This window comes from Sparus aurata, chromosome 23 (assembly GCF_900880675.1).
Source record: "Sparus aurata chromosome 23, fSpaAur1.1, whole genome shotgun sequence".
NCBI classification, from domain to species: Eukaryota; Metazoa; Chordata; class Actinopteri; order Spariformes; family Sparidae; genus Sparus; species Sparus aurata.
This window is the reverse complement of record NC_044209.1, coordinates 15,719,829-15,791,917: the sequence shown is the minus strand read 5'-3', so window position 1 is coordinate 15,791,917 and position 72,089 is coordinate 15,719,829. Positions and strand designations below refer to the sequence as shown.

General features: G+C 40.8%; 1 protein-coding gene across 2 annotated transcripts; it reads right to left on the bottom strand.

Annotated features, from left to right (window-relative positions):
- Positions 1 to 15,464: 15,464 nt before the first annotated feature.
- LOC115575359 (sodium- and chloride-dependent betaine transporter-like) lies at positions 15,465 to 70,122 on the bottom strand. 2 transcript variants are annotated; one of them, XM_030407380.1, is made up of 15 exons: positions 70,005 to 70,122; positions 55,765 to 55,899; positions 54,239 to 54,376; positions 53,352 to 53,454; positions 53,071 to 53,203; positions 52,188 to 52,322; positions 51,886 to 51,989; positions 51,563 to 51,687; positions 49,159 to 49,271; positions 42,474 to 42,611; positions 42,285 to 42,387; positions 41,595 to 41,695; positions 35,495 to 35,665; positions 35,253 to 35,357; positions 15,465 to 15,891 (listed from the first exon to the last, which is right to left on the bottom strand). In XM_030407380.1, exons 2-14 carry the CDS (start codon positions 55,838 to 55,840, stop codon positions 35,268 to 35,270), a joined length of 1,530 nt encoding a protein of 509 aa, XP_030263240.1. In that variant the 5' UTR covers positions 55,841 to 55,899; positions 70,005 to 70,122; the 3' UTR covers positions 15,465 to 15,891; positions 35,253 to 35,267. The 2 variants fall into 2 exon arrangements, with proteins under 2 accessions (XP_030263240.1, XP_030263239.1); XM_030407379.1 differs by lacking the exon at positions 15,465 to 15,891 and having other exon boundaries at positions 35,129 to 35,357.
- Positions 70,123 to 72,089: the final 1,967 nt, after the last annotated feature.

The following is a 72,089-nucleotide window of genomic DNA, read 5'->3' as shown; positions in this document are numbered from 1 at the left end:
CAAGAGGATTACCTGTTTAGTAATACTAATTTATATAAGTATTTAAATTTTTTCAAACTTTTCTATAATCTTCAGGCCTCTAAAAAATACTCAAATGAACCAGTCCATATACAAGTAACCTACAACAAGGGGTGTCAGAGGGGTGTATTAAGCTGGCACAATTATAACAAAGTTCGGGAGCAACTGGTTAAAAACAAGCTGTAACAGTTACCATCAGAGGTTGTGAAACCTTGTGGCTGCTGTGTTCCCCTTCCTGGGAAACGTGTACACAAAAACACAATTTTCGGGGTTGGTGCACATCCTAAAAAACGTTGCTTGTTCTTTCAATACAATTTTATACGTTTTCATTAAATTCATGAGCCAACTGTGTGTGACTAGTTGAGACGAGGTCAGCACTTTCTTCTCAGTTTAAAAAGCAGGATCAAATACTTGTGTTTCCTCCTGGTTTATAAGTGTCGTAAAATACCTGCAAGGAACCAACTGGGAGAGATGCAAGCAATGCAATTGTGTGTGTGTGTGTGTGTGTGTGTTGAGTGGAACAAGCAGTGATGCAGATGCACACACATCTGGTTGCCGACTGCTGCACCATGCAGAGACTGCAGTCCAGTCAGCAATACTCACTCCTCACATCGGGCTGCCTCTCCAGACCATGTGGAACCAGTCTAAGAAAGACTAGAGAGTGGAAGAGCTTGCTCTCAGTGAATTTGCTGTTGAGTAATGACTGTATAGTGTGACTGGACAAAAAAACTCCACTACATCTGACTTTTGTCTTCAGGAAAAGGTCTCCAGTCACTCTAAGGTCACCAAACAATGACATGCCTTATAAAGCATTTATTGAGCATTTTTACAGGTTTATAAACATACAGGCAACTTTATAATCCAAATCCATCCAAATAATGTTAATAGATGAACTCAAATATTTTGAACCATTTACAAAGTATCATCAACCTCAGTAGTCACAATAAGCAGTTTTTTAAAAAGGTGCAATATGTAAGAATAATAAAAAAAAAGCCATCAAACATCAAAACATCAAATCAAATTATCAACAGAAAGTGAAGAAGTGAAGAGCAGGATCAAATAGCCTATGTGTGTTTTTTGTACCTGCAGGTAACCAATTGGAAATGATGCAAGCGATGTGTATGTGTGCTCCAGGTCGTTCTGCTCATTACCTCTCAGTGCTCCACTCAGATCACACTTCACATTTGCTTCACTCAAATTGCTCACCGCTCATTCCAAAAAAAGAAAAGACAATCTGAGTTTTGTCTTCATTTTAGCTTACACCCTAGCCTGGTGTCAAAAAATAACTGAGCAACCAAACCATTTTCGTGCATCAGACTTATGGCGTGATGGGTGCCTGAGCGAAATTGGAGCGAGATGGACAGCTAGAGGAATACTGGCAGCTACTGGCGTCGTTTAGGTGTGACAAGCAACGAGCAACTGTTTGTTTGAAATCATCAGTGGTGGCTACTAAAGAAGTTAGCATTAATGCTGCTTTAGCACCAGTTATATCATAATTGGAGGGTGTATTTATTTGAAAGAGTGCAAAGAAAGGCAGTAAAGGCTTTTCTCTTTGAAAAAAAGGTTTTCGCCCCTCCCCCAGCTTGGTTTTCAGTTAGAGTTTGATTGTAAACTGTGCAGCAAATGGTCGGGGGCGTCAGCTATTAGGAAAGGAGTGGATACTCTATTTTTAAGGCCTATATGTGAATTTAAAAAATCTGCATATACGTGCTCATATTGGTATAAAAATGGTATTAGTTAGATGTGCGTTGCAAAAAAAAGGGGGAAAGATCTAGAGTTCATCCCTGAATCTGAATGATGGCAAAGTTATGAAAAAACATTCCCCATCAAATGCCACTTGTATAGTCAACATAAACCTAATTTGCCTCTGAATCATCTGATCATACATAGTCACATCAGTGAACAGACAACAAAAAAGCTACCCTTCCCTGCAGTCATGCAGCCATTTACTGTAATATCAATGCAGATAAGAAAGACAGAACTTTGTCTTCCTGCCAATCATCACACATTTGTGAATTACAACGATAGAAAAAGCCAAACACCCGCCAGTGCCTGTTGTCTTATGAGAAAGCCCTGGGTCTGAAATGACTTAATGATGAGACAGAAGAGATCCTAAGTTGAGTCCCTTGTCCTCCATCTGATTCTTGTTTGATGTGACAGTGGATGTAAGCACCAAGGAAAACACTCAAACGATGCACTCTGCCCTTAGACTTTTTCCCCTCTGTGAACGAAAACAAGATGAGGAAGGAGAGTTGAGGAACGTCGACGTCTCTGTCCCCTGAATGGGATCAAGGCTTGGAGAGAAAAGGGGTTGGATAAGCAAAGGAAATTAACAAATGGACGGAGATTCCTCTTCCTCCAGCCTGTTTTCTGTTAATCAGCTTCTTCTAATCTCGCCACATCCTCCCCTTGCCCCCGGGGCCCAGCTGTCCAAACCTCTGACTTCACCACTAGTGCACTGGATGCTCACTGGTGAGATGCAAAAAAAATCCTGAAAAATGTTTGCTTTGCTCAAATAGGAAACCCTTTGTGTTCTTTCTCTTTTGTTAATTAAAAACTGCTTTCTTCCCTCTCCGTACTACTGACTTCATCACATCAAACTGTGGCTGCTAATTGAAGTGAGATCATCTTGAAGAGCAGGGGGTTTTCAGATACAAGATAAATTAGTTTACTTGTATATAGCTCTGGTGTTCATTTCCTGTGAAAAAAACAGACAACTTACACTGTGAGCTGGTGTTGCTCTCAGCTTATTTTGGTGCAAAATGTGATGTTCCACTCTAACTTTAACTCTGACCACTTCCTGCAGGTGCAGAATAGAAACAGATTTGTATCTAGCTCTTACACCAAAATGGACACAAACATGGCAGCTACAGATTGAGAGATAATAACAGCAATTTACTGAGAAGGGAGGTTAAAAAACAACAAATTAACCAACCCAAACTGCGATCTTTGACAATTTTTTACCAAACCTCCCCCAAAAAGCACTGCCAACAACACAGTCCTCGCTTCAGAAACAGCACATGAGAACATGTCCTTTAGTGCTGCACCAAGGGCCTCAGCCAACAAACACAACCATGTCCAAGGCTGCTGTCCAGAGAGCTACGGGAAAACAAACAAAAACCAGAAAGAAAGCTCCAAATGTGCACCTCTTTGCCAGGGAATGGAGAGCTCTTATGTGACCTGCCAGGAATCTGTGCTCTCATTCCTTCAGGCCTGTAATACAGCTGATCAGGTTGTGACGTTCCTTGCGTTCCTAAAAGAGATCTATGCTTTTTTTTTTAAATGTTCCTTTCCTTCGGTGTGTTATATGTGTTCTTGTGCTTTTTAAAGACCTTTAAAGTTGAAAAGGTCGAAGCCTGTACCGACAGAGGCTCATTTCTCCTACTGAAAACACCGCTCCTGAAACGCTTCGTTGGTCGTCCTGCCTTTAATTCTGTGACTTTGTGACATCACACAACGTCACAGAGTCGCACATGCAAAATTTAATTTCAGAATTAGGAAACTTTTACCTTTCTCGTAACAGCTGCTATATGAGCTGGACTCAAGTGATCTTGTTACAAGTTTGGTCTTCCTGGGATTTTCCATTGAGAGCAAACTTACACCTGAATGAAGCTGAACAATATGGGATCATTTCCACACCAATGAAAGGCTGAAGAGCCCAAACCTAGCACTGTGGTTTTGAAGAACATTCTGATGTGGAAAGCTTCAGTATAAAGGGGAGAGGCCCTAAGTGAGCTTTCTGGGAAGCAGTTGAAGCATTTGGATTTTTGGAGACAAATAAGTGACCTGGCTCTGCTGTCATTCAGCTCAGAGCATCCTGCCTGCTGCTGCTGCGTTACAAGCAAACACGAGAAGTGGAAAGCTCCTCTTCCCTTTCCGTGAGGAGGTTTTCAAGCAGTTTGCCACGTGGCTTCCTACAATTAACACAAGCTCTGTGCAGGCACTTTTAATTAGAAATGCAATTGTTGGTAAACCTAAGTAAGACCAGTTGGTGACTTAATATTTATGCATGCATCCCTTTCAGTGCCTCATAAAAAAGTCTTGTTAAGTTTAAGTGTTGTTGCAAGAGAAAGCATGTGGTAAGAATCTAAAGCTGGAACCCTGTAATACCTGTAAATTACTGCTCAAGTGTGCATGTGGATTCGACATCCTTTCCATTGCCCACAGCTCTTGTTGAACCCCATTTGTCTCTGGAGGATGACAAGCGGGATGACAGCTGTGAACAAATTAGCATCAGGAATGAGTGTCAAGCACTTCAGTGAAGGGGGATGAAGATGGATGGGCACTAGGTCAAACCGTGGGCAAAATATGGTTGTGTCAGTACGATAGAAAACAATATGATAGATGGGCTGCTAGAGAGTCACATTTTCATGTTCTAACTAACTTGTGACTTCCTAGAATGGGAATTAAAATGATCAAATAAAACACTGCCTAAAATACAGATTGCATTTAACCAAGTGCAAGCTGAAAGTACGGCGTCCCAAACTGACAGTAAGCAGTTGAAACAGCTCAGTTTCGACCACTTCCTCTTGTTTTCACACTTCAGAGGTCAAAGCAAGATGACATCATTGTCGAGCAAGAGTTACAGGAACCAAAAGAGACTTGTTCAGTGTTGCCACATTGTTTTGATATTTTCCAGCCCAATATGTAATCCAAAAAGCACCCGAATATTATCTGTAACAGACAATACAGTAACAGTTCCTATGAAGCCCTTGTCTGTAATGCATTATAACACATTATGAACATACTTAAAATTTCCTCATAATGCACCTTGGGGTATCTTATCATGGGGTAACAATCGTATCTCCATCAGAGCGAGAATGAGAACTACTTTCCAAAGTGTCAAATTATTCCTTAATGCTATAAAAGCATCTATAAGTGTTTCGGCATTAAGACCTTATTTTGGATTTATAACTAAAAACCCATCAGCAGAACAAAGGAGCAAAAACTGAGTGGAAAAAATAACATTCAGTTGTTAAAGACATCTGTCTTGTTTCCATGGTAACAACAAATGTTTAATGTGGTCGCTTGCTCAACAGTCAGTCTGGTCTTTTCTGTTGTAATTGGATTAGCTGCCTCCAATCCATTTTAATACTACCAGTGTGAGGGCAAGGTGCACAGCTCCATGCAAATGGTTCTGTGATGAAAAACTTTACTGATCATATAATTGATCTATACGCACACACATATTTTGACACTGAGAATCTCTGATATGATTGTGCATCCAGCTTTTCCAAGTGATGCCACTCATCTGCAAACAGGACATTTATAATCCAGATTCAAAGCAACTGTCAGCAACTCGGGGTTGCTGTGCTGCTGCATGTCAACATACTCGCTGACAGCAGATTGACAATGTCATAAATTCTTATCTAAACTTTTTAAGAGAAATCATCTTTGTAAATTATGGCTGTGACATTGTAGTTATTGATCAGTCCACCAGGACATTTACTGAAATCTTAAATCAAATTCTCGAGTATGTTCTACAGCGCTTCGAAAAATACAAGCATTACCCTGAAATGACACAGCTCTTTTTTTTTATAGAAAGTCAATACATACAATGTACTTCATGCAAAAGTATTCATACGCCACTAACTTTTTCTACATTTTGTCACGTTACAACGTTTGTATGTTATTGGGAATTTATATGATAGACCAACACAAAGTGGCGCATAATTGTGGAGTTGAAGGAAAGTGATACATTGTTATCGCATCTTTTTTACAAATAAAAAACTGAAAAGTGTGGTGTACAAAAGTATTCAGCCTTCTTTACTCTGATACCCCTAAATAAAATCAAGTGCAACCACATGCCTTCAGAAGTCACCTAGTTAGCAAATGGAGTCCTGTGTGCTATCTAATCTCAGTATAATAGAGCTGTTCTGTGAAGGCCTGAAGAGGTTTGTTAGAGAGAAAAAAAAGTTCAATGTTCAATCCATCATCTGAAAATGGAAAGAATATGGCACACCTGCATATTTATCAAGACATGGCCTTCCTCCTAAACTGACAGGCCGGGAAAGGAGAGCATTGATCAGAGAAGCAGCCAAGAGGCTCATGATAACTCTGGAGGAGCTGCAGAGATCCACAGCTCAGGTGGGAGAATCTGTCCACAGCACAACTATTAGTCATACACTCCACAAATCTGGCTTTTATGGAAGTGTGCCAAGAAGTAAGCCATTGCTGAAACAAAGCCATTAGAAGTCCCATTTGCATTTTGCCACAAGCCATGTGGGGGACACAGCAAACATGTGGAGGAAGGTGCTCTGGTCAGATGAGACCAAAATTTAAGTTTTTGGTCTAAATACACAACGCTATGTGTGGCAGAAAACTAAAACTGCACATCACCCTGAACACACCATCCCCACTGTGACACATGGTGGTGGCAGCATCATGCTGTGGGGATGCTTTTCTTCAGCAGGGACAGGGAAGCTGGTCTGAGTTGATGGGAAGATGGATGGAGCCAAATACAGGACAATCTTGGAAGAAAACCTGTTAGAGTCTGCAAAAGACTTGAGACTGGGGTGGAGGTTCACCTTCCAGCAGTACAACGACCCTAAATGTACAGCCACAGCTACAATGGAATGGTTTAGATCAAAGCATATTCATGTGTTATAATGGCCCAGTCAAAGTCCAGGCCTAAATCCAATTGAGAATCTCTGGCAAGACTGGCAACATGTGCATCGCTGGTAGAGACTAACCTCAAAAGATTTGCAGCTGTCATTGCAGCAAAAGGTGGTTCTACAAAGTATTGACTCAGGGGGGCTGAATACGTTTTTTTATTTGTGAAAGAAGCCATGCATCATTTTCCTTCCGCTTCACATTTATGTGCCACTTTGTGTAGGTTTATCACATAAAATCCCAATAAAATACATTTAAGTTTGTGGTTGTAACGTGACAAAATGTGGAAAAGTTCAAGGGATATGAATACTTTTACAAGCCACTGTATAGCAGTGAATCAAGAAGGTCTTAAATGTGCACTTTGGCAGCATGTGACTCAGTCTGTTGAATGGCAAAAGCAGGTGTGCATGCTACCATGCTATCCAAGAAAAATTATTTCTGACTTCAGCATACCTCCCTCTATTTTCCTAGAAATGTATTAAAGGATGAGAGACTGAGGCCGGGCCTGGATTGCATGCAGTTCTCCTCCTAAACACTGAATTGCTGAATGTGTTGCTGATCGCTTGTCTACATGAACCACCGAGGGGAAAGAAATGCCTTTTTGGCAATGATTCTCTCCGTCTGCATGACAACACAGAAATATGTCATCCGTCATCTGACTGTGAACCACAGACCAGGAAGTACTCCCTCTCTGGTCTGCAGCTTTCAAATGTGGGTACAATCCAAATACAAGGAAGAAGCCAAAGGTTTGCTATGAGCCACGCAGGCATCAACACCCTTCTCTCTCCCCTTATCAGGCTCTCCTCTGGCACAAAGGACAGACAGAAGCTGGGCAACATCCAAGTGGAAGGACAGACAGCAGTAGCATAACAGACAGAAAGCAGGCCAGAGAAGAAAGGCTGCTCGATGTAGCAGTGGCTGACGTGGAGCTACGCGTGCGCGCACAAAAGTACTGTGCAGCTGGAGACACTCGAGATGCCTGTCTGACAGCCAGCTCGTGAACGTCGACTCGGACTCTAGTAGAGTGGGAGAGACGGAGCTGTGCTTCATTCCAACAATAAGTAGTAGAGGGTTGGGAATGTTCACAGATAACACATAAAGCCACGGATTCAATGAAAGGTCCATATTATGCCCATTTTCAGAGTCATATTTTTTAATTAGGGTGACTTTTCAATATAATATTCATGAAAAATAGAAAATCCACTGAATTCCACTAAAAACTCATTCAACCAGTATCAGAAGACCCTAACCCAAGGCCAAAATTGTTCCTCCGGAAAGTGTGTAGGAGCCAGTTTCAGGTTATTTGGAGATGATTGGTACCTATTTGTAATGGCACTTTTTTGGATCACATACCTGGATCTAGGGGGGTTAGGGTAAGGTTAGATGCAGAAAACTGACTTCACTCAGTGACTGAGGGTTAGGCTTGGGGATTGCGGTTAGGTTTGAAACAGAAAAATGACTGACTGAGAGAGCCAAAGGCAAGGCACGGGCTGGTGCATGTCACACATAGCTCCCAGGGTAGAAGAACTAAGAGAGAAGAGGAAGGGGGGAGAAAAGGAGAGAGAGTGAGGGAGAGGGAGAGTGTGTGTGTGAGAGAGAGAGGAGGTAGGTTAGGGTTAGGGCTAGGTAAGGGTTAAGTTTGGGTAAGGGGGTTAGGTTAAAATAGTTGATACTTAAATTGCCACACATGTGGCTCCAGTGTTCTGGCACAGACGCCTGCATAAGGGCGCTCGTACCAACACCACCCATAGTGAAAAATCGTGTTTGGTTGTGCATGAGTGCAGCTGTCTATTGTGAAGCCTATAGGGTCATATAATGAAAAAATAAAACTATCTATCTATCATCTATCTATCTATCTATCTATCTATCTATCTATCTATCTAAGTAACACAAACAGGCGAATCTTAATGTACATTCCATATTAACGTATGGGTAACATATAAAAGTGCAGCATTTGCGATCAGACTGGGTCACCACTGGAGCCAAAATATCAAGTGGGGAGTGAGGGATTACAATCCCACTCAAAAATTGTAATACCAACTTTCAATATATTTTAGTTTGTTTCTTATGTTTAGTCCTGCAAGTTGGCCTGTGAGGCCTTTGGAGAGCAGGATGGGAGGCACAGAAACTCATTTGTGGTGTGAGGAGGACCCCTACTGGATGCAGCTGGGTATGATCTCCTGACACTAGCTCTGCTGTTGAGGGCAAGTGAGTATTAACCAAATGTTATTTTAATAACTTATTTATCTTTCGTTTGATTGAGTTTGATTAAATTATTTTGTAAATGATAATTATGCGTGGTAGAACGTAGAATGTACAATGAAAAGGCAGCGCACAAGTATACACATTTATCATATTTACACTTTATTGCAAACTCTAATCAAGGCAGCATGATCACATTGACAATTTCTCGCTTTAATCTTTAGGCCACGTTGAGGCCTGAAGGCTCCCCGGTCCTCAATTTTGTGATCCACAGACTCTCCTGTCTCCTAAGCTGGCCCAACGTCCATGTAGCACAGGCCCGGAGACCTGTGATGGGGAGGTGCTGGACGGAGTGGGAGGCGTGTGTCGTCTTCTTCTTCGTCTTCGTCTTCTCTAATTTAATGGCAGATCCCAAACCAACCAGTAAAGGTGCATACCGCCACCTATCGTAACGGAGTGTATGACCTCAGGGTTTTTATGTATTTCAGGTTACATTCTGCAAGTAAATGACTGATAATAACAGTAAACCCCACCTCCCAAAATAATAACAATAATAATACATTTTATTTGATGGCGCCTTTCATGGCACTCAAGGTCGCCTTACATCGAGTAAAAAAAAACAATCAATAAACAAAAAGCATTAATAAAACAGCAACATAGTCAACAATAAGAAACATTTGATAGAGCAGAGCTAAGTAAAGAGTTTAAGATCAACATTTACAAACAAACCAGGTGCCGTTTTAGAGTGAGTAGGCTAGTTTAAAAAGATGTGTTTTAAGAGCAGTTTTGAATTTTGTAATGGAATCCAGTAAGCGGTTGTGAGACGGGAGGGAGTTCCAGAGTTTGGGTGCAGCTTGGGAGAAAGCCCTGGCACCCATTGTGCTGAGTTTGATGACTGGTGGTGCCAGTAAACCTGCTGATGAAGATCGCAGGGAGCGAGAAGGGGTGTAGGTTGATAGCAGGTCTGTGAGGTAAGGAGGGGATATATTATGCAGAGCTTTAAATGTAAGTAGTAAAATTTGAAAGGTAATCCGTTGTTAAACAGGGAGCCAGTGTAGTTAAATCAGCAGGGGAGTGACATGTTCAGTGGACTTAGAATGTGAAATAATCCGTGCTGCAGCGTTCTGGACCAGTTGTAGCCGGTTGATGAGTTTGTTGGGGATGCCTGCCAAGATTGCATTGCAGTAGTCAATGCGTGATGTGACCAGAGCGACTAGGAATTCTGTGGAGTGTTGCGTTAATGCAGGGCGTAGTCTGGAGATATTTCGAAGATGGAAAAAGGCAATCCGGGAGACATTGTTAATATGACTGGAGAAAGAGAGGGTACTGTCAAGAATAACACCAAGGCTCTTACCCTGTGTGGAGACAGGTATAGTGGCGTTAGCAATGGCGATTGAACAGATATTAGTTTTTGAGAGTGTGGTTTTAGTGCAAATGAGGAGTATCTCAGTTTTACTGCTGTTGAATTTGAGGTAGTTGTTTGTCATCCATAACTGAAGATCATGGAGTCACGCAGTGAGGGTACTGGAGGGGAGAGTAGAAGTGGGATTAGTGGACACACAGAGCTGAGTGTCATCAGCGTAACAGTGAAAGTTGATGTCATAATGCCGAAAGATATTGCCAAGAGGTAGAATGTAAATGATAAACAGGAGTGGCCCCAACACTGAACCCTGTGGAACTCCGTGGTGAACTGTGGAGCTTTCTGACCAGCAATTTTGAATCTGTACATAATGTGTCCTGTCGGCAAAGTAGGAGGCAAACCACTGATACACAGTGCCCCTCAATCCAGTGCTAGCCAGACGATCCATGAGGAGCTGATGGGACACAGTATCAAAGGCTGCAGTGAGGTCCAGGAGGATGAGGATGGAGAGCAGACCGGAATCAGCTGCACGGAGGAGGTTGTTGGTGATCTTAACCAGAGCTGTTTCAGTGCTATGTTTGGGGCGAAAACCAGATTGGAATTGTTCAATTATCAACGTAGGTTAGGAGTTGAGATGAGACCACTCTCTCAAGAATTTGGGAAATTAAGGGCAGATTGGAAATAGGTAAATAGTTATTTAGATCAGCAGAATCTAAGCCAGGTTTTTTTCAGAGTTGGTTTGATTATGGCAACTTTGAGTGAAAAGGGGAACAGTACCAGTGGAGAGAGAGGAGGTGATAATGGATGTTACCAGTGAAATGATAGAAGGCAGGCATGCTTTGACTAGGGTTGTGGGAATCGGATCTAGGTGGCATGTGGAGGTATTGGACTTCTTAATGAGCTCAGAGATGTGATTTTCAGTTGGTAGACTGAAGTCACACACAACAGTAGATGGGGACAGTTTCATGGTGCTTCCTGATGGCAAATCAGGCTACATGATGATGTTAGCAGAGGCCAGCTGCTCATGAATTGTGCTGATTTTGGAGTTGAAGAACTTCAAAAAGGCAGAGCATTGTTCATTGGAAAGATTATTGTTCATGCTGGTTTCAGGTGGTGCGAGTAGCTATTTCACTGTAGAGAAGAGAGTTCTGGTATTCCCTTTGCCTGTGTTTATGATATCTGCATAATAGGAGGTTTTAGCTGTTGAGAGAGCATTTTTGTAGTGAAGTATATGATCAGAATACATTTGTTTATGGACAACAAGTCCAGCCTTGGTGCAGAGCCTCTCGAGGCGTCGACCTAAAGCCTTAAGCTGACGCAGTTCAGGTGTGTACCGGGGAGCAGTATGAGTGAATGAGACAGTCCTTGTTTTCAGAGGGGCTATGGTATCCAGTGCAGATGATAGACTGTCATTATAGTTGTCCATTAGATCCAGAAGTGAGGAGGTGGGAGCAGGAACAGGGTTTGATGTAATATGACTGCTGAGGTCTTCTGGATTGACGTGTTTGATGTTACAGTATGATATGGTACGATGCACCCTTGATTTACAGAGCGAAAGGTTGGCGTTGAATAACACAGCTTTATGGTCAGAAATGGGTAGTTCAGCAGGGATGATGTTAGATGGTGCGATGCCAGAACAACAGACTAAGTCCAGGATATGGCCCTTGGTGTGGGTTGTAAAGTTGACATGTTGTGTTAGATTGAAGCAGCCTGACATTGCTTTAAAAGCCCACACCCAACCTCACAGAACTAAACAACAAGTCCATCACTTGCCTAGCAAACTCCATAGCACAAGATATCACTCACCCACTGAACCAACATATTATCCCTCTACCCTCAGGGCACAGGTACAGAACCACTAAGTTCAGGAGGGCTCGGCTGGGGAAAAGCCTGATCTGCAGCCATAGCTGCCCTGAACAGCAGGCCCCGCTGATCTGTCTGTCCGCTATTGTGCTGTCATATAAGCTGTCATTGTTGTTATTGTTATTATGTATGTCTTCTTGTTGGTGTGTATGTAGTGTCCGTTGTTGTCTGAGATGTGTAATGTGATGTCAGTGAAGACAAATCTCCCTACAGGACAAAAATCAAATCAAATCAAATCAAATCAAAAATCCTTAGTGAACGTATTGTCAGTGTTATCAAAATGAATATTAAAATCTCCCATAAGGATGATATTAGGAGACATTGCACTAAGGATAGTTAAAACTGTTGAGAGTTCAGAGATAAAAAGATTTGATGGTTTGGGTGGTCTGCACAGAACAGCAATAATGGTGAGTGTAGGTCCACAGAGCTTAACAGCCAGCAGTTCAAAGGAGGACTGATCAGGTAGAGCGAGCGACGTCAGTTTTACACTCTCGCGGTAGATCAGTGCGAGGCCACTTCCTCTGCGGGTATAACAGGATTTGCATAAGTAAACAAACCCAGATGGGGCTGCTGAATTTAGAAGTAGGAAATCATACTGTTGCTGCCAGATTTCCGTGAGACATAAATAGTCCAGCTTGTGATCTGTGATGAAGTCGTTGACCAGAGGACTTTTGTTGGTGATGGATCGGATGTTGTAGAGGGCGAACTTATGACAGGTCGCGTGTGTATATACAGTTGATTTAGCTAACGGAGTTAGCACACTGTGGTCTACATGCCGGACGTAGTTCCTCGGGACGCCGTGAACCGTGCAGACCAGATGCAGTAGACAGTCTCAGTGACGCTACCATCACGACTGTGGTTACGGCGGGAATATGTGGTATGTATATGAATCAGTGCATAGACTCTTCCACTCTTCTCTTCTTCTCATTCTTGATCACTTGTGCTGAAATTATTAATCAATTAAAATAATATTCATTATAATTTTCATCATCAGTGGCTTACTGTTTCATACAAGAAATATATACAGTGTTTCTGGTTGATGCTAAAGGTGGAATGAACGGTTCTCAAGATTTTTTGGTCAAATTCAGCAGATATCTCATGGCCCGCCAGCTGTCTCATCTGTATGTGCTGAAAGAGGATCCTTTGTTCATACACAGCTATGGATCTGTAAATGTGCAACAAAGTGGCTCAGACTGCATTAAAAATGGTTTCTCATGGAACAGATAATGCTTCCATTTTATTAAATGTTTATCTTTGCCTTGATTCTAACTTTCACCTTACCTAGATCTGTAGTGTTACTGTTTTATGTTTATCATTTTCTTGATGGAGCTTGGTGAATAGTTTTGATTTGGCTAACTTTGGTTTACTTACCTTTTGTCTTTTGTCTGTTTTGTACAGAGCCTGGATAACAACACCATCAATGAGGCCATTGAAGACACCACTGTTGGGATCTATGTTGTCAAAGAACATGCTTCAAGTGATGAAGTAGAGGACATTGGCATTGTTCTTGAAGGCATCAAGGTGTTACAAGATCTTGATAATGTAGCATTAGCTGTTACTATGTTGTTTGGACTGATGTATGTGCTCAACCTTAGCTACCCTGCTGACCTCTACTACACTTTCGAAGTGATCCAAAAGATTTGGATGGAACTGGATGGAGGTAAGCTTTCCAACAAAGCACTTGCTCTGAAAAACAGGCTCTCTCAGTGAACTGGTCACACTGATATCACTGCACCCTCTTTTTATTTGTGTTATTTCTCCATGACGAGTTGATGCAGGGTTTATTACTTTTTGTTTGCAAATATACTTTGATTTGTCATCTGTGTACATGGTGTTCACAGGGTTAACTGTCATGGTAAAAAAAATGTTTATGAACACTAGCTCTCACTTGCCTAATTCAGATTGTGGCATATTTTGTTTACTGGTTTACAGTAAAAAATACTTTTATTACTGTTGTTGTTATGTTGTTCAGTACTAACTGCAATAAGTGATTTGTGGTTTGTATTTTCATTATTTGTGTTTTGAATATACTGGTATTATAATGGTTACAGCTTTGTATTTCTACACTAAAATTATTGTATGTGTGTGTGTTTTGCATGTGTGAACACTAACTCTCACTTGCCTAATTCAGATTGTGGCATATTTTGTTTACTGGTTTACAGTAAAAAATACTTTTATTACTGTTGTTATTTTGTATTTGCTGTTGAGGATGTACTTGTACAGTACTAACTGTTCACAGTTTTTGAATGTACTGCAATAAGTGATTTGTGGTTTGCATTTTCATTATTTGTGTTTTGAATATACTGGTATTTTAATGGTAACAGCTTTGTATTTCTACGCTGAAGTTATTGTATGTGTGTGTGATTTGTAAGGGATAATGCCCGACGAGGTGTCCATGAACAGGAGTTAATGGACGACGCGGAGGCAACCGTTCTTAGGCCTCCGCGTCGTCCATTAACTCCTGTTCATGGACACCTCGAAGGGCATTATCTCGCTTATACCATGGTCACTTGCCAAAGAAAAGAAATTCGGACCATTAATTTACATTTTCATGCGTTTTACAATCAAAATATAAAGTTTTTCACAAGCCATAACTTAGTTTCCCTGGTAACGCCTGAGGGTTTGACTAATACCTGGAACAGTCATTACTCTCCCGTAAGATTCTTATGCAACGGAGACGTTGTTCACTCCTCCAGTAAATAGGACGGACCATAGATACGACTTGGCAACGGGAGATATTCTAGTCCACTCAGCCATGAGCCAGAAAGCTAACGCTATGCTAGCAAGATTCAAAGTCAATAACATTGCATACGGTTGACAAACAGTAAATATAATTCGACAGTATGCTAGCTAACACGATTAGCTACCTATCCAGTCATGTCATTGTCCCCAACTCAATAGCAAGATTTTCACGAACAAATGACCGGCCGTGTGTAACGTTACTGTGGCCGCAGCCTGAAGCAGAGAGTTGAACAGCGAACGGGATGTGAGATTATTCGCGTATCAGTAAATTTAGAGGGGAAGTGAACTTTCTGCAGCTTGTGTGTTACAGTCGCCACCCTGTGGTGTTCAGAGGATAAGACACTGAAGGACTGACGGACTGAACTCAGTGCTGGAAATAAAATATTCAGATTTGATAAGCCAGTTAGCGCATTAATTTACAGAAGTGAACAGTCAATTTGACTGGAACTATTTAGTAGGTGTCCATATATCAGGGGTTAATGGACACCCTGCAGCCAATCAGAATCGAGTATTCCCCCAGACCATGGTATAAGCATGTGTAAACACTAGCTCTTACTTGCCTAATTCAGATTGTGGCATATTTTGTTTAGTGATTTACATCCTTTTCCTCAGCACAAACAGTGGGAGGAAATAACGATGATAGCTGGAGCTACAAGCCGGCCGCATGGCATGTAGAAGCTGAAGCCTTTTCCTGATCAGACTCTCTACACTATGACCTGGCAGCGTCATGTGACCTAATCCACCTATCAGAACAAAGGCTGGACTTAAACAGGCAAATAATGAATTTCCCTTAAACGCCAGTAGGGGGAGACAAGGCAAATACAGGCAAAGCTCACACTGAACATGACAACCCTTGTGTCACAAGCCAGCTCAATGTTTGTGACAATGAGGGGAGACAAGTCAGGTTTTTAAGTTTTACCAAAAATGTTTATTGGTAATCTTCTGAAAGAAACTATCTACAAAAGCATGAGGTGTGGAGAGTATCGGCATCAGTCATGAATGCAGGGCATGGATGAGTGAGGCGTGTGTGTGTGTGTGTGTGTTGTATGCCAGAGAACACCGGAACAAACCCAGATCCTGCGAAGGTGTGGAGCCTAGGAGAGAGAGAGACAAAGAGACCAAGCCGTTATTTGTAGCCTCGGTAGAAGCCAAACCAGGTGTCAGCACCTGGCCTTAATGACCCTCCATGACTGCCAACTCCTGCAGGAGGTGATCAGCTGGAGGGGTCGTAACACTTGTGTTTTAGAAATACTACACTAGCATGTTCTACGCATTTCCAATCACATACACAAACACTGTCCTTGTCAGATCCACCCCTCACTCCCTGACATTTTCCCAAACAGCTAATTTGAACATAATGAACCAAAGTGGGCAGGAGCAGTTCTGATGTCTGAATTTCGCTCGCTATTGCACAAAGCAATGTGTTCCTCTTTATCTTGTCTTACTATTTTCTTCTGCTTTTTTTCTTTAATGGTGGATGGAAAACTGCTTTTAAGTGCATTACCGAAACTTATTGGATTGGAGTGTGCGTCAGAGCGGTTGAACTATCGTCAGCTGACATGCTATAACCTTAATGTGAGAGACGCATTTTTTGTATGACTGCTTGCACTAGACCATGTAACATCTCCCATTTCCATATATTTTTGGTCTTGGACTTCTATACATGCACAAAAACAAAAAACAAAAGATCTGTACCATATTCAAATCATAACCTGTTTGTTGTCTTGTGTTAAAGGTCCCATATTATACTGTTTTTTCAATTTCACACAGCTGTCAGAGGTCCAACAACACTGTATTCGAAATGTATTGCCCCAAACCCATCCGTGGTCCTGAATTTCAGCTGTCTAAAAGTCGCTCAAGTGAGCTCTACTGAGAGCAGGCTATTTCTGTGCTTGCACCTTTAAATGCTAATGAGCTCCATCTGTCAATGCCTGCCTTGCCTAATACGGGTCCCTTTCAGGGAGAGGATGCCGCTTACGCTTCAGTAGCATGCGCTAATGTTTACGGTGGATGTATCCTATGGCTCGCTGAGATGCCGTCGTTCAACTATACCAGTTTGACCCAGAATTGGACCCAGATGGAGAGGCTCCTGAAGAAGTGCAGACTCTGTGGCTGCAGCAGGATGTTTCAGAATGGTTAGTGGGTCAAAGCCAGCTTTGTATTGACCCTCGTTACTGAAGCAGTCCGATGTGAAGCGGTTAGCGCACACAAACAATCTTACACAAACCGTAGCCAGCACGTTGTTGTTAAAAATGAAACGAAACCACTGTCTCTTCTGTTTTTCTGCTAAACTGACAGAAGTGACTGACAACTTCTTACATTAGCTGGTGGATCATGAACCATATGGCTAACCACATTTTCATTGGCTCTATGTGATGGGATGGCCTTATTGGCCGCAAAACTGTAGATGGAAGGTTTGAATATTATCTCAATTTGTACTCTGTACTCAATCATAATTTTAAAAGTAAATGAGTAGATTACGTGGTGTAAGCATACTTTCCGTAAGTAAAATTACAGACTTGATAAGTACCACAAAAATGTGTTAGTTATAGTAATTTCAGTAGCTCTAATGACTTACTTCCACCCCTGCTCAGCATACAGGAGGAAGGTGACAATAACCTAACATGCCTGCTGTCTGTCCGTCTTTTTTTTTTTTAAATGATATTTTTATTACATTTTCTGACAAAACAGACAACAAACAACAAAGAAAAAAGGCCACAAAAAAAATTCTCTGACTACTTGTTATCTGATATACACAGTACCATACGCTCAGAGAAAATCATCTCCCTATATCAAAAAGCAGTAAAAATATAACTGAGAGAATATGGGAACCAAGTATATACACAAATATAGACATTCACACATAGACATACGGAAAACGCTCAGTCCTATTACAATTGACAGTGATGCAGCAAATACAAATCTGCAACGAAAAAAGAGTAATAAAGAAAATAAAATAACAATATCAATTGAGAGAAAATTCTATGTTTTGTTGTTGTTGTTTTTTTTTAAGAAGTAAATGAAAAAATAATTATAGTAAATTAAAGTCCAGCCTTATGACCCAAAAACATCAGTTAGCCAGTTTTCCTCATTGCCATCTATCATCCCTTTTAATACAATGGTTGTGAGTCTTTTACCTGCATATTTAAAGAAAGGGGTCCAAATCATACAAAAATCATCCATCTTACATTTGAGTCTATATGTTAGATATTCCATTGGTAGTAAGTCAAATATTACTTTGTGCCAACCCCTAATTGTAGGTGGAACATTATCAGTCCATCGAAGCTGTCACGACTCTGGATTCATGTTCTTTGTGTCGTGTTCTTGTGTCTGGTTTTGTCTTGTGATTTCTTGTATTTGATTTCCATGTCTTTGTATCATGTCTTGTTGTGTCTTATGTTTTGATTTTCCATGCCCTCATGTGTCCTTTAAGTGTCTCCTATGTTCTTCCCTCTGTCTCCCTCTGTCTGTCAGTGTTCTCATCCCTGCCTTCCCCTCGTTATCTCAGCTGTTGGTCCACCTCACCTGTTCCTCGTCTGTTCATCAGTGTCTGTGTATTTAGTCTCTGTGTTCCCTTCACTCCTTGTCCGGTCATTGTGTTCTGTCTGCCTCTGCCTCTGCCTCTGCCTCTGCCGGCATTCGCCAGCATCCGCCAGCATCCGCCAGCATCCGTTCATGTCGCTGTCCATGTCTGCGCATGTTCATGTTCCTGCCTGTTTCTGCCTGTCTCAAATCTCCCCATGGTATGTGTTTTTGGACCTTGAGTTTTGCTTTTTGCATTGGTTTTGATTTGTACTTTGCCTTTTTTGGTTGTGCTTTGTCTTGCCCTTTTTGTTGCTACTTTGTCTGGCTGTTTTGCGTTGCTACTTTGCTACTGCTACTTCTTGTCCATTTTTGTCCTTTTGTACCTGGCTCTCAGTTTTTTTGTATTCAGCTTTTGTTAATTAAAGGCTCGCCTTTTGTTCCCCATATCATTGCCTCCCGTGTGTAACTGCATTTTGGTCCAACTCCTATCTCCAAAGCCTTTTTTAGTTTTCCCCTTTAACCTAAACCTGACAGAAGCAATATATTTTTCTGAGCAGCAAATGTGAGAATACCGAGCAGCCTTCTTTGATGAAATCCTTTTAATATGACGACTAGGCAGACCAAGAAGCAGAACCTGAGGATCAGCATCAAGCTGGACATTAAAAATTAAGTTTGCCAACAATTATACCCCAGTACTCCTCAACATGGATACATGTCCACATACAATGTCTATAGCTACCCACCTCTGCTTGACATTTAGAACACTTTTCAGACAAACTTGAGTTCATCCTGTGTCTGAGCTGTGGTGTTATCTGCAAGCGATGTAATATTCTAAACTGGGTCTCTCTGGTTCTGTTACATATGGAGATCTCTCTAGCTTACCGCCATATTTCCAACCATGTTGATTAATCTACTGTAAGATTGAAATCAGCATTCCATTTGCATCGAAGATACTCTAAGTTCATATTGCTAACAGAGTTGAGCTCAGCATATCCCCGACCGAGAACTGCTTTCTTGCCTTTACCGAGGAGTAAACGTTCCATCCGTGAGGTCTGACAGTCAAAGTTATACCTGCTTTGATTCTGAATGAAGCTGCAAATTTGCAGATACCTGAAGAAGTGATTGCCGGGGAGACCATATTTCTGTCGGATTTGTTCAAATGTAAGCATCACTCCTTTATCAAATAGATGTCCCAGAGTTAAAATCCCCCTTTCCTCCCACATCCTAAATCCCATGTCTGAGAGGGCTGGGGCAAAATCCATGTTCCCATATATCGGAGCTAGCGGGGACAACATTTTAGAACGACCCTCTAACTTTCTTATTGCTTGCAGACTTCTTGTAATTAAGATGTTATTGTCCCCAGCATTCTTAGATTTTTTTGAGTCCATGGCAAATAAAAGACTTGAGAGACCATTACCTACATTCGCCGATTCCAGATCTAGCCACACCGATTCTGGGTCATTATTAATCCACTCAGCTGTGTATCGAAGCTGTGCAGCCAGCTGATAGAGCCTAATATTTGGGACAGCTAAGCCTCCCTGTTCCACAGACATTTGCAAATTAGCCATTTTTAGTCGAGGTTTCTTTCTGTTCCAAATAAATGAACTGATCCAGCCATTTACCCGTCTAATTGTTTTATTATTAAATAGAATATGGACCATTTGAAAGTGATAAAGAAGTCTTGGGAGGATATTCATCATGAATAAAGCAATTCTACCCATCATTGATAATGGAAGAGATATCCATCTGTCCAAGTCATCACATTTGTGCTTTTAACAGAGTTTCAAAGTTGGCCTTGTACATTCCTGTGATATCTGGGCAATTCCTTTTAGCTTCTGCAAGGGGCTTGATCGCTATAGCAAACAACAGCGGGGATAACGGGCACCCCTGCCTGGTTCCCCTACCCAGAGGGAAGTAGGATAAAAGCTGGCCATTGATCCGAACAGCAGCCAGTGGTCTGTTATACAACAACCTAACCCAGTTGCTGAAAGCACCTCCAAGCCCAAAGGCATTTAAAGTGGAAAAGAGAAAGTGCCATTCGACTCTGTCGAAGGCTTTTTTTTCGGTATCAAGACTTATCACCATACTGGACAACTTCTGCTGATGCACCAACTGAATTACATTTTTTTTTTTTTTTAAAAATATCTTTATTGAAAAAAGTACAATACTTGCGATCACAGAGATACAATTGACCTTTTTTCTTTTTTTTTTTTAAACAAATATGCATGAGTAAACAGTGAACACCCCCCCACCCACACCCCCACTCAGCTCATCATGACCAACACACACATTAGTGGTTATTCATGCAATATAAAAAGGTACAACAGTAACAGGCACACATTCAATCAGGCAGTACCTCTAAATTAGTAAAATAGGAAATAAATGGTTGCCATTTATGAAAAAAATTTAACTGTACATACAACGTGTATTTAATTTTCTCAAGTTTTAAAAAAGACATGATGTCTTTGAGCCACCAGGAGAAGGATATTTAGCAGACTTCCAATGCAACAATAAGTAACGTCTTGCTAGTAAGGATGTAAAAGCTATAATGTTCTTTTGTGTAGAGTTAAGTGCAAGTGAGGGGTCAGGAACCCCAAATATAGCAATCAGAGGACAAGGTTGGAGATTTAACCCAAGAACGGTGGACATAATAGAAAACAACCTGCCCAGAAACCTTCCAGGTCGGGACAAAGAAAAAACATGTGGCTAAGGTGACAAGGAGAGCCATGGCATTTATCACATTTGTCTTCCACTTCCAGATATAGTTTAGATAGTCTAGACTTAGAGAAATGTACCCTGTATAAGACCTTAAATTGGATAAGTCCAAGATGAGCACAAGAGGTGGTAGTACGTATTCTCTCTATGGCCTGTTCCCAGGACCCCTCCTGTATTTGCATTCCCAGTTCCTCTTCCCATGTACACTTAAATTTAGCACTTGAGTGATTGCTAAAAGCCAAAATAATATCATACAACTTTGCGATGATTCCTCTGTGATGAGGAGCAAATGATAGCGTGGTTTCCCATCACTGTTCTGGAGGTAAAGAGGGGAAATTAGGAAAACACTTGGTGACAAAATTGCGGATCTGAAAGTAGTGAAACAGATGAGTAACAGGGAGGCCATAGAGAGATGACAAATTGGCAAAACCATTGAAGACACCATCTACATACAAATGTTTAAATTGCGTGATACTCTTGCCATACGACACTGAAAATGTCGAGTCCGAAAGTGATGGAGGAAATAGATGGTTGTTATTTAAAGCAGTGGTCCCCAACCTTTTTTGCACCATGGACCGGTTTTATGTATGACAACATTTGACGGACCGGGGGGTGGGGGAGGGCGGGTGCGCATGTGTGATTCCGCGATAATAAAATTATAGCAGTTGTCCACTCGCCGTCCCCGCAGCTGCAGTTCAGCCACTTTAACAGCCAACTTCAATACAGTTGTCCATCTCCCTCTCCTTCTGTCTCATGTTTGGGCCTTTTCCTTTTTTCTTTGCAAAGTAGCTCTCCGAAGACGTTTGTTGAGAGACGGATGTTGTTAAAAGAGAATCCGTTTTTCAAAATAAAACAACTTTCCGAGTATGATCGTCAATATAACGGAAATAAAATGACGTATTTATTCTTTCTCTGTGGCCCGGTACCAAACGACCCATGGACCGGTACCGGTCCGTGGCCCGGTGGTTGGGGACCACTGATATAAAGGGTTTAAAAATTATTCACCTTAATATTAGGAGCCTTGCTCCAAAAATTGATCTTCTCAGGACCTGGGTCCAAATCCATAAGCCAAACATTATACTCTCTCTGAGACGTGGCTGCATGATAGAATTCTAGATAATGAGCTGAAGATAGACAACTTTGTGCTTTATAGAGCTGACAGGGGCTCCAAAGGAGGCGGTGTGGCAACCTATGTTGCATCTCATCTTAACTCAAAATGTATCACTCCTAATTGTTATGCCTCGATGTGGACACTAGGTGTTCTCTTTGCCTGTTTCTCTCTTGTCCCCCTTCCCTGCTCGTTTGGTTTCACCCACCTTTCTGATTGCCAGTCTCCTCCCTGATCTGGTTCACCTGGTGGTAGTGGGTGGTGTATTTATAGTTCCTGTGTTTCTTGTGTTAGTTTCCAGTTCGTCTTCTTGTCTCCGTGCAGAAACGTTCCAGCTCTGTTATACATCGTTGCCTAAGTGTTTCCTGGTGTTTGACTTCGCCTGTGTCCGTACGACTTCGCCTTTGCCTTCTCCCTGTCGGATTTATCTGCCCTCGCTGACTGATCTCTTTGTGTAACGAACCGAACTTTCCCGAGTAAAGAACATTGCCTTGCCCAATCCCGAGTCTTGTCGTGCTATTGAGTCCGAACTATTGTTGTGGTTACCTGGTCGTGACAGTACGAACTGGCCATAACATGGACTCAGCCGAAGCTGACGGGGTGCGCGCTGCGCTCTGGGCGCAAGGCAGCCGGATTCATGGCTACGAGGAGCGACTCACCTCGATCGGCCAGCAGATCCAGGAGATGGCCACCCAACAACAGCATTTTCAAGCTCTTGCCAGCGAACAGCTCAACGCCCTGGGTGAGACACATCAGCAGCTGTCCGGAGGTGTTGGAGAACTATACACTGCCATGTCGGCTCCAGCAGGATCTCCTGCTCCCGCCCTCACTTCTCCAGCTGAACCGACGGTTCCGGCTCCTGCTCCAGCTCAGAAACTTCATCTCTCCAGCCCGATGTGGTTTTCTGGGGAATTGGACAACTGCCACTCTTTCCTAGTCCAGTGTGGATTACACTTCGAGATGCAGGCTGCCGCTTTTCCTACGGATCGTGTCAAAGTAGCATACATGATCTCTCATCTATCCGGCCGAGCCGAAGCATGGGCCACAGCGGAGTGGGCGAGAAACTCACTGGTATGTAACTCTATGGACAGTTTTCAAGATGCTCTCTCTAAAATTTTTGACCAAACCACCCCGTGTCGGGAGGCGGCCAGAGCACTGATGGGGCTTCGTCAAGGTAAACGCAGGGTGGCAGACTACGCCGTTGAATTCCGCACCCTGGCGGTAGACAGTGGCTGGAACTCGTCATCTCTGTGTGATGCATTTTTGCATGGGTTGGCTGAAAACCTGAAGGATCAGATGGCGCCACTTGAACTTCCTGGGGATCTGGACTCCATCATCTCTCTAGCCATTCAGATTGATAATAGACTCTTCGAGAGAAAGAGGGACAAGCTAAAGACTGTAGCCTCCTTCAGCCAGAGAGGGCAGTCTACTGCAGCCTCTCCTTCGTGGCGCTCTTCTTCTCCTTCCTTTCAGGTACCCAGGCCTACAGCGCCCCCTGCAGCCCAGGAGGAGCCCATGCAGTTAGGAAGAGCCAGACTCGACCCAGAGGAGAGGCGTCGTCGGATGCGGGAGGAGAGGACACTGGTGATCCGCACTCTTTCCTCTTCAGGGTCAGTTCGTCACCTGGTTCAGGCCAAGCTGATTTCTCCATCCCAAGAGCTTCTTCATCCGGTATTGGTGGACTCTGGCGCAGATGAGAGTTTCATGGACTGGGGATTGGCTAAGCGGCTTGGAGTAAGACTGTTTCCTTTGACCAAACCCCTGGAGGCCAGCTCCCTTGACGGACGCCTGTTATGTAAGGTAACCCACCACACGCAACCTATTCAGCTGATGATGGCTAAGGGGCACAGCGAGTTTCTGAGCTTTCTCTTATACAGCTCTCCCTCTCAACCCCTGCTGCTGGGCCTTCCTTGGCTCTCTAAACATAACCCTCACATTAACTGGTCTTCGGGGGAAATTTTGGGGTGGGGTAAGGACTGTTATCCTGCCTGCTTTCCTTCTGAGCCTCCACCGTCGTCTCATCTGGTCTCCCCGGTCGCTGATTTCCTGGATATCTCGAATGTTCCTGCTTGTTACCTGGATTTAAAGGAGGTGTTTAACAAGACCCGAGCTACCTCTCTGCCTCCTCATCGATCATATGACTGCTGCATTGACCTGCTCCCTGGTTCATCTCCTCCTCGAGGCCGACTCTACTCGTTAACTGCACCGGAGATGGAGGCTATGCAGACCTATATCCAATCCTCTCTGGAGGCTGGGATCATCCGGCCATCTTCCTCCCCTGCTGGAGCAGGGTTTTTCTTCGTGGATAAGAAGGATAAGACTCTCCGCCCATGCATTGACTACAGAGGTCTGAACAGTATCATCATTCGGAACAGGTATCCTCTCCCCCTCATTTCCTCTGCTTTTGAACTGCTACAAGATGCTAAGTGTTTTACTAAGTTAGACCTCCGCAATGCTTATCATCTTGTCAGAATAAGGGAGGGGGATGAGTGGAAAACCGCCTTTAACACTCCGAGTGGACACTATGAGTATTTAGTGATGCCGTTTGGATTAACTAATGCTCCTGCAGTGTTTCAGGTATTGGTCAGTGACGTTCTCCGTGACATGGTGGACAAGTTTGTGTTTGTGTACTTGGATGACATTCTGATCTTCTCTGCGGATGAACAGACGCACATAAGACATATGCGCCAGGTCCTGCAGCGTCTTCTTGATCATCAGCTTTTTGTTAAAGCTGAAAAATGTGAATTTCATGTTTCCACAGTGTCTTTTTTGGGTTTTGTTGTGTCTGGTAACAGCATCCAGATGGATCCGGCTAAGGTCAGTGCGGTGGAGGAGTGGCCCACTCCCACCAGTCGTAAGCAGGTGCAACGCTTCTTGGGGTTTGCCAACTTTTATAGACGTTTTATTCGTAACTTCAGTACGATTGCTGCTCCGCTGCTCCCCTGCATGCGCTAACCTCTCCTCAGGTCCAGTTCCAGTGGAACCCCCAAGCAGATCTGGCGTTCCAAAAGCTCCGAAAGAGCTTCACCTCAGCACCCATCCTCACTCTACCAGACATCAACCGGCAGTTCGTCATGGAGGTGGATGCTTCTGACCTGGGCGTCGGAGCGGTCCTTTCTCAACGAGCCCAGGCAGACAACAAGTTACATCCCTGTGCTTTCCTGTCCAGGAGGCTCTCTTTCGCGGAGAGAAACTATGATGTGGGTAATCGGGAACTCTTAGCAGTCAAGGTGGCTCTTGAGGAATGGCGTCACTGGCTGGAGGGAGCTAAACACCCATTCCTCATCTGGACAGATCATAAGAACTTGGAGTACATCCGATCTGCCAAACGCCTCAACCCCAGACAAGCCAGGTGGGTGCTATTCTTTAATCGTTTTGACTTTTCTCTTTCCTTCCGACCCGGCTCCAAGAATGTCAAGCCAGACTCCCTGTCCCGCCTGTTCGAACCGGACTCCAGTCTGAAATCCCCCGTTGAAATCCTGCCTTCATCCTGCACGGTCGGGGCGGTCACATGGGCTATCGAGGAGAAGGTCAGGCAAGCTAATATTGACATTGTTACGCCTGACAGTTGCCCCGAGAATCGGTTGTTTGTGCCTGTCCCTCTGCGCTCACAGGTAATCCACTGGGCCCACACCTCCCTCCTGTCCTGTCACCCTGGAACCAAACGGACCTGCTTTGTCATTAAACAAAGATTCTGGTGGCCTGCTATGGAGAAGGAGGTCAGTGAATACATGGCCGCCTGCCCGGTGTGCGCCAGAAACAAAGTGTCCCGATACCCTCCTGCTGGTCTCCTATGCCCCCTTCCAGTGCCTCATCGCCCCTGGTCTGACATCTCTCTGGACTTCGTTACAGGTTTGCCTCCCTCAGAAGGTAACACAACTGTCCTCACTGTGGTGGACAGATTTTCTGACTTTATCCCTCTGCCCAAGCTGCCTTCAGCCAAAGAAACGGCTGAAGTAATGTATAGACATGTTTTCAGGCTTCATGGGTTTCCGAAGGACGTGGTGTCAGACCGGGGGCGGCAGTTCGCATCCCGATTCTGTAAAGCCTTCTGCTCCCTCTTGGGCGCTTCGGTCAGTCTCACATCGGGATATCATCCCCAATCTAATGGCCAGACCGAACATTTAAACCAGGAGCTGGAGACGGGTCTACGCTGCCTGGTGTCCCAAAATCCTACTAGGTGGAGCAGACACCTTATCTGGGTGGAGTATGCACACAACACCCTGCCCTGCTCTTCTTCTGGTCTCTCTCCCTTTCAGTGTGCCTATGGTTACCAGCCACCGCTGTTCCCAGCTTTGGAGGAGGTCAGCGTGCCGTCAGCCCAGGCCCTCATTCGACGCTGCCGCAGGATCTGGTCGGAAGCCCGTCAAATTCTGCTCCGTAGCTCGGCTAGGTCTAAGAGGGCAGCAGATCGCAGGAGAGTTGCAGCTCCCCAGTACAGGACCGGGCAAAAGGTGTGGCTGTCGGCTAAGGATCTTCCTCTGAGGGTCAAATCCCGTAAGTTGGCTCCTCGCTTTATTGGCCCTTTTCCTGTCTCCAAGGTGGTGAATCCGACAGCCGTTAGACTCCCGAGGTCCCTGAGGGTTCACCCGACGTTCCATGTGTCTCGGATCAAGCCGGTAAAGGAGAGTGTGCTGGTCCCAGCCTCCAGACCCCCACCACCCCCCCAGTTCATTGACGGCGGGCCGGTGTTTACCGTGAAAAGGTTGCTGGCAGTCCGACGGTGGGGCCGCGGCCATCAGTACTTGGTCGACTGGGAGGGATATGGGCCAGAGGAGAGGAGTTGGATCCCGTCCAGAAACATTATGGATGCTAGTCTTATCCAGGATTTCCATCGCCGCCACCCTGACCAGCCTGGGACGTCAGGTGCCGTCCCTAGAGGGGGGGGGGGGGGGTACTGTTATGCCTCGATGTGGACACTAGGTGTTCTCTTTGCCTGTTTCTCTCTTGTCCCCCTTCCCTGCTCGTTTGGTTTCACCCACCTTTCTGATTGCCAGTCTCCTCCCTGATCTGGTTCACCTGGTGGTAGTGGGTGGTGTATTTATAGTTCCTGTGTTTCTTGTGTTAGTTTCCAGTTCGTCTTCTTGTCTCTGTGCAGAAACGTTCCAGCTCTGTTATACATCGTTGCCTAAGTGTTTCCTGGTGTTTGACTTCGCCTGTGTCCGTACGACTTCGCCTTTGCCTTCTCCCTGTCGGATTTATCTGCCCTCGCTGACTGATCTCTTTGTGTAACGAACCGAACTTTCCCGAGTAAAGAACATTGCCTTGCCCAATCCCGAGTCTTGTCGTGCTATTGAGTCCGAACTATTGTTGTGGTTACCTGGTCGTGACACTAATGTTGAACCTGTTAATTTTGAATGTCTTTTTACCAATATTATCTTTCATGAAAACAAAACATTAACTATTGGTAATATATACAGACCTCCTTCAGCCCCTGCTGACTCTATAAAATGTATTTTGTCAGATGTTAACTCTTTTGAGAAACATAGTGAATTGATTATTTTGGGTGATTTTAATAGCAACTGGCTTAGCCATTCCTCTACAAATGACAGACATTTATTTCATGGTGCAAATTTCACCCAGTTAATAAATGAACCTACTAGAGTTGATCCTCGGTCGTCATCTTTATTAGATTGGATACTCATCACAAATCCTGAAAGGATAATCAAATCTGGTGTAATGTCTGACTGCTTTAGTGATCATTGTTTTATATATTGTGTTTGGAAAATTAAAATTCCTCGATCTCCCCCTAAATATATTGAATTCAGGCAATGTAAAAAGATGAACTCAGACCTTTACATATTTGATCTAATCAATATTAATTGGGACAGATTTCAATTAATTCCCTATGTTGATGATGCTTGGGACTTCTTCTGTTGTGAACTGGCTAATGTAATAAATAAACATGCTCCCATGAGAACCATTGGAGTTAAAGGTTCACATTTACCCTGGATCAGCTCCGACCTTATAAGCCTCTTCAAGCACAGGGATATGGCTTGGGCGAAATATCGCTCATCAAAACAATCTAATGACTGGGAAGTATATAGACTTTTAAGAAACCAATGTAAAACCTAATCAAGAAATGCCAAATCTGATTTCTATAATGACAATTTTTCTCAAGATTTCCATAACCCTCGGCATTTTTGGAGTCATCTGAATAATATTCGTAACAAAGGCAGCAAAAGCTCTATCAATCAGCTTCATATGAACAATAGTACCATCTCTGATCCTTCTCTCATCTCTAATGCTTTCTTTTTTTTTATTATCTTTTTCTTTCAGTTAACAAACAGACAACGGAAAACACATTACAAAAGTAATCAGTAAAGTAAAATAAATAAACAAATATAAAAAGTAAATAAATAATAGTAACAATAATAATAAAAAATAATTACTTAAGGTTTCAATCAGAGGATACATCTTCAAAAAAAAAAAAAAGTATATGCAGTTGGTACCATAGCAAAAAACACATAAGTACCCACTCACCATTGCATATGCCTGTATTCACAAACAAAAGCAATGTATAGTTCATCGCAAGTATACAGAATAGGTGAGACGAAATATATATGATATCTATGAGAAACACATTTTACAAATCATTAGAGATATTATTTGTTATATATCTTACCCATTTTCCCCATCTTTTGTCAAAAATATGCACTTGATTTCTAATTCTCATTGTTATTTTTTCCATTACGTATATCTCATTTACAAGATCCTTCCATTTGAAATTACTTAAGTTATCATCTTTTAACCAATTTCTTGCTATTTGTTTAATTAGTGCTACTCTTATTATGAAAAATAAATATATATCATTCTTTCTAATGTTTTCTGGAAGCTTTCCAAGTAGTAAAACTAATGGATTTTTATTTACAGAGATGCCAAGGATATTTGAAATTTCTCTAACAGAGTTTTCCCAAAAACCACCTAAAACTGTACATGACCAGAATACATGACTGTGGTGGGCCATTTGTTCCCCACATTTCCTCCAGCAGCTTGAGGTTACATTACTTTTATATTTACTTTGGAGTTGGGGTGTCCTAAAATATCGATTTATAATCTTCCATGCAAATTCTTTCCAGCAGTTTGAATTAGTTGTTTCATGTATGCTTTTACACATTTGTTCCCAATCTACTGGTGAGATATTGCAAGGAATTTCAATTTCCCATTTGTTTTTTACATTAAGATCCATTTGTTTATCTTGATAATTACCTTTTATTATTCTAACTAATTTAGTTACGAGTTTTGTTTCAGTACCACAGTCATACATCCAAAAAACTCATTTGTATATCCATCACTCCCAGGTGACTTGTGTAGTTTAAATTTTTTAATATGATTATGTATTTCTTCCTCTGTTATTGGTTTTGTGAGTGTAATATTCTGTTCTTCAGTCACTGTAGGTAAATTCAGCTTTTGAAAAAAATTAATTACATTTCTTTTAAGCACAGGATTTTGGGCAGCATCATACAACTGTTGATAATATTTTGCAAATGGATTTCCTATCTCATTTCGGCCTCTAATTTCTGCCTTTGTGTTTTTATCATTAAGTTGCATTACTGATGCTTTCTTTTGCTGTTTCTTAAGTTTATAAGCTAACACCTTAGCTGCTCTGGGACCTCCATCATATGTCCTTTGTCTTAAGAAGGACAAGGATTTTTCTATCTCCATATTTAGAAAGTCATTCATTGCTACTTTAGCCTCTTTAAATTTCTCCAATACTGATGATTCCCCATAGGCTTTGTGTGTTTTTTCTAATTCCTCAATTTTCTTTTCAAGTGAAGTCCTTGCCTTTTCTTTTTGTTTCTTCCTAAATGAGGCATATGCTATTATTTCCCCCCGTAAAACACCTTTTATCCCTTCCCATAATATTAATGGATTTACATCCTCTCTGTCATTGTGCCTTATATATTCTTGTATTACACTTCTTATCTTTATTTTAAATTCCTTTTCTAAAATAAGAGAGTTATTAAACCTCCAGATTCCTGCACTTTTCTCCATGCTGCTCTTAATTGTCATCTGTAAAGGGGCATGATCTGAGAGACATACATGTCCAATTTTAATGTTTTTAACTATAGGTAAATCTTTAGAGAACATAAAAAAATAATCAAGCCTTGAGTAGTTTCCTGTAACTGGGGAGTAATATGTATAATCCCTTTGAGTTGGATTTAAAGTTCGCCATAAATGGAATAATCCTATGTCCTTGGAAAACGTTCTCATCAAATGGGCATCTTTTTGGGCCTTGTGTTTTCTGCTACTTTGTGAATCCATCTTTTCATTCATGAGTAGATTAAAGTCTCCCCCTAACACAATTATCCCTTTACTTTGCACTGTAAGTAACTTGATAATCTTCTCAATTAAACTTGTCCCTTCCTCAGGGGGGTTGTATATGTTTAATAATGTAATATATGCACCATCTATCTTCCCTACCACAAACACATATCTGCCCTCTTTATCACATACTGTATTCTCTACTTCAAATGGAAGATGGTTCCTTGTCATTGTTATAACACCTCTTCTGCATGTGTGATATGACGAATAGAAGCCTTGGGCTTTAAACAATTTAGCTAATTTCTCATGTTCCATTTTGGACAGACATGTTTCCTGCATAAATACAATGTCTCCTCATAGGTACTTTATTTGTGCAAGCACTTTACTCCTCTTAATTGGCTTGTTCAGGCCATTCACATTACATGAGATGAAATTAATATTCATACACAAACACATAACATGTTTTGTTTTCTGTTACTTGTATTAAATCTACCAAGTTCATTCAACCTGTATCCTGTAAATCCAAGTGCCTTATTTATAAAAAAAATATTTAAACCATCCTCAAGAAACCTTTGAGACCAAAATAAACATATAGAGATATAAAAAGAAACAACAAATGACAAAATATGACTTCCATTTGGGCTACCATATTTAAGGTAGCGATTTGTAGTCTTCCATGCTTGTGTCATTGCATGGATGATAGGGTCTTTAGCAAAGACCCAGAGCTGCAAGATTTTAAAGACAGCTTCAAAGAATATTTGCATCTAGATGATAAATGGATGCTTTGTGGTTTCGGGAAAAGTGGCTGTGTCATCAAAACCGCCATCGGCAAACAAAATAATACAGACAAAATGTGTGCTGCGATTATAGTAAATTTTTAGAGTATAAGTTCCTTTTAATGTCATTCATTGTAAAATTCAATCAATAGATGCGCAAAAATTATAATAATGATAATAATAATAGAGCCAGCCCATTGCAATAGCCTTAGATCAACTTAAAACCAGCACTACTAAATAAGAATTACATCCATACACCTTGATATCCATACACCTTCCCCTCCATCTAAACTAAAACAAGCATCCTATTAATCATATATTTTTGTGTGGGTGTACATAAGCAAACTTACAGTATTACCTTATGTTCATAGGGGTGTATGAGTGTATATGTATGTGTCAGCCTATATGTCTGCATGTGTGTTTACGTGTGTGTGTCTGTGCAAATACCAGTCTTTTCAGATAGTTGGTCTGGAATTATTCCTTCCCAAAAAGTGCGACGATGTCCATAATGGTCTGACGTTTCAGTTCAGGCTCGAACCTTGTGTCCCACATAGCTGACTGACCCAGTCGATGCAGTTCTTTCCGGCCAAGTTCTGCTTCCGACACCTTGCAGTGAATCCCATGACCACGCAGACCGTCTGCAGCTTCCCAGGCTGAGTTGAACACCACCGCTCCCTTCTCCAGGAAAACTTTAAGCTTATTGGGATAGTGTGTTTGGAAACAAATTTCTTTCTGTTTTAATTGTTTCTTAATCTCGATATATTCTCTCTTTTTATTCTGCAGAGAGTTACAGTGATCATGATCGAAAAAAATCCTCTTCCCCTTGAATTCCAGTTTCTTTTTTTTCCATGCTCCGTGTAAAACACTTTCTTTCATTTGAAGGCTTGAGAATTTCATAACGATTGATCTCGGGGGGTCCATCGGGTTCGCTGGTTTCCTCTGGAGTGACCTGTAGGCACTTTCTATCCCCAGGTTGTGGTGCGGTGGTAAATTTATAAGACCTTTAATGAACGGGTCTATAAACTTCAGCATATCTCCAGCCTCCATGCCCTCCTGCACTCCGTAAATCCTCAAATTGCTGCGTCGCTCTCGGTTTTCCAAATCTTGGCATTTTTCTTGCAAATATTGATTACTTTGCACGAGGAAAGATATCAATCTCTCCGAGGCGGCGTTACGGTCCTCCGAGGTGCTCATCCGACTTTCCGCCATTTCAACTTCTTCATTCAGGGTCGTCACTTTCTCTTCCAGTCGCCCAAATCCGTTTTTCATCTCATCCCGTAGTGATCTCATTTCAGACCTAAGATCCGACTTAATGTCTGTTTTTAGCTCAACAAGCATTGACTTGATTTCATCAAGAGCAGGTGTGTCCAAGCTCATGTTCTTCTTTTTTCCTCGCTGTTGGCTTCTGGTATTTCCTTTGCTCATGGGTCGGCTTTTTTAAAAAAAATGTGTTCGCTTAGATTGATTCGCCCATAATTCTCACTGTTACTTGTTTGCACGAAGCACCAAATTGTTAGTTTGTTTGTTTGTTTGATGGCGTGGAGCGCTTAGTCCGCCATGCGTCTCCACTTAACCGGAAACTGGAAGTCACAGTAGCCACCTAATGCTTTCTAATGCTTTCAATGAACACTTCTCATCAGTCTCTCGTACACTGCATACTACCCCTTATACCATGGCTGAACATGTTATTCCTCCTGCTCTAAATAGCCTGTTTTCTTTCAGGAAAATTATGCCTCTTGACGTTTACAATGCCATTTGTGAGATGAAAGAGAACTGTAGTGCTGGTCCAGATGGTTTAAAACCTAAATTTGTGAAACTTGCTGCTAACATATTGATGTATCCTTCAGCTGATTTATTTAACCTCTCCCTGTCCACACATTGTATTCCCTCCGTATGGAAGTGTGCTCGAGTTGTTCCTCTTTTCAAAGGTGGAGACTCAACAGAGGTAAATAATTACAGACTTATTTCTATAATCTCGGTAATTGCAAAAATCTTTGAAAAACTTATTTTTCGTCAATTATTTTATTATGTTACTCAAGCCAACATTTTATCCCCATATCAATCTGGATTCCGACCTAATTTCTCCACAACTACAGCTCTTCTTAAATTCACAAATGATTTGTTTTCAGCATTTGACACTGGCCAACTTACAGGTGCAATTTTTATTGATCTCTCCAAAGCCTTCGACATGGTTGACCATTATCTTCTCCTTGACAAACTCCATCATATTGGACTGAATCAGAATGCAGTCCTTTGGTTCAATTCTTATCTCCACAATAGGCATCAATATGTTTATGTCAATGGTTGTCAATCCAGTCAAATGTTAGTTGATACGGGTGTTCCACAAGGTTCTATATTAGGTCCACTTCTCTTTTCCATTTTTATTAATGATTTATCCCAATTGTGCACTACCTGTCATGTTCATCTTTATGCTGACGACACTGTTATTTACTATTCCAATCCTGACTTATCACAAATCCAGTACAATTTGCAACAAGATTTTAATATTGTCCAACACTGGTTTAAAAACAATAGACTTGTTCTCAATATGAAAAAATCATGTTGCATGGTGTTTGGCACAAAATATGGCTTATCACACTTACCTGAGTTATTTATTAATTTTAGTGATGGACTCCACGAGAGAGTAAATTTATTTAAATACCTTGGTCTTTGGATGGACCCTGAGCTTACTTTTAAACCACATATTGATTTTATTTGTAAAAGAATTTATGGCTGTCTGGGTTCTCTCTACTGTTCAATTAACTGTTTTTCATTTCAAGTCAGGAAAAGAATCATTTCACAACTCTTACTTCCCATACTTGGTTATGCTGTTGTTGTTTATCAAAACACCACTGACTCCATCCTCAAACCTCTTAATATTTTACATAACTCCTTATGCAGATTTGTTTTGAGATGTCCATTCAGAACTCACCACTGCAGTATGTACAAGGCCCTCAATTGGCTTCATCCAAAATCCAGGCGTCAGTTTCACTGGGTCTTGTTTCTTTTTAAATGTATCCACTTAACTGTTCCACCATACTTAAAACAGCTCCTGGTCCAGTATACATCTCCATACCCTCTTAGACATATAACTAATCAATTTTTCACAGTCCCTAAAATTCATAAAGAAATAGGTCGCAAGGCATTCAAATTCAAAGCCCAATCTGATTGGAATAAGCTTCCTTCCTCTTTAAAGTCCATTACCTCCTTTTTCATCTTCAGATCAAATTTATTTTCCCATTTAAGAACAAGCTGCTTATGTTTTTGATATTGTTTCTGTGTTTTTCTTTGTTTTACTATTCTATTCATAACTTGCTGTGGTATTCTGTTGCCTGATGTTGCACTCTATTGCAATGTGGTTACACCCGTATGTATATGTGTACGTATATGTATGTATGCTTATGTGTATGTATGTATGTATGTATGTATGTACGTACGTGTTTAAGTAGGTATGTGTGTGATGGGGTGGGTGGGGCATGGGGGCTGTGGAAGTGGTAGAGCAGTGTGTTTTTGTGTTTTTCCGTCTGTTTTGTATTATTGTAATGTATGTTTTGTGTTATCTTTGTATCTGTGTTGGGACCCCCTCGAAAACGAGATGCTGCATCTCAAGGGGTCATCCTAAATAAAATTGAATTGAATTGAATCATTTAATAACACATACAACTACATAGCTGATTGACGCATATCATATTCAGCATCTAAGTGATATATTACTTTCATAAAAATCTAACTTTTTATTCTTTATCTGACCAACAGCTAGGTTAATTTAGAATCAGGGTGGTAACTTACTGATAAATTTGAGAATTATTGTTGCATAGTTCTGACATTTCTTTCATCAAATCCTAAAAAAAGCAGCACAACAGTCTCTGGTATATTCAACTATTTGAAGAGGCCAGGATCCCGATGCAAGATGGCGGCAGCAGAAGGAAGGAAATGCACAAGTCTACTTATCCTCAATGTTTTATAACAACAACAATAACAACACTGAATGGAAACATGAACTCCATGGAAAGAACTCCACAGTGTGCCTTCAGTAACATGTTCTTCTTTTGGCTGTCATACGTACATTTCATATTTACTCTCAGTTCATCTCTGTTTCATTTAGGGACTGTTCTTCAACACTCTTGGGAATGACAGGATGTTTAACAGGATGCCACAGGACCGCCAGACGCTGATGGACGAAAGGATAATTAGATGAACAAATGATAAACAAATTCATAAGATGTTATTTACTACTGGTGGCAATATGAAGTCTTTAAAAAGTAAAACAGAGTAAAAATATTAAACAGGATGTTTTGGTACTCTTACCTGCCTGAGGGTGCCCTCAGTGAGATAGATCTTGACGACAGCCCCGATGGGTACTGGAACCACAGATGATAGGGCGATGACCCAGCCTAGTCTGTAAGCCCAGTCTGGGTATGCATAGCCCCCACCTGATGTTAGAGGCTGATAGTCCAGAAATGAGCAGATGAAGCAAGCCTTGAAGAAAAAGCAGAGGAACAAACAGGCTGTAACACTGTGAAGCCCCCCAACTTCATAGAAGTACAACTTTCATTGGAGCTGACATTGTGTCGCTTATAAGGTGGTATAATATTTTTGGTTGACGCTTGTAAAGCTAAGTCAGAAATTCCCCATGCAAGCCAAGTTATGAATATGTTCAAGATGTTGTGAAATTCTTGTTACTTGTGAACATGTGAGTTTTTTTCATGTGTGCCACTAAAAAGCTGAGGCCGAACAAAGGCTCGCCTTTACACCACCTTTGTTTGTTCACACTAGTGATGTGTCGGATTAGAGCCGCCTCTCTGAAATGAATGATCGGAGCAGGCTCCTGCCTTGGAGCTAGAGTCGCTTAGTTTTTTTGTTCTATTTGTTTTCTGTAGAAGACGCACGTGATTGGTCAACTACATGATGTGTGGTGGCGTCGGTGCAAGCAGGAGGGGGAGGGGGAGGGGCGGGGCTTACAGACACAGCACACACACACACAGAAACAAGAGAGAGAGAATTAGTGGAGCAGATTAATGAGAATCGTTCAAATTGGTATGCAAACATGAAATTTGGCACAGATACTCTAAGGGTCACTTTTTGGGAAAAAGGCGTTGGCCACCCAAAAATTCACCATGGCGGCCATTTTTTCAAGATGGCCGCTATTTCTGTCAAATACTTATGATGTCAATCGTTCAAACAGTGATGTATGCATAACATTTTGTGAAAATACTCTCTTAAGAATGTTTTTTTGGAAAACGGTGCTTGTCCCTCAAAAATTCAAGATGGCAACCATTTTTCAAGATTGCCACCATTTCTCTTTAATCCTTACATCAATTTTTCAAATGGTGATGCTATCATCAAATTTGGTACAAATATTCTTCAAGGAACATTCTCATGGAAAAAGGTGTGTGCCACTCAAAAATTCAAGATGGCCACCATTGTCAGAGCTCAATTTAGTGTGTTAAGGAAGGTTTTGTTTAATAGAGTGAACGTCATTACACAACCAGGGCACACTGGTGACTTCACTGCTGTGGAACTCAGCATGGGGTTCAGTGTCAGCTGATCTAGTTTTACTTACACTCTAGTTCTTGATTAGTAGTAATAGTATAGCTAAGTTTAGTGTCCCAAATGCTGTCTACCAGCCCCTCATCAATTAGCTAGTAATAGATGTAGTTAGACAGCCGCACCGGAATTGACAGGTTGTGCCAGTGCGTGAGAGCCGAGCCAAGGGTAAGTGAGGCAATACATGACTTGTTCATGTATGCTTACCTGGAAGGTGTACAGATCACACGGGACTTAAATGATACTGGATGAATGATCGGGCTAGGTGTAGGTGACCCGAACCTAGTTGTACACCTTCCTGGATATGTTGCCCCCAATACAACACTTGCAGACTGCCAAGCAGGGAGGCATTGGCTACCATTTTTAACAGTCTTTATTATGACTCGGCAGGGCACAACCTCTCAATCTCAGGTTGGACACTCTAACCACAAGACCTTTGAGCTGGTAAAAATGTAATAGAACTTACGTTTTTTTTTTCAATCCTTCCTTTTAACTCAGTCCCAACAGAGTACACTATTAAAGCAACAATCTTGAATTTTTGCGATTGCCTTTTTCTAAAAGTGTGTCCGTTAGAGTATTTTTGCTAACATGCATCTGTGCATCAGTGTACATACTACTGAAATGATCTTACTACTGAAAACCATCTTGGAAAAGGTCTCCATCTTGTATTTTTTATTGGCCATCCAATTTTTCCAAAAAGTGGCCTTAACAGAGTATTTGTGGCATATTTTCTGTATCACTATTTGGAAACAGTGGCGATGAACATAGGAGAGGAATGGCAGCCATCTTGAAAAATGGTTTCCAATCCTGAATTTTTACTGGCCACTTCCTTTTTCTAACAGTGGCCCTTCCTCTCTGTGGACTGCACCTTGCTGTGGTGGAGAGCCTTGTGTACTCCAATGAACCTGAGAGCTATGCCCACAGGGATTTTATATCCCTGGCAAGTTTAACTAAGCTGGACAGCTCAAAGGAGAGGAGGCAGACAAAGCAGACATTATGACTATTTGACAGAAATGGTGGCGATCTTGAAAATGGTCACCATCCTGAATTTTTAAGGGACAAGCATCTTTTTCCATTAAAATGTCCTTTAGAGAGTATTTGTATCAAATGTTATGCTTGGACCACTGTTTGAATAATTGATATAATAAGCTTAAGCAAGCAACATGTTCCTTGAAGAGTATTTCTGCCTAATTTTATGCTTGCATCACAATTTGAACAATTGAAATAATTAATATTCGACAGGAACGGTGGCCATCTTGAAAAATGGCCACCATATTGAATTTTTGAGTGGCCAACGCCTTTTTTTCCAAAATAGTGGCCCTTAGAGAGTATCTGTGCCAAATATAATGCTTGTATACCAAAGTAAACAATTTTTTTTACTAATCTGCTGCACTAAATGAGAAAACAGCTGCTACAGATAAAATGAGTGAAGGCAGGAAACACCGTAAAATTGAGTGCAGAATGTTCAAGGTTAAGATCTCATATGGAGTAGGCTCTACAAATAACCTGCACAGGTACATTAGAAATGTACATCCATCAGTGCAGTTGGAAGAAAACAGACAAGCAAGTGAACCTGCTGCTGATGAAAGTACCAGTTTGTCTACTGCAACTGTTGCTGCAGTGTCTACAGTACACCACCACAACTACCTACACTGATAAAATGATTCTGTGGCCCATTAGTCTCTCTTGAAAGTGTGTGCCGTGCGTCAGAACTCCCGCCACCTTTGGTTTCTATTAAAATCTGACAGACAGCTGCATCAGCTATCCAAAAACAAAATGAATCTCAGCTAACATCATTGGTTTACTGCTACTTCATGATCAGCCTTGCTGGTGTGCTTGCATTACGTTACGGCTAATCTTGATATTTGTCTTGTAGTGTTACAGTACAGTGTATGTGTTCCCTTCCATTTTCAGTTTTGTTATTAGCTTACATTTGTTTTGAGGTTGGATTTTTTTTTTTGAGTAAGTGAGTAAGTGAGTGAGTGAGTGAGGCCACTCAGCCTCAGTGAAAAATTGTATGCACTTGTATGTTCGTATCTTCAGCACTTATATCATAGCACTTAAGCACTTAAATAATCTTTGAAAAATAGCATTTAGGATCCTCAGATGAGAACTTGACAATTGTTTCTTTATTTCATTTACTCCACTGACAGTGATAAGTCGTAGTTTCTCTCTTGTGACAAATGTACTTATTGTAAGTCGCTTTGGACAAAAGCGTCTGCTAAATGTCCTAAATGTAAATGTAAATGTAAATGAGTACGTGTGTGAGTGAGTCTCTGCAGTCTGTTGAAGAAACAGTGTCCTCTCACAGTACAACAGTATCATATTACCCCAGCAATGCTAGGCACCTGAACGTGCAGATAAATTACTCACAATTTGTCCAAAAATAATGCTATAAATGATGTTCAGTCAGTTTAAAACAATACAATTCAACAGCACCACAAACTGCAGCCTCCAACATTGTTGTACATTTGAATGAACACCTCTATAAAACAGTTTCAACCAAAACTGAATACTTTAACCTTCATGAAGGTATAATTTATTGCAGGACTGTTGTAGGTATACCCAATAAACTGGGTAATGATGATGTTTCTGCACATCACATGACAGGTTTTTATCAACCTTTGTGTAAGATCAAAGAAGAGTTCATAAGGATAACAGCAGTTCATCTGGAGAAAACCTTTTTGACCAAACTGGACTTTTACACTCCCAAATTGTGGAAGATACTTGAAACAACGGGCGGGGTCGCATGCAGGAACAAAAATAAGACCCATGCTGAAATCACTCAGTCAGGTAAAGTGTAAAATTCATACAATCACGGGCAGCTTATGAAGGACTCATGTGGAAGGAAGATGAGATGCCATCATTCGCTGCTTGATGGAGTTCCTTGGAGAGATTTTGACATTTTCTGATGATTGTCCACTTTAAACACGTCTGTTCTTCAAATTAATAATCTAACCCTAATATTTGTACACAAATATTATATATACCTTTAACTGCCACAAATGTTATGCATGTCATTATTTAATGGTTGTTACATATTTTATTTTCATACTATTTATTTTTATGGATAATTATTTTCTTTGTGTAAGACTGAGCAGGAAGTTATTTTTATCCTGTGTTGCAAGCGAGATGAATTTGATTGTAACACGTCACTCAGGAAGAAAAAGGTGTATAAGAAAGCTGTGAAGCAGGAGAAGTGTGCAACCCTTCACAAAGAAGTTTAAACCCTATGTGTGTGCAGAAATATTTACTGCTCATTTGAAGTGGACTCATTCCCTCTCGGTTGTGTGCAGCCAGCAAGGTACGTTTATGTCAGTTATGTTGTGTCGTGCATATGTGTTTTTAATCTGTATCTCGGTTATGTACAAGTTATGTCTTAATTTTGCAAGTTTTGTTTTTAACAGTTCGACAGTGACTTATTGTGGTTTATGAGGAAAGAAGGAGAATAAAGTAATCTGTCACTGAAGAACCGTGGTCCCGTGTATTTCCTGGAGGGAGTGATAATACCTGTATACAACATTCAGGTAAGTAACCCATGCCACTATATGAGGAAAAACTTATACTGGCATTAGATTAATAAAATTGACATTCTATCTGAAATGATAAAAGCAAACATTTAATATTTTTCATTATTTCTCCATTTCTTTTGTTAAAATTCTGATTCAAAATTAGTTTTTCAGTAGAATCAAACACTTAAGTCTGTAAAACCCCAAAACCTACCTCATTTACCCTACATCAAATCCAGTATACTTGCCTGTTTTCACTTCCTGATTGAAACAAAACAGATTTTTTACAAACCAAGCTGTTTTCATACTCAAAGTCATACTTGGACAAAGAAATAGTGAATACAAATCCCCTATATAATAATTTATCTTGTCTTTATGTTTGTTGAAGGAAATGGTAATAAAAATCAATAATTACTTAAATGCATACTTTACGTTTTACTAATGTCCTGTTCTGAACGTTTTATTTCTGCAGGCCTCTTAGAATTCAGGAACTTTATTTAAATCATGGAACGTGCAGTGTTTTGCATCTGAACACTAATTCACATGTTTTGATAGGATATCAGCAAAGAAACCATCAAAGACGACTATGCTACCATGTTATGAACATCTGTGTCCTCCGTGAAAGTGCAGCCCATGAAGGCCCCAACCGTGCCGATGTGTCCATCATCATTGAGGGAACTGAGGTTCTAGATGATTGTAGATATGTGGCAAAGGTTTGCCTTCTGATCATGGGCTTTATCTATACCATGAACTTAAGTTACCCACCAAAGATGAAATACACATTTGAAGTGTTTCAGAAGCTTTTTCTTGAGCTTGATGTCTTGAAGATGTCTCCCAAAGTCCAGTCTTTATGCTCAGTTCAGTTGGTGTACTATGTTGGCTAGCGAGGGATAACTATAGAAACAGGTTCTCGTCAAATGTTTTGCCTGAGTTTACTTTGTACCAGGGTGGAAATTTCACGGCGGTCACTCCACAAACTACCAGACTTTTGATCACTGACAAAACACAGTTACCACGTGGTTCCAAGTGTTATACTATTGGCTGCCCAATCTAGTTAGAGGCTGTGCAACCAATTCTTACACAGACATCAACAAAACAATTATTCTTTACTCGACAAACATTGTAAAGTTATGATTTCACAATCATAATAATTTTACAATGAAATTATATACTCAATGCTATGATATGAGATGGACATGATATACTAAAAATGTTGTCATTTTGACCTTTAAGACAACTGACAGGTTGGCCTGGAGACACTATTCCCCATCTTATTGCTGGTTTTGGCCAGTTTTCTTAATTCACTTCCATTTCTGCCATGTGTGTGACTCCTGCAGCAGTGTGAAACTCACCATACAGATCAGAGGGATGATGTAACGCCAGCACAGTTTGAAAATATGCCATGGTCTCTGTCCTGTCATATCTTCAACCATATCACATATCCGGTCAGCCCCTGCATGATGATAACAGGTTGTTAGCAACAACTGAAAAGACCGGACCTCTTGGTGCCGAAGCATGGTTTAGGTCAGACTCACGGGTTGGCCTGTAGTCGCTTATTGACGGTAACGTAGTGATGTTATGTCACAAACATAACATAACACACGTTGCTCAAGTGATGTCGGTAGGTTTGTAGCCAACGCTGCAAAGGTGGCGTAGTTATTTTGACAACAATCGTTTTCTAAACAGAAACCAAGTAGCTTTCTCGATAAAATCTGACCTAACTGTGACTGTACAACAAAGGTCAGGTACACTGCAAACCTCCGGTATTTTGGAAATGGCGATAAATGTTGTTTAGGAGTCACTGGCAATCAACCTATGCAGCAGTTTTGGTATGAGGATGGACCTTTTACATAATGGGCACACTACCTTCTTCATTGCAACTGGCCTTTAATGCTGGATGTAAATTGTGAGGTGTAGAACAATCGAATATGAACATAATTGTGAGGATACTGCGTTGAAATCTACACCCTGGGGACTGGGGAAAGATGAGTGGATAGCACAATTATGTCTAGTTAATTACAGAATAATTGCAACATACTTACCAAAAGCCCAGCCAACAGCAACACACTCGACCAGGCACACAAATAAGATACATGCCCCATTAGCACCATAGTAGTCCAACAGCTGGAACAGGTACACTCCTCCCTGGACAACACAGAAGAAATTGCTCCTTCAGTATGAGAATATGTCGAATGTTAGCAGATGAGTTTGAATTCACAGGTGTGTAGTACCTGAGTGGTGAGTGAGATCTGTATAATGAAGCAGAAAGAGCAGAAGAAGATGAGGAAGATTTCTCTGCGCCAGGGTCTACGCATCTGTCCTGGGAACATGTCAATCACTGACGATGTTAGAGTTTCCAAACCTGCAAACTAGCACACACAAGCAGGAAGAAACAGAACAACTTTAGCAAATTCAAACATGTAGTGTGGAGAGACTGTCTGGGTCTTAATTATCACTAAATTTAATTGCCCTTTAATTGCTTCTGGCTGAGACAAACCAGCCCCTCCTCCCTCTGCCAGCAGTACCTATAGGCTGTTAATAACCTGAGCTGAGGTAGGAGGTCTGCTACTCACTGATGTCTGCTCTTCAATCTTTCTTTTTTGTAATTCAAATTTTTATTGACATTTTCAAGTTTCAAAACAGAATACTAAACACAAAACAAGACAATAAAACAAAAGAGATCAACGGCACATGGCACCCACAAACCCCCCCAGGCCCCCTCTGACCATAGCACAGACATCACAAGACATGGCACATGAAAGTCCAATGAAAGAAAACCCAACTAAAAATAAAAATACAAACATGCTGTCCATATGTAATCCAGAGTCTAGCTCACAGTGTCATGGCATGAAGAATGAAATCATCCGTCACTGAGGGATCTCAGTCCTTCCTGGGTTCAAACCAGGGCCTTCCTCAGTTTTTATATGTGTCCAAAAACAGTCCCAGGAGGTGGTCCCATCCTCCAGTTTACCTTTTAATCTGTTGAGCATAGACTCGTAAGATGCAGTCTCGACCATTGCGTCCGACCACTCTTTCATATTTGGACATTTAACTGTTTTCCAATGTCTCAAAATGATTCTTGATGCAGTGATTAAACCGACCATAATAACAGAAAAGGTACCTTTTGAAATGTTAGGTATTTGGGATTTGTCCCCTAATAGACATAATTCAGGAGTCAGAGGTATTGCTGAACCAAGCCAGCCACTCAAAACCTCTATCACTTTAACCCAGAACGGCATCACCAGGGCACACTCCCATATACAGTGTAGAAAAGTTCCCACCTCTGTTTTACATTTACAACATAGGTTGTCATTCATCAGTTTCATCCTGTGAAGTCTCGTCGGCGTGTGGTAATATCGATGTATAATCTTATACTGTATGAACTTTCCTCTCACCTCTCTCACATGTTTTCCACACTCCGACAAAATCTCCAACCATTTCTCCTGTGTAAAACCTGTTCTCAAATCCCTCTGCCACAGCAACTTCATATTAGATAATTCACCACTCACCGAATGGTTAATTAGTTTATAAAATAGTGAAGCTGTATGGCACTCATGTGGCTTTTTAAGATAATCCAGAATTTGATTATCTATGTTTACTTTAAATTTAGAGGCTACACAGTTTCTCATTTGTAGATATCTCCAAACATGTTGTTTGCCTTCAAGAGTGAATTTTCGAGTGAGGTCAGTATAGGACATGAACACGCCATCACTATACAAGTCTCCTATAGTGTGTATGCCACATGAATACCACTGATTCCAACAAACAGGTGTTTTTCCAATACAGATGGCAGGATTATTCCACAAGGATGCGTACTTTTGTACATAATGTGATAACTTATTTGCTCTATGCACTCTAGTCCATACTTCCCCAGAGTGAGCAAGAATTGGGTTTGTTGTGTTGACTTGCTGAGACAGTCTCTCAGTCGGATTAAATGGTGAACACAGTGTTTTCTCAATATCCATCCAATCAACTGTGTCCCCAGTCTCTTCCCAATATTTGGCTAATTTGGACATTTCAAATGCTAAATAGTACAATCTTGGATCTGGTAACCCCATTCCCCCTTTCTCCTTGGGGGCACATAATTTACTCAATTTGATTCTTGCTTTCTTCCCTTCCCAAAGAAAATGTTTGATTATATTGTCATACATCTTAAAAATGTCAGGCGGAATAGTAATTGGCAACATCATAACCAAATAGTTAAATTGAGGGGCAACACTCATTTTTACAATATTTACCTTTCCCCACAGAGTAAGCCTGATTTTTTCCCACTTCTCTAAATTAGCTTTAATTTTTCCTAACACTGGGTTAAAATTCAGTAGGGGTAGTTCATCCAGATTTTGGCTAAGTCTAATTCCTAAATACGTCATTCCTTTAGGGACCCATTTAAATTTAAACTTTTCCACCATGTGTGAATAGCATGATTTGGATAAAGGCATAGCCTCAGACTTATTCCAATTGATTGTATAGCCTGAAAATTTAGAATACAATTGAATGGTGTCCATCAAGTTTGGTAATGAAGTGAGGGGGTTACTCACCACAGCCAAAATATCATCTGCATAAAGCAATAGTTTGTGTTCCTGTCCTCCAATCTCAACTCCCTTAATGTTATTATTCATCCTAATACTGGCTGCTAACGATTCCAAAAAAGTTATGAACAGTAAGGGACTCAGAGAACAGCCCTGACGGGTCCCTCTGGAGAGGCCAAAAAATGGTGATATTATCCCATTAGTTATCACTGCAGCTTTTGGCTCCTTATATAATATCTTAACCCATCTGGAGAAGCATGGACCGAACCCTAGATGCGATAGGGTGGAGAATAGGAATCCCCACTCCACCCTATCAAAAGCCTTTTCGGCATCCAAGGAAATTGCAGCTATTGGTGCATCTTTTGACTGACTTAACCACATTAAATGTAACAATTTTCTCATACCATCTGTAGAGGATCTATTTTTCATAAAGCCCGTCTGATTAGGATGTATAATGTTGGGCAGGACTTGCTGTAAACGTAGGGCCAGCACCTTTGTTAATATTTTACAATCTAAATTGAGCAAGCTAATGGGTCTAAAATTGGATGGATCTGTTATATCCCTATCCTTCTTAGGAATTAAAGATATTAAGGCTTCGTTAAAAGTGGGTGGCACCTGTCCCTTCTCAAAAGCCTCCTGATATACCTTCTGCAGAACTGGAGCAAGAATATCGATATACTCTTTATAATATTCTGCCGGAAATCCATCATAACCCGGCGATTTCCCGGTTTTCATTAATGAAACTGCCTTCCTTATTTCGCCCTCAGTTATCGGAGACTCTAGTTTCTCTGCATTGTCAGAGTGTAATTTGGGCATGTCAATGTTAGAGAAGAACATTTCCTGCTCCTTTTGGTCAATACTGCTACACGCTGTTGATGTATACAATTTCTCATAGAATTGTTTGAATACCTTAGTTATATCTTTAACTGAGGTAAATAGGGTATCCCCCTGTTTAATGGCTGGGATGGTGTTCAAAAAATCCTTCTGTTTTACTTGCCTAGCTAATATTTTCCCTGTTTTCTCCCCACCCTCATAAAAGTTAGTTTTTATTCTGAACAAAGCATATGCTACTTTCTTATTATAAATTTCGTGCAACTGGAATTTCAGCTTACAAAGTTCCTGATATTGTAACTCCGAATAATGCGCAGATAGTAGATTTTCCTTTGATTTAATTTCCTTCTCCAAATCTTCGATTTGGTTAAGGCTTTCTCTTTTCTTTTGAGAAGCATATGCTATCAATTTCCCCCTTATATAAGCTTTGGATGCTTCCCAAACAGTTTTAATTTCTCTTGTGCTTCCAATATTTATTTCAAAAAAAGATTTTAGATCCTCACCCAGTGATATTTTGAAAGGTTTGTCCTGTAGTAAAGAAGTGTTCATTCTCCATCTAGGCCTCCCACCTGTTTCCAGCTCCACCTTTAAACATAACTCCACTGCTGCATGATCGGTTATGGCAATGGTTCTTATGTCACAACTAACTACACTTTTTATCAGGGAATTTGCAATCAAGAACAAGTCAATTCTAGAATGAGATTTGTGACAGTGAGAAAAAAAGGTATATTCCCTCCCATGGGGGTTAGTAAGCCTCCATATATCTGTTAGTCCAATATCTTCCTTTAGCATATGAATTGCCTCTCTATCTTTGGTCCTCAATGGGCCCTTAGACCTGCTTTTATCCAGGATGGGGTCCATCACTTCATTAAAATCTCCTGCTAAGATTACAGGCCCATCCATATCTCCCAAGACCTTATTTATACCATGAAAAAAATGTGGATCCCCTTTGTTGGGAGCATAGATGTTACATAGTATGACTTTCACTCCCTCTATTGATGCTTGTACACATACCATTCGCCCTTCTGCATCTTTAACCTCTTTCAATAACACAAATTGTATATTCTTTTTAACCAAAATCATTACACCATTACGTGCACTTGACAACGAACTGTGAAAAATATGTCCTATCCATCCTGTTTTAAATTTGACCTCCTCTCCCTCGTTTAGGTGAGTTTCTTGTATAAAAATGATATCTGCCTGATTGGTTTTCAAATATGCCAATATCTTACGCCGTTTAACTGGGTTTCCACTCCCATTAATATTCCAGGACACATATTTAATACACTTCCCTGTCATAATTACCTGCACGTATTGTTATATCCATGTCTGTTTTACTATTAACACTAACATATGTCTGCCCATGACGTCTGCCCCCTCCCGAGTTATGATCTGCCAATGCCATATGTCCCGTCAAAACATAAACACAAATACAAAGTATGGAAAAGGAACATTTCCAACATACTAAACACATAAGGAAAAAACAAATTATACCAAACCAAAAAACAGCCCGCAAGCTGCCGGGCAGTCCCTCTTTTGCTGCCATATCAAATCTAAACTGAACGTAAAAACCTTATCTGGTCCGTGGGTTACCGCTACTCTCCTCCCTCGACGGTGGCTCGCTCAGGCCCCCTTCCCCAACAGTCCACACAACATTCCCGTGGCTCATTCAGGTTCAGATAGTGTCCGTTTATCTTTTATCTCACATTGAATCAGCACAATCCCCATGTTCGTTGTCGCTGATAAGTTTGTCTGCATCCTTCGCTTTGGTAAAGCTCACGTTTTTCCCCTTCCACTTGAACCTCAATGTGGCCGGATAGGCCAGTGTATACTTCACGTTGAACTCCTGGAGCTTGCGCTTCACCGCGGTGAAAGCCTTCCTCCTCTCTGCCAGCTCCTTGGTCATGTCAGGGAACACAGAAAGACGGCATCCTTCCCACTCAACCCCACACTTTTCTTTCGCCGCTGTAATCACCTTGTCCCTCGCTGACTGTCTCAGGAAACGTATAAGCACCGGTCTCGGAGGCCGGTCTGGGTCCGGCATTGGTGCGAGCGTCCGGTGCACTCTCTCAATCTCAAACTCAGGATCGACACAGACTCCGAGCCCCTCGGCCAAAATCTTCTGAACACAGTTTAACAATGTCCCATTGGTGCCAAAAGTCTCTTTCAGGCCAACGAGTCTCACGTTATTTCGTTTGCTATGGTTTTCGAGTGTTTGAATGCGTTCCCACATCACCTCCATCTGCTTACGTTTCATGCCTTCAGCCGCGTCCAGCCGTTCTGAGGTCTCCTCCAGACGGACAATACGTGTTTCGGCCTCCCCGAGTCTCTCGTGCATGGCCGCCACCGTTGTTTTCAGCTCAGTCGTTGTCTCCTTAATAGTGGAAACGTCTGTTGCCACAGACTGTAGTGTGGCGTTCACTTTAGTAATTTCTGCAAACAGGCTTTCGAGACGGGGTGGCGGCTCGCCATTGTCATTACCGTCAGGTTGAGCATTGCTCCGGGTGGACACGCGGCCCGTGCTCTTGAAATACTTGGACGCTGACATCTGTAATTCAGTCATTTGCTCCCCCAAAACAGACTTAGGCTCTTTACTCATTCAAACGGCGTAAAAACTTAAAAAACTGTGAGCCACTAACCAATAATAATTTGCAAATTTACATGTGGGAAAGGTAGAGAGCCTCTAACCAGCCGCCATCTTGTTCGCCGCACCCACGTGACTCGCTCTTCAATCTTTCTTAACTTCACTAACATCAGGGATATAATTATTTATATTTGAGGGCTGTTTCCTTAGAGGTATTGATGCTTTGATTCTGCTGTTGTAATTATTACTGATGCTACTCTAGAAAAGATATAGATACATGCAAATTCAGGTGCATCATTTGATTTGCCTCAGTGCACACTACAGGAGCTGATATTACAGTTTCAGCAATAAAAATGTTGATTTTCGAAAAAGGAAACCAATTAGTTGTGTCACGGTGTGTGCTGTGCCACTTTTGTTGTCACTTGTTTTCGTTCCCTGGTGTTTTTTCCTGACCCCCCCTTGTCCTACTTTCTTTACTGTATATTACTTTATTTTAAATGAAGCAAAAGTCAAATTATAAATATTTCTGGAATAATTGGTAGAATACTCAATGACCAAAATTATATAGTGGAGGAAACGTCAGTAGAAGCCATCTTCTTGGACTGCAAATATCCTTACAAAATAAATCCAATAGTTGAACAGTAATGCTTTAGTTGCCAGAACTAGTCACTGCTAAAAAGGGTATACAAACAAAATAATAAAAGGATATAATCTACTGGGTGCAAGTATATAGCAAATAATCTCTCTGTTCACATTAATATCCACATACATATCCGACATGTTTGATACCCCAATCACTTGTTATTACTAGTTACTTTAACTAGTTAAATTAAATACTCCACATTTTGTAAGGGCTTTTGTAATCTGCAGTCTGACGATGTTGTTCACTGAACTAGCATATCTTCATACATTACATGAATATTGTGCAGGTCACCAACAGTAAGTCTATGTTGTGTGTCTTCCTCGTCTTACCACTGTGTCAAGTCCCAACAGAAAGAGCATAATGAAGAAACAGGCAGCCCACAGCTGAGGAAGGGGCATCATGGCTATAGCTTGAGGAAAAGCGATGAAAGCCAGCCCGGGACCTGGGGGAGCGAGGGGACATTTCAATTGTTGTCTTCTCCATGTTTATTCTCCTTGTTTTGCAGACTTGTCTAGGGACCAGCTCTAGAATATAGATTAAGTTCTGTAAATTTTGCACTAGGAAATTCCTATTCTATTATGAAGATGTACCCTTTGAAATATTATTTTACCTTCTTCAGAAGAAAAATCAATGACATCAGATCAAGTCTTTTACCTCAACAGATTCTTTGAGGACCAGCTGTTATACATGGTAAATTGCTCTCTACAGACGGGTGTCTTCCCCGCCTCCTTTAAAACGGCGGTGGCGAAGCCCCTTCTGAAGAAGAGCAACCTAGATCCCAACATCTTTAATAATTATCGGCCTGTTTTCAACTTACCGTTTTTAGTAACATTTTGGAAAAACTTGTTGTTAATCAAGTAAATGATTTTTTAATCGCAACATTTTAGAGAAGTATCAGTCTGGTTTTAGGACGAACCACAGTACAGAGACGGCCCTTTTAAAGATTTTAAACGACATCAGGTGCAACTTAGATAACCATAAACTCATTACTCTCTGCATTGGCTCCTCGTGCATTTCAGGATTGATTTTAAGGTTCTTTTACTAGTATTAAGTGTCTTAACGGTCTTGGCCCTTCTTACTTATCAGACCTGCTTTTACTCTATCAGCCCCCGCGGACCCTGAGGTCCTCCGGCACCGGCCTTTTGACCATACCACAGGTTAGTTCTAAAAAGCATGGGGAGGTGGCTTTCAGTTATAATGGGCCTCAACTGTGGAACAGCCTGCCGGAGACCCTCAGAGTCGCCAGAGACTGTTGAGGTTTTTAAAAAGAGGCTCAAGACCCACCTTTTTAACCAGGCTTTTAATTGATTTTTAATTTCCTTTTAATTCCTTTTATGCTGTGCAAATCAGTGCACTTGTATTCTTTATCCCGTTTTTACTGTTTTAATCTCTCATGTTTTTAGCCTCTATGCTTTTATGTTTTAGTCCCTCTTGTTTTTAGCAGTTATGCTTTTTGCTTTATTTTACTGTTTTAGTCCATCAGTTTGTAAGGCACTTAGAGCTACTTTTCTGTATGAAAAGCACCATACAAATAAAGATTGATTTGATTTGATTAGACCATGCTCTGTAGTGGTCTAGATGACTTACTTCTTAACGTGACGTCATGAGGTGGCCCATTCTTTGATACATTTTTCCCCCCATGAGTAATCTAATCTAGGCTCTTGATGACACATTAAGCTCTAACCCTACTTCTGTATTCCACTTATACTGGTATACTATTTCTATTGTGTACTGACTGCATTGATTGATACATAAACTTTTCCTGTTAAGATGTCTTTAAAAAAGTGGTTTTGATGTATTTCTGGGTCCAGGTGTATTTGATGGGATTTTGAGGGATGTCTGCCTGCGGTGTGGCCAGATTGGGCCACATGAGTCCACAACCCTACTTAAGGAAGGCCTCAGACTCAGACTTAGACAACTTTATGAATCCCACCAGGGGCAATTGGTTTCAGCAGCTTGCATACTGGCACAGTACAACAACACAGTACACACAATAAATAAATAGGGAATAAGGTAGAGTACATAAATAAATAAAATGCCAAGGAGTAAAGTGTCATCAAAAATCAACAGTTGAAGAAGTGAATAAATAAGTAGATAAATAGATAGGTTGCACATGTTGACCTATACGATGTACATGGTAAAGGAATAAGATAAAATAATTATGAAGAATTTAAGAGACGAATAGCAGAGGGGATAAAAGATTTTAAAATTCACTTGCAAGCACGTGACCAGGAGAAGACAAAATGTTGTTTGCTTTCCTCAGAGTTTGTTGGTCACAAAAACTGGTCAGGTCCCTAAATTTCACTCCTGTGATCCTGGAACATGTTTTAATAATGCTATACAAGCTGTTTTTATCTTTCAGTTTAAGGCTGGGAAACCAGCAGATGAAGGAGAAACACAGGAGACTTTCGATAAAGGACTGATAAAAACAACAAAGAATAACAGGGCTGACAGAAAAAGAGTTCAGTTTGCGGAGAAGATGAATTCTCTGTTGCCCTCGCTTCACAATGTCTGCAGTGTTCACATCAAATTTCAGCTTCTCATCCAAAAAGGTGCCAAGATATTTATATGAAGTGAGATAACCTGCTGAAGTTCGAAGTAGCAATACATTGTTCTCATTAAACTTCAGTGCAAGTGACATGGACAGTGTGTGGGTGTCTTTTCCCATACACGTATGTGTAAATTTGATTCTGATGTCTAACAGAGAAAGCAGTGTTGGCCTTCAAATCATACCTGATTGGACCACCTTATCGATGGGCATTGCCTGTTCGTGGGCCATGAAGCCCAGAGATGAGAAGACTGCGAAGCCTGCAACAAAGCTGGTGCAACTGTTGAGTGCACACAACCACAGACTGTCCCTGCACACACACACACACACACACACACCCACACACACACACACGCACGCACACACACACACACACACACACATACACAGAGAGCTTGTCATACAGATCAGAACTGATATAGCATGCAACAACCATCACTGACACAGCATTATAAGAAAAAGCTTGCTGTTAGCTCATTTTAGCGGACCCACTGATCACATGGCTCACCTGTAACAGTTGTTTTTGACTTTGTTGTAGCTGCCCAATGTGATTAAGGTTCCTGATGCTACACCATATGAGAATAATACCTGAGTACAAGCCTCCAGCCACACCTAATTAACAAAGATGGAAAATCACAGTCTGTCACACAGGGTTTTGTTTTAGTCAAGGTAAATTCCTCACACATATCCAGTAGTTACTGGCCCAAGGCAGGTGTGACACTTACAGTTCATTAAAAACCTTAAAAAAAACAACCTTCACCTTATATACCACTATGCCACTTCACAAACAATTTGTCCAAGGTGTCTTACCTGAAGGTCTGCCAGACGATAAGGATCTGGATACAGGTAGTAGATGACACCCTGCATGGCTCCTGGCAGTGTCAACCCCCTAACCAGCAGGATGGCCAGCATCACATAGGGAAACAAAGCCGTGAAATACACCACCTGAAATTTAAGTGGTTATTTAGCATATAGCTAGCCATATACAATCACTGCATTAGGTTCTAGAAACACTAATTATTTTCTTCTGTTAGTGCTAGTGCTGGCCCAGACCAATTTGGTGCCCTTGGCAAGATTTTAGCTGGGTGCATCGCAGTCGATTTCACAATCAATTTTTAAGTCAAAAATATCACACCAAATAAAACGGAAGAAAGAAACATTAAAAATACAATGTAAATGAGGCACTGCACAAACATAAAAAAATATTCTATTTACATACATATTAAAAACAGTGAACACAAAAACAAGTGACATAAAATGAATTGAAAATACAATATAAATAAGGTATTGCACAAAATAATAAATGATGACTAAAAACTGTCCTATTGGGGACAGTACTTGAAAGAAAAACCAGACCTCCTAATTTACTGCTATTTACAATGTTTCCAACAGAGGGAGCTGTCTGCATGTTGACTATTAAAGGCCTCGCCAACACCTCAACAAACTCACTTTACAGCCTTACTCTTGACTTTCTTGATGCAAAGGTGCCAGTCACCTCTACACAGCACTGCTGGGGTTCCCATGAGCATGGTACCACACTCCTAGACGCTATCTGACACCCATGTTTCTGACATCTATTACATGTAAATGCATCTATGTGTATTTTGGGCCGATGTGTGTGTAGTTAACATAAAATGTAAAAACTGAATTTACCCAAGTTGGATTTAAACTGCAATGTGTGGTTTGTCCAGACCTTTCCTGTCGAGCGGACCCCTTTCCAGATGCAGAAGTAGCAGGCCACCCAGCTGGCTAGGAGACACAGCAGTAGCTCCCACTGTACTGTACCAAGCTCCTCTATTCCCCGCGACATGGACAGCACTCCTCTCCTGTTGACACACCAGACAGTCAGTGATGTTACTTGCCTGAGGAGTTACTGGTAACATACCTTTCTACAAGTCCCCAAATGAGGTGAATTGAGTTAGCAATTGCAGCACCACTCAATTGAAGTACTGGTTTATTATGACTTTAACTCACTCCCAGAACTCAGAGACTGAAGATTTGTCTGATGTCCAGTTTACTGTCAGATTTCCACTGTCTACTGCAGTCCTGTTTGCAGAGGTGAGCTCCACACACCTGTCTGTTGATAGGAAGGCAAATGGTCACTTTTTGCTCATCAGAAATTCTCATCAGAATGATAATCAGGTGGTTCTTATTTCCAGTCCCAGCACATCATTTTTTGGGTGTTGAATTCATTAAAAAGGAAGATGGAAAGCACAGGAAAGAACAGACGATAACAAAAAAATAATGTTTAATCATATGTAAAACAATAGGTTAGGAATGAATGTTTTCACATAATTCTTCATACACACATAGTCTGGATAGAACCTCCATATCCCTACACATTAGCGAAACTGGGGTTCGCACTGTATTTCGCTGCTCGCAGATCACCTGCTTGGGTCAGAAAGTGTAGTTGCGCTAATGCGTAGGGATACGGGATTTCTACGGTTGAGAAAATGTAGTGCCAAAAGAAAGGGCGGGCTGACGGCGATGCAAAGCGCTGTAAATTTTCTCTTTATAACGTACACTTGAACTGATACAGATTTTTTTAGGTGAGCCTTGTTTTAGGTGGTTAAAATTCACTTTGCATCTGGACTCCATTCACTGCAGTACAAAGCTGAGCGTCTGGGCTGGAGCTGCTCTCTGCTTCTCCAAACTGAGGCTGCGCTGATCAGTGATTACGGTAGGAAACAGATCGATTATAGATATGTACTTTATATGACCCTACCCAACTATCCCTTTAGTGTAAAGGGATGCATGTCTGTTTCATATCGTTAACCAAAACAAAACAGTGAATCCTTTCAGCAAGGTAGCTATGCCCTTTCATTTCACTAATCTGATCCCCACTCTGATCTGATACTGACCTGTGTTCCATGGATTGCTGCAGGTGGCCCAGGGCAGAGGATCCCTAAAACAGTAGATGAGGTAGAGGAGCGCCCAGGCCAGAGCAATAGTGTACAGTCTGGAATACAGCTGGATCATTATGATAGAAAAGCCTGTCCCTAGAGGGAGACAACACACAGAAAACCTAAGTTTAAGCTCTACTATGATAATAGTTGTCCCAAATACTTTCAGGTTATTCATTTGCTGTGGCTATGCTAAATTGTAATTTCTGTTTAAAATATTTGGATAATGAAAAATTTGCAAATGTTGTGAAATTGCTTTTGTTGTGTGGTTAAGTAGACCTGGAAGATACATTTAGCATTATAATGTAATGTCTTCCAGTCTGTATTAAAAAATAATATAAATGAATAACAATTGAATGTATTTTCTTTTCATGGGCATTATATGAATATCATTGAGCAACCCCTGCCTCATGTAGGTGCATGGGGAACAGCTGTGGCTCAGGGGTAGAGCTGAAGTCTTGTTATCAGAAGGTCGCTGGTTTGATTGGTCTGCATGTCAAAGTGTTCTTGATACTGAACCCAAAACTGCTCCTGATGTGCTGGTTGGGACCTTGCACAGCAGCCGCCACCAGCAGTATATGTGTGAATTACTGTAAGTCCATTTGGACAAAGCTTCTGCTAAATGTAAATGTACTTGATCCCACCCCGTATAAGTCAGTGCCCTACTTGCGCCACTCCAGAAAAAACATGGACACGTCTCAGATGTGGATTCATAACCCATTTGAAATTTCCCTCTCTGTCCCACAGCTGTCACTTCAGGAGCAGCTGACTGACTGGTAATCGGAGCGAGCACTGCAATTGCAGTTCAAATGGGGCCAAATATTTTTGGATCGAGGCAAAGTCATAGCAAGCAGATCCTGTGCTGCCTTGAAGGTTTTGATGGCCTTTGCCACAACATGCAAGGCTGGTTTCTCTACTCTTCCAGCAGTGAAGACTAAATATCAACAAAGACTAAATCCTGTTGAGCTAAGTCTTAACTAACAATCACTGAAAAGATTTGAGCACAGGCGCAGGCTCACCCTTTGCAATAACATGGGTACATACATAACTGTGCCTTCTCACACATCTGTCTTTCTCTCTCTCATGCTATCAGGATGATCAACCTGTGCTGCCATTGAAAAATTGGAGTTAGACTATTTCATAACTTAACAGTGTATTTTGTTCATTATTACTATAACAGCTGCCATATACTATATCTCCCAGCTCAAAGTCTGAGCTATTTGACTATCACCTTTTGCCGGTATGAAGTGGTATTATAAGACAGGACTGGTGGTCGTTACTAGCTGTTTAGCATGTTAATTCAAGAAGACATCTCTGTTTCACTATACATAGACATCAAGATGGTTGTCCCCACACTAAAATTCTAGCCACATATTTCAAATTGTTCATTTTAAATTCCCAACATTTTCAACATATATACACAGACTCACAGAGCTTTGACATTTTGTCATTAAAGGTGACTTTAGCAGAAAAAATATGATTACCCTGTGCCAGTGGGCAGAGCTTTGTCCAACAGGTAGCGGAGCCTTCCTGCATGCACTGACCAATCACAGTCTCCATCAGGAAGAGTGGCACTCCACATAGCAAGGCAAAGAGGCAGTAGGGCAACAGGAAGGCACCTGCACAGACAGAAATAAACAGGGCAATAAATGAAATATTTCCTATTAATTTTATCAATTAACTATATTTACCACTAAAGTACTCACTAAAACAAGTCCTCCATTATCACTTAATCTTGAGGCCTATCTTGTAGGAAATCTAATATGAAGGTTTTATTTATTTCCTGTGATGTGCTTTTGGGGGACAGGATATATATAGTGATATTTTTGTTTCTTATTGTCACAACAGCACAGCAAATACACAGTAAGGCTATGGTCCAACATCAAAAGATATTCATTTCAATCTAGGTAAAAAAAAAAAAAAAAAAAAGAGAAAAAAAGTCCTTCATCAATTTAACTCTTGTGTAACTATGTTACTCTTGGTGTCTCATTCACCTGTAAGTAAACACCTAATAGTATCATATTGAACGTAAACAACCTACATAGCCATTGCTAGTTTATTTTAACTCTCAAGCTAGCTTTGTTAGTATTCAGACATTGTTTTGAAAGTCTATTTCGATGTTGTAACTCATTGCTGGTTGGCTAGCAGCGGCTGGCTACAGTTATATTAGATAAGGTAAAGCTAAATCATCAAGATTAGTGATGGGCCTGCTACGTGTTGTTGTTACCCTCAGTGATTCACAGACGAACATGAGTATTGTTTTGGACTAGGGATGTCACGATTACAGTTTTCCTTAGTCTTAGTACAATTATTGTCAGAGAATTTATCACGATATTACAATAATCACGATTATTATGCGTTGATTGACCACCAGTGCTGGTCCATAAGTCTGTGGTTGCACCAAACCATTTACCCTCTGCCAGCTGTTCTTCCACACTTCCTCTCACCTCCTCATACATGGCAGGGATTTTGGTTGTTGAAAAGTAGCTTCTTGTCGGTACTTTGTATTGTGGCACCATGTCTTTGGAAATAAAATAGGCTACAGTAGTATTTAAATCCTGGGCTTTTTTTGAGGTAGGAGCGTAAGGGACACACTTTGCGAAGGACTCTGCAACAGTTGGTTGTTGAACTGCAGCAGCAGCAGCAGCACCCCCAATCTTGCCCTGAAGGTGTCAGTGAGTGAGAAAAGAGAAAATAAATTTCCAACATACAGTTGAGCTTTCTTTGGGCTGTAATGCCTTATGTTGACTGTCAAAATATAATTATATTACTAATTATATGACCCAATATTTGTATTTGTATATTTAAGTATCTATTTATATAGGACCAATCATTAATCCCCCAGGAGAATTGTTTAAATTATTAAAGTCATCAATTGTCATCTATACCAGACGTTTACGTTTATTTTTAATCGTTTTAATAATTTGTCTAATTTTATGTGGCCACATATAAAACGTATCTATTATTTTGGTTAATTTATTTTATGTTTAAATTACAATGACATAAACAAATTAGTAAAACATGAAACGGACTGGAAGCACAAGTGTACAAGCACTGGATCGAGCTGGAAGCACAAGCCCAACGTTTATGCACAGATGGGAGAAAGCAAAAGGAGGTAAGCTAAATGTTCACTGACTGAGTGAGGACCTTGACTATGGAAGCGAATCTGTTCCATAATTCAAATTAAAATGCATTAACAGGGATTTTCAGAATGTAGCTGCATTTTTTGACTCGTAAATAAAATTAGTAATAAATCATCCAAATTGCATTTTCATTTTCTTCTTCAAGACTGCTCATTATGTAACTTAATTCAAATGATAAAGAAAAGGACATTTAAGATTTAATTTTCAAAAGATGGCCCAGCGGCTGTAGCTCAGTGGGTAGAGCTGAGGACTAGTGACCGGAAGGTTGCTGGTTCGAATCCCTGGCTCCCTAGGGCGGGACTGAGTTACAAGCCGAAGCATCTTTGAGCAAGATGCTGAACCCAACACTGCTCCTGATGTGCAGTTGGCACCTTCGTGGCAGCCACTGCCATCAGTAAGGGCCCTGCTGGAAACTCATCCAGGGAGTACCCTGGCCTTCGCCCATAGAGTCACTGGATTTGGCCCCAGTACTGCCACTCCACCTTGAAAAAAGGTGGTATAAAAGCAGTAACATCACCCGCATGGATAAAGTGGAAGAAAACTAAACGAAAGATGGCCCAGCAAATAGGTACCAAAATTCAATTTGAAAATTAAAATGCATTAGCAGAAATACTTTTTCATTTCAAAGTCAGGGCTGATTTTTTGACTAAATAAAATTAGTAATAAATCATCCAGATTGACCAAGGTACGTTTTAACCGTTTGTTTTTTTGGTATAAATGACACATTCAGAAACCAGAAACAGGTCGTTTTTTCGTTTTTCTAATTGTGGGCAAAAAACAGAAATCACCAATATGGCTCGATTTCTTGTTTTTTTGTTCGTACTGACAAAACAAATTTACCACTCACTATTTCGTTTCCATTGGTGGGTGGGCCTTCGGCACCCCATTGCCTCTGATTGGCTAGTGTGCTCTATCAATTATATTTGTGCTGTGCTCTTCAAAATAAAGGTTCTCTCGTACGTCTCGGCCTTTAGACAGTGCAATGTTAACACAAATTGCAACAGACAGACGAGATGAGACTGCATTATAATCACAGACCATACTGACGGCCTTTAGCTTCATTATAGCTTCATTATGCTCTCACTGAGTGGTGCCACACATGATTTTGTTTTATGACCTTCAATGACAACAAAAATGTTTGTCATATCAATTGAACAACCTTTCATTCCTTTTTGAAATGTTCTGCTGGTGCATGGATTATAAAGTAATGCAAGAGAAAAAGATAGCCTAAAAAAATAAATTAAATAAAGTAATGCAACAGCAAATTGTATTGACTGTTAATGTGCAGCTGATAGATTAAAACTGCACTATGTCTGTTTTGAAAATGAAAGTACTATAGTACGTTTTCTGAAGGATGTACTGTGAACAGTGACGTCTGCTCTCAATAATTAGAAATATCACTGGCATATGGTACGTTGCAATGGGAAGTAGTTGCAAGAAATGACCAGCAGGTGTCGCACTATGTGAACCTTTTCATCGGTAGATTTTTTTAATACGGTGGCCGACGAGGGCAAACGCGCAGCAACGGCCAAACGCTGCAAATACATAAACGATGCAGAACCAAACACATGCAACAACAAAATGCTTCAAACAAAGAAACGATGCAGAACCAAAACGACACAAACCCCAAAACACATGCAATAGAGAAATGCTGCATATTGGGTCAACACAACGGAAGTGTTAATCTTTTTGAACTGTTATTGTTATATTATAGTAAAAGATTATAACCAAATATTTAAACTGCGTAACGTTTTATGTCTCCTCTCTAAAAGTTTTTCTCCACTCTCGTCAGGTACAGTGTACAGACTGTAACGCCCGCCAATGTAAAAAAGGCCATAAACATAATAAAGCACAAAGGTAATAAATATCTGCAGAATTTAATGTAATAAACCCAAAAATGTAATACATTTCCACAAACGTAATAGCCGCTGCCAACTACAAATGTAACATGCGATTAGTGAAATATATTTAGTGAAATATCTAGTGAATATATAGTGAAATGTATAGTGAAAATCTTTATTGTAATAACTTCCCACAAATGTAATAATACAATGAATAATGGTCGTTGTGGTTGTTGTTTGTTTGTCTGCCTATAATACTACTGACCGTGGGAGCAGAATCCAGCTGCTGACTCGCCGCTCCGCTATCACACAACGGATCCCCCCCCCAAATTATCTATCTTGTGGCATATAGATATCTAGTGTAAAAGTTTTTTTTTTTTTTTTTTTGCATAAACAAAATGCTTCTTGTTAACACTAGAAGGGCCTGAATTCCAACCCTACTAGAACGGCTTAAGCGGATGTTTTGACTGCTAGATTTTAAACTCTATAATCTCTCATGTAAATACCCAACTGAGTGATGAATGCATTCTTTGTGTCATAACTTTTTTTTTAAAAACAAATATGTACCACCAATATGTACATTTTGACACGTTTAATTACCGTATTAAAAAAAATCTACGGATGAAAAGGTTCACATAGTGCGACACCTGCTGGTCATTTCTTGCAAATACTTCCCATTGCCACGTACCATATGCCAGTGATATTTCTAATTATTGAGAGCAGACGTCACTGTTCACAGTGCATCCTTGAGAAAACGTACTATAGTGCTTTCATTTTCAAAACAGACATAGTGCAGTTTTAATCTATCAGCTGCACATTAACAGTCCATACAATATACTGTTGCATTACTTAATTTAATTTAATTTATTTATTTAGGCTATCTTTTTCTCTTACATTACTTTATAATCCATGCACCAGCAGAACATTTCAAAAAGGAATGAAAGGTTGTTCAGTTGATATGAGAAACATTTTTTGTTGAAGGTCATAAAACAAAATCATGTGCGGCACCACTCAGTGAGAGCATAATGAAGCTATAATGAAGCTAAAGGCCGTCAGTATGGTCTGTGATTATAATGCAGTCTCATCTCGTCTGTCTGTCGCAATTTGTGTTAACATTGCACTGTCTAAAGGCCGAGACGTACGCGAGAACCTTTATTTTGAAGAGCACAGCACAAATATAATTGATAGAGCACACTAGCCAATCAGAAGAAATGGGGTGCCGAAGGCCCACCCACCAATGGAAACGAAATAATGAGTGGTAAATTTGTTTTGTCAGTACGAACAAAAAAACAAGAAATCGAGCCATATTGGTGATTTCTGTTTTTTGCCCACAATTAGAAAAACGAAAAAACGACCTGTTTCTGGTTTCTGAATGTGTCATTTATACCAAAAAAACAAACGGTTAAATTGTACCTTGGTCCACAAGCCCGTGTGTGGTAACTGTGTGAGGAGAGCGGAGATAATCTGCGGACTGTGACCAGTGATCACAACGAATATTTTTTGTTTTAGATCTGCTCGTTTCCAGCTTTATCGATTATTATTATTTTTTTATCATATATTATTATGTGTTAAGTTACTTTTAATAGTTAATTTTCATGTTCTGATTTTTCTCTATTAAAATCTTGTGTAGGTATATGAAATAATTACAGTTTACTATGTGCGATAATTAATTTTGTGAAAATGTACATTTTGGTGTTATTTCGTTTATTTAAAAAATATCATGACACGATGAATGCGTTCATCACTCAATTTGGGTATGTACATGAGAGAATATAAAATTAGTATTATCTAGCGGTCCAAATGACCGCTTACGGCTGTTCTAGTAGTGTTTGGGTTCCGGCCCTTCTGAAGTCCAGCTGACACTTCGGTCCAATCAGAAACATATAATTTGACCGGATCCAACTGTAGGGTTGTGGAAAGCGCACTGTTAAGCTTTAACTATAGATCATTAAGATTAATTGGATCAGATCTGAACGAACCCTCCACAGTGGCTGGTAAACTGATTCAGTTCACCCGCCAGCACACAAATTCACCCGTATTTGGCGGGTGGCGGGTACTAATTTCCATCCCTCACAAAGCACACAAGTAGCGGTACTGTGCTGGGTACTCTTTTCGTGGTTCTTGGTGCTTTTGAAATATTGTTGTTGTGGCATTCATGCCAATGAAGCAAATTTGAATTGAATTGAATTAATAAACCTTTCGATTCTTGCATATAGACTGATAGGTGTTGTGTTTACAAATGAGCAATAAATCCATATTTCTTCAGATTGTTATTTCCAATGGTAATTTACATCTAAATGTCAGGCGATGTTTTCCTCACTGAAATTATTTTTTTCAAGGTGTCTCCCCGTGTCAAACACAACATGTCTCCTCTGTCAATAAACTCTATTCAGTCTGTCAATTAACAGGTGTTTGGGGGAAACGCCAACGTTACTAAACTAATTTCTAAACTACAGCTTATCATTTGAATGTTGACTTGGGTCTATATATTAAAGCTGAGATTGTATTAATTCTGAAACCCATAAAAACCCAAAACAGGCCAAAATTAATTTTCTTCGTGTAAGACCACGTCTAGGAACGGGCAGCTGCTGCTTCCGACTCGTTTTGATGAAAACACATTAACGCAGTGATGCGCAGCACTGTGGACAGCGGTGAGCGAGAGAGATGATCCTCATTAACAAGAAGCATTTTGCTTATGCAAAGAACTAAATCTGTTTAAACTAGATATTTATATGCCACAAAACCACCACAACGACCATTATTCATTGTATTATTACATTTGTGGGAAGTTATTACAATAAAGATTTTCACGTCCCCAAACATGATAAATCCCTGCAAACGTAATAGTTATTACATTTGTGGGAAATCGGCCGTTACGTTTGGCAGCGGCTATTACCTTTGTGGAAAATGTATTACATTTGTGGGTTTATTACATTAAATGCTGCAGATTTTTGTTACGTTTGTGGTTTTATTACGTTTGCGGGCATTATTACATTGGCAGGCGTTACACACCCGTGTCGTTCCTCTGAACAAGATGAAACTCTCCATGATTGATCCTCAGTATGGTTTTGAAGGCTAAAGTTAAACTTCCAAGTGCAACACACGAAAAAAGACAATAACTTCCGGTTCACACAAATCGGACAAATTAAATATCAAAATCAAAATCTTTCCGTGGCCCGTTATTTCATTTCCTATTTTTGATCCGAGCAATAAATCGAAAGTACAAAAAATGAACCGTTATTTCTTTTTTGGTATCAGATTCATAAACGAATAAGGAAATAACAAACCGTTTTTTCATTTTTCGATTTTGAAATCTCAATTGAATATTAAAAGAACGAATGATACACGGATTACCCTGCAAAAAAAGGTCCAAAATTCAATTTGAATTCGCAATCCCAAGCGGCGCAGGAGAGTGACGTCAGCGGCCTCTCTTCTTCTGCAGCCCCCAGTCTGACAGACCGTGCTACGCATCCACGTTAGGGGGTGGCGGGGTGCTTATTGGACACTGGAGCAAGAGAAGGGACAAGAGGAGAGTGAAGGCTGTGTTGGTAGCATAGACTGTGGTACATGTTTTCAGAAACAGCGGGGAAATCACCACCATGTCCAGTTCTGTACTGCGGTCAAGCCAGCCATGGTTCGCGTTTGCTTGGTTAAATCAGCCGCACATTTTTTTTCCAGTTTTACAGTCAGACCCATGAATTACACGGTACTTTACAGTCAGTATTCCCGGTAATAAACTGAAGGTATCAGCGCTGGACCGTACGCCGACGTCGCCCCCATATTGGATGTGGCAGCTCAGCCCCGTGAACTAATACAAGTCAATGGAGTGAACTTTATAAAGCTCCTTCTACAAAGTGCCATAAGCTAATTCCATCTCTCCTACACCCATGCACCTGCAGCAGGTCACAAAATCACCGGCCGCTTTATAGCCAGGAGCCTCGCGCTGCCCCGTTGCCAGATGATTTCGTGTACTACACGCGGTATTTGGCTAAGTCATAGTTTTGCCTAGACTAAAGCTTTTGTGCATTAACTTCTACCAGTGTTTCCCCCCCTAACTCTGCTTTACTCTGCCTCCAACGACCTCCCATGCCGCGGCCGAGCCGAGACCCCGCTCCAGCTCCCAGCACCTCTGCGCGCTCCACCCGCCCGGCGCTCCCCTGTGTGCCGACACGACTACCAGCCCTACGGCGCCCCGGAGCGTGGCTTCCCCGTGCACACCCCCTCCTACTCTGACTTTGTCCGTGTTACAATAAACACTCCTTGCATCCAGCTACAGCCTCCTGTCCGCTTCTGGGTCTCACCTGGGCTAAAGACACCTAACATTAACAGATCAGACGCTGAGGTATCTGGACTGCAACACATTCTGGCCCTTAATTCAACTCAGTTTAAATTAAACCAGTTCCTTCTTGTGTAAATTAAGGAATTTAGACAATACGAGGCTCACAGCTCCAAGGGACCTTGGAGGCAGCATTCAGCTGTGTGTGGGTCAAAGGTTAGCAGAAGACAAGGCCACTAAGGACTAAAACGGAGCCTGACTCCTATGTCAGATGGAGGAAGATATCTAAACGTGTACATCTCCAGAAAAGGATAGAAGATCATTTAGGTAATTTTGGAAAACAAGACCCAAGGAGGGACAGTAACAGATTAGCCATTTATGGGAGATGAGCAGGGAGATAGACCACCTCCTTTTCATGTCAATTGGATAAATGGACCCTCAACCCACCACAGTGACCAATTAGGAGTAAGCAGGTACAGCCCAAGGGACTTTAAGAAGGCCCCGACGAGTAGAAATGGGGGGTGGCACTTGGAAAACCTCCTAAGAGCATAGGCTGAGGTTTTGAGGGAGCAGAGGGCCGAGCATTTTGGCATTGTTTTGTCCACAGATTTGATAATATCAGAACGCGGCCTCTTCTGATCTGGACTCAAGGCGTTAGATTCTGTTTCAATAAAGATTGCTTCTTCATTCCACCCGCCTTGCCTCCACAGACTCCTTTTATGATCAAACTACACGCCAACACCTTAAAAAAGAGAAGCCCAGAAACCACAACGCTAAATTTGTCGCTAGTCGCTTTTTAGAAATAATGTCGCTTAGAGGGTCTGAAAAGTCACTTAGTCTAGCGAGAAAGTCGCCAAGCTGACAACACTGAAGAAGAGAGGCCGCTGATGTCACTCTCCTGCGCCGCTTGGGATTGCGAATTCAAATTTAATTTTGGACCTTTTTTTGCGGGGGGCGGGCTTCAAAACGAAAAAGCAGTTTTCTTTTTCTTTGTGTAACAAAATAAGCAGCCTTGAAGAAGAAAATGAAAATGCAATCTGGATGATTTATTACTAATTTTATTTATGAGTCAAAAAATGCAGCTCTGACTTTGAAATGAAAAAATATTTCTTGATCGGTGTATCTTTTGGTCATTTGATTTTCCTGTCAGAAACGGGTATTAAAAAACAAAAAACGAGTTGTTATTTGATTTTCGTTTTAAAATACAAAAATAAAATTGAAATACAAGGTGATTTTCTTTTTCATGGTCAAAAGGGGTTGAGAGAAATTTAAAAAATGATTAGATTTTCATTTTCTATTTCACATAACAAAAAATAAAATCACTAGAAAACAGAAACGGAAAAAAGGCCTGTTTTTCATATTCTGAGACCGGATGTTGTCATTTACAGGACGGTGCTGTGTAGAACAAACAGTAGACTACGGCAGGGTAATCTACCGTGACACATGGACATGGAACTGCGGTCAAGCCGGCCGTCAAGCTCTGTGGTCAAATCAGCCGCACTTAAATTTCGAGTGTACAAGTATTCTCAGCAGTATGGTAAATGTGGAGAAACAGCGTATTTACTTACGGTTTTCAAAATAAAGGTATTATGAACAGTAAGCTATTATCCGAACCTACATTTAAAATACAACACGTTACATTAAAGTGTTTCATGCGCCCATGATGAATAAGAAACACTTAATATCAAGTATCTTTACTGCACCAGTGTGGAGAAATGCCAAAATAAGAGTCCCATATTTATGCCTCCAGATTGCATATTTTACCATATTTGAGGTGCTGTAAAAACACATTTCTCAATATTTCTTGGCTACTGGTGGTATATTTGACTTTTACACATCCAAGACTACAACTATACGTGATATCAAGCATTTTCACTGTACCAATGTTGAGAAATTCAACAATAAAATTCCACATTTGTACCTCCAAGTGGCATATTTTCATATATTTCAGCTACTGTAAAAACACTTTGCTCAACAATTCCTGGCTATGGATGGTATACTTAACTTCTACACATATAAGACTACAAGCATACTTAATATTAAGCATTTTTAGTGCACCAATGTGGATAAATTCAACAACAAATGTCCCATATTTATACCTGCAGATTTCATATTTTCATATTTTTGACGTACTGTAAAAATGCTTTGCTCAATATTTCCTGGCTATGGTTGATATATCTGACTTCTACACAAGTGTTCTTACAGTAGCTCAGATATGGTCAAATATGCAATCTCCAGGCATAAATATGGGACTTTTATTTTTTAATTTCTCCTTGATATCGAGTATAGTTGTAGTCTTATATTAGATGTGTAAAAGTCAAATATACCATCCATAGCTTGATATCAAGTATAGTTTTTTGTCTTTTTTTCTTTCATTTCCAATTCAGTTGTACAACTATACCAATAGTTGTAGTCTTATATGTGTAGATGTCAAATATACCATACATAGCAAGGAATTATTGAGCAAAGTGTTTTTACAGTAGCTCATATGAAAATATGGAATCTGCAGGTATAAATATGGGACTTTTATTGTTGAATTTAATCACATTGGTGCAGTAAAAATGCTTGATATCAAGTATGCATGTAGTCTTATATGTGTAGAAGTCAAGTATACCATCCATAGCCAGGAATTATTGAGCAAAGTGTTTTTACAGCACCTCAAATATGGTCAAATACGCAAACTGGAGGCATAAATATGGGACTTTTATTTTGGCATTTTTCACACTGGTGCAGTAAAGATACTTGATATTAAGTGTTTTTTATTCAGCATGGGGTCATGAAACACTTTAATGCAACATATTTTATTAAATGTAGGTTCGAATTATAGTTTACTGTTCTTAATACCTTTATTTTGAAAACCGAAAGTCCGCATTTACCATAATGCTGAGAATACTTGTACACTCGAAATTTACGTGCAGCTGATTTGACCACGGAGATCGGGGTGACGGCTGGCTTGACCGCAGTTCCATACTGCCACGGTAGATTACCCCGCAGTAGCCTACTAGCCTACTGTTTCTTCGACACAGCTCTGTCCAGTAAATGACAACATCCGGTCTCAGAATATGAATAAACAGGCCTTTTTTCCGTTTCTGGAAAAAATAATTATTTTTTGTTATATGAAATAGAAAATGAAAATCGAATCATTTTTATTATTTCGCTCATCCCTTTTTGACCATGAAAAAGAAAAAATGCCTTGTATTTCAATTTTAATTTTTGTATTCTAAAATGAAAATCAAATAACCACTAGTTTTTTGTTTTTTAATACCCGTTTCTGAAAGGAAAATCGAATGAAATTTTAATTTTCAAATTTGACATTTCAAATTGAATTTTGGTACCTATTTGCTGGGCCATCTTTTGAAAATTAAATCTTAAATGTCCTTTTCTTTATCATTTGAATGAAGTTACATAATGAGCAGTCTTGAAGAAGAAAATGAAAATGCAATTTGGATGATTTATTACTAATTTTATTTACGAGTCAAAAAATGCAGCTACATACTGAAAATGAAAAAGCATTTCTGTTAATGCATTTTAATTTGAATTATGGAACAGATTCGCTTCCATACTTGACTACATGGCGTTTTCTTCTATACGTCACTGCACACTGACAGTGAGACTGTCCGACGACAAAAAAAAAAAAAAAAAAAGCCATCGACCTCACGCTGCACTGAAAGGCGAACCCGTGTTGTACTCATACACAATTAATTGCAAATGAAACATTAACATTTAATTTCCTACTAATTCAGTGCAACGTTAGGAAAACAGTGACGTATTTTAATGTTACTGTGTATTTACCTTTATTTTGGCATACAAAGTCGGGTGGTTGTCCTGCAGGTGGTGAAACATATTAGATGTGTTTCCTCCTTTGACTGCAATTTTTTTATAACATGATTTACATGCTGGCAAGCCATCCTCTAAAACGACACCCTGGTCGTTCTTCCTGTATCCAAAATATTCCCACACGGCTGATTTAACACGTTTGGTCGGGGGGAATAACTCTTCTGCCATTTTCCCAACAGGCACGCCTCTCTTCTGCAACTTGCATGGATAAAACAAAGCAACACACGTGGGCGCGGCAACTGGTGGCAACATGTGGGTGTTGCGTAACTTTGTGTTTGTTCCGTTTGAGTTGCCCTTAACTATGGTTCCTGGCATGATATTTTCTGACGGTATTCAGGAAACAATTAATTCAAATCAATTAATCGTAGCGCTTAATACTGCAATTAATTGTGAAATCGAGTAATCGTGACATCCCTCTTTTGGACTCATGTTGCTGCCAGAAATCTTGGATTGGTTTGCTTTTTTCTCCAAAGCATATAATATTTTGATTGCTGTCTGGATTTTTAAATCAACAGAATTACCAACCCCCCTTATAATCATTTAATAATTGCAGATCAATTCCACAATCAATCGAAATTTCTGGTGCACAAGTTTGAAATCAAAAGTTAACAATAAAAAGTTAGATAACTATACTAAGTATTTTAAAAAAATTATTTAACATTTTCACCATATACATTAGCATGCTTACATTTGCTAATGAACACAAATTGGATATGCAGTTGAATTTCATTTATTTAGAAGGTATTCAGAAATACGCGGAGCTGATGGAGGAGTGCCGCAGACGGGGGTGGCGTGCAAGGTGCTTTCCCATTGAAGTTGGAGGACGGGGCTTTGCAGGAAAGTCACTCTGTAAGGCCTACAGCCTCCTGGGCATCACCGGAGCACGCAAAAGAAAAGCCATCAATATAGCATCCGAGGCTGCAGAGAAAGCCTCACGATGGCTGTGGATCAGGAGGGACAAGCAGTGGGCGGCAGCTTCTGATCACTCCCGGTCGGGTCGCCTGGGTGAGGGGGTCTGAAGTTGAAAGACCCGAAACCCCCTGTGACCCCAGGTACTATCACTGAGGATGTGTCCAAGAGACTGCATCACAAGATGTATGTAGCAACCAGACCAAAGTAGTGAACACGTTAAATTAATGGTAGTCTTAGGATTTCATCCTGAGGGGAGCGTGAGTGCTGAAAGAAAATGTTGAGCTGTTTCAGTGGACAAATTAAACTACAACAGGATGGCTGAAATGCTGCTTCACTATGTTCCCTGAAGGCATGTAAAATCTTTTCAGGCTTCAGTTTTAGCCCGCAGACATCTGAAACATAGATAGCGGCAAGCAGAGCAATTCTCCTTCTTCCCAATCCCATTGTTTAACAGTCTGATCAGCAACTTGACAAATGAGAATGGAGTTAGAGTTGAGAACTGAATCTTAATTTATTGAAATATAAATGTAGATAAATCTGAAACAGGCTAATAGAAAGCTTAAGTGTCAGTGGACGATAGTCAATGGGTTCTGAGAAGAGTAAGGGTCGTATTCATAAAGCTGCCAAAGATAATTCATGCTATCAGTAGGTTTTCAAAGAAATGTTCCTCAAAATTAAGACTACAGCTAGTAAAGTTATTCACAAAGCATCTTTGCCCTTAAGAGAGCTGCTGGGTGAAACTCTGTTAGGAGAAGCGAGGAGGACTTTTAGCATCAGGTTTCACAAACTGCCGGCGCCCGAGGGTCCAGGGAGTTGCTTCATGATGTATTTACCCTGTGGGAATACTGGACTAGAAGGAGCTGTTTGATGAAGAGCTGACAGTAACACGATGCACTCCTTCAACTTCTCAGTGATGTAACAACTCCTTTTCCCTCACTAACGTTATCAGGTTCCTTATCATCACTGGGTTTAAGTTAGACATACTGCCAAACAGGTGCTTTAGCTTTTTCTCTTTGGTAACGAATCATCTGCCATAGTCCTGTCAGTCAGCTGTCCAACTCTCTCCATGTTAAAAGTGAAATGTGACTCCAGTTACTCTGTGCTGGGACTCTGCAGCTGCTGCATGGGGTAGACACTTCCAGTTTTAATCATGTGTCCACTATTGATTTTTAATTTGTTCAATTAACGGCAGGCAAGTGATGTTTTGGCATAAGCCTGTCCACTATTCATTAGGAAAAACGATTTGCAAAGTAAAAACTTATGTGCATACAGATGTTTACCTCAGTTTGCATTTTATCTTAAATATGAAGATAATATGTGCTGAAGTGCTGTCAGGCATCTGGCAAGAAATAAAGTTAAAATTTATTACATTTGTAAGTTCAGTGCAAGGCTTCGATATGTTATTTAAAGGAGCACACTGCAGTTTTGGTGTATAGTGTTAATGGGAAGAGAAAAATCTTCATTTGACCTTAATGAGCTTCTTATCATAGTCAGAGAGCAAGATGGCGCCGCTGTGTGTTGCTGGCCGCCTACTGCTCCTACGATGGCTGATGTTTCTGTTGTTTATAACCTTTGCCACTAACCAGATCGAGTCTCTGCTGGTGTATGATCGCCAGGCTCTTTTGAATCTTCGACATAATGTCGGAGAGTTACGTGCATTTAAGCATAGTGGGCAGAAAACTGTGCCCCTGCTTCTAGCGGGGATCCCGACTCACCTGTGCCGGGCCTCTGCTCCACCTCCTCGGCGGAAGCGTCCCCGCTGCCGCGGCAAACGCGGCGGCCGGCTGGTGAAGCTGAAAGTCTGGCTGGCACAATCTTCGTCCATTTCCCGGACAGGACATGGACGTATTCATCCCTTCGCCGTGCCTTGGCGTTTCCTGAATCCCATTGATGCCTGCCTCGTACCTGTCGCCGGCTCGTTTGAGGGACTCCGGCTCCGCCGCACCTGCCCTCCTCGGCTTTCTCAGCGCGGCGTGAACCCCCGGCTCCTGAGGACGCTGCCACGGGCTTCGCCACCTGCCGAACTGAAGCCCCCGGCTCCCGCCAGGTTCGGGCTGGTGAACGCCAGATCACTGGTAAACAAAACGTTTATCCTGAGGGACTTTTTCAACTCCCGTGGCCTGGACTTCCTCTGTGTGACAGAGACGTGGATCGGTGCCGGTGAGTGCAGCCCCCTGATCGAACTTCTACCGGCCGGCTGTTCTTATTTAAACTCCCCGCGATCGTCGGGTCGTGGAGGAGGGACGGCGACTGTTTATAAAAACGGTTTTAATTGTAGGCAGCCCGCTGTCTCATCCTCTTTTTCCAGCTTTGAAGCAAATGTATTTGAGGAGGGTCGCTCTGACGGTGCTGTGTGCCGTCATCTACCGACCGCCCAAATACAATAAAGACTTCCTAAATGACTTCTCTGATCTTCTGGCTGAAATCATGCCTAAGTATGATCGTGTCCTCCTTGTAGGACTGCGGTCAACCCATCCGTCTTTCCGATCTCCGTGGTCAACTCACCCGCTCGTAAATTTTAAGTGTTTATCTACTCTCAGCATTACGGTAAATGTGAAACAGCAAAAAAGAAACCGCGTAGTTACTTCCGGTTTTCACAATAAAGGTATTAAGAACAGTAAGCTATATATCGAACCTACATTTAAGATAAAATCTTTTACATTAAAGTGTTTCATGCGCCCGTGATGAATAAGAAACACTTACTGTCATTTTTTTTACTGCATCAACGTAGGGAAATGTCAAAGTAAGAGCCACTTGTTTGTACCTGCAGACTGCATGTTTTCTTGTTTGATGTACTGTTAAAACACTCTGCTCAATAATTCATGTTTATGTATTTGACTTCTACACATAGAGGACTACAACTACAGCTGATATTGAGCATTTTTACTGCACCAATGTGGAAAAATTCAAGTGTAAAAGTCACATATTCATCCCTGGAGATGGCATATTTCACTGTATATGACTTACTGTAAAAACACTCTGCTCTATAATTTCTGCCTATGGTCGGCGTATTTGACTTCTACACATTGAAGCCTACAAGTAAAGCTGATATCAAGCATTTTTACTGCACCAATATGAAGAAATTCAAGTTTAAAGGTCACATATTTATACCTGCGATTTGCACATTTCCCCATATTTGACTTACTGTAAAAACACTTTGATGAATAATTCCAGCCTATGGGTGGTATATTTGACTGTTACACATCCAAGACGACAACTACAGTTGATATCAAGTATTTATACTGCACCAATATGGAGAAATTCAAGTTTAAAGGTCACATATTTACACCTGCAAATTGCACATTTACCCATACTTGACCTACTGTAAAAACACTTTGATGAATAATTCCTGTCTATGGGTGGTATATTTGACTTCTACACATGCAAGACTACAACTACAGTTGATATCGAGCATTTTTACTGCACCATTGTGGAGAAATTCAATTGCAAATGTCACATATTTATACCTGCAAATTGCACATTTCCCCATATTTGACTTACCATAAAAACACTTTGATGAATAATTCCTCTCTATGGGTGGAATATTTGACTTTTACACATCCAAGACTACAACTACAGTTGATATCAAGCTTTTTTACTGCACCATTGTGGAGAAATTCAATTGTAAATGTCACATATTCATCCCTGCAAATTGCACATATCCCCATATTTGACTTACTGTAAAAATACTTTGATGAATAATTCCTGCCTATGGGTGGTATATTTGACTTCTACACATCCAAGACTACAACTACAGTTGATATCAAGCATTTTAACTGCACCAATATGGAGAAATTCAA

Coding starts and splice junctions, on each gene's coding strand:
- LOC115575359 (XM_030407380.1), bottom strand. CDS start 55,840: ATGGAGACTGTGATTGGTCAGTGCATGCAGGAAGGCTCCGCTACCTGT. Junction 41,696..42,284: donor TGCTGTTGGCTGGGCTTTTG/GTAAGTATGTTG, acceptor ATCATCATGCAG/GGGCTGACCGGATATGTGAT. Junction 35,358..35,494: donor CTGAGGGCACCCTCAGGCAG/GTAAGAGTACCA, acceptor TTCGTCCATCAG/CGTCTGGCGGTCCTGTGGCA.